Source organism: Pongo pygmaeus, chromosome 8 (assembly GCF_028885625.2).
Source record: "Pongo pygmaeus isolate AG05252 chromosome 8, NHGRI_mPonPyg2-v2.0_pri, whole genome shotgun sequence".
In the NCBI taxonomy this organism is placed as follows: Eukaryota; Metazoa; Chordata; class Mammalia; order Primates; family Hominidae; genus Pongo; species Pongo pygmaeus.
The window spans coordinates 119,627,472-119,689,466 of NC_072381.2; the positions used below are offsets into that span (position 1 = coordinate 119,627,472).

Here is a 61,995-nt window from a genome sequence, read left to right on the forward strand (position 1 = left end):
AGATTTTTTATTAGGGCCAGCATAGCTCTATCATACCAGTTGATGTGTTCTTCACATCCCCTCAAAATATCTGGTTTGGTCATAAATACAGTACAGCTTCAGTCTTCAGATCCCCTCGGAATATCTGGTTTGGTCATAAGTACCATAGAGCTGAGACCATATATCTGAACAAATGATTTAGTCTTGGGTGGAGGCCTTGTAAATATTAAGATAAATCTTACCCAGTTTGCCAGGGAGATTTCTATCATAAGAACAATGAACTGGGGGTTGACAAGGGGAAAAGGAGCATATTTGATATGCTTCTTGTTTTGCTAAAATTCTTTTGCTGCAGCAGCTAGAAATGTAAAAGTCTCAAAATTGTGAATGAGGATTAATTACTATTCTGAAACTGATCTCTCTTGCTATGTAATAACAGCTCCGGAAACCAACACGTGAAGATCCTCACCAGCGGGACCCTAAGCTGCCAAATTCCCAGAGAGAAATTAAGTCATTGTGAGGCTCACTGCTGAAAGACTGTCAGCCATGAGCAATAGATCATTAGTGTTACTAATAGGCTCCTCACCAACACAGCTGCCTGGATTTGGCAAGTGGAGCTCTTCTGGGATCAGCCAAAGAGGACACTTGGGCTCCTCACCATGTAGGTGGTTTTGTGGCCCGACTTGCATCCGAACAGCTCTTAATACACGCAAAATTGTCAGAGTGTTTTTTGCTTTTTCCAGATAAAGGGAGTTGGAGGGTAACCTGTGGTTCTAAGCATGCAGTTAAGAAAGCATGGTAGAATGGTTTTGCTTGCCGGAATTAAGGTGGTGAAGTTCTGTTAGAAGTAAGGTTACTGCCCAGTCGCACAGGGTGAGAACTGCAGATGGCACACCCAGAGAACCAACCATTAACGTTCTGGTTTTGCCCTGATCTACGCGCTGCAGTCTGATTTTCCTAGGAAAGTTCTTGCATTTTGGCTATAGTTTCAGGTAACCTAAAACTGGCTTCATTTAAGGTGTTAGCTAGCTGCTGAGCCTTAGCCATTTTTTCCATGCTTGCTTGCTTCCCTTAACACCCCGAGGAGATGCCATTTTTAACACCTTGTGGTGTTAACCTTTTGATGAAGAGGCCCCTATCTCCTGTGATGAGAACCTTCCAGGAAGTGAGACAGACTCTGATGCTTATTATAAGGCAGGAGCCTACTCTGCCTCCAGAGTACACCCAGATGCCTCTCTCAATGTGTTCCATGAATACTTACGTTAAGGCAGACATGTGACGACTAAAATTCATGATACTGGGAATTTGGAGAGGAGATGGAAATAACATGGAAGTATTGGCAGTTTGAGGTAGAGCACTTAGAAAGTTTCATATGTTGGCTGAGTGATTATTACACAAGCCTGTGCCTTTGTTCCATGTTTACTTGATTCAGCCAGAAAGCACATTTCCCAAAAGCAAATCCAATACAACTTTGTGCATAATTCTCACTGTCTTAAGTAGGAGCTGGGATGGATGCATTAACCCTTAGAACAATTGCTGCCTATTCCATACCTAAGTGGCTTTGGCTTGGAGATGGCAGTATTTCTGCTCCTCATGTCCTGTGTCTCTCTCTGCCCCCAACTGTGTTCTCCTTGTTCTTGGCTCCACAGTTAAGAGACTACAGACCAAATTAAGCTTTGGCTTAATTTGCTGCTTGTTGAGCACTTCTGAGTCAGGCTCTTTGTTTCCTCGGGGATGGTTTCTTTACTGTTTAGTAGGTACTGTTTCCTGTTCTTTTATTTCTCAATAAGAGGGCTCTGGTTAGTGGCTACTATGTGGCTTCTGGAAAATATACAACTCTTGCAGCTCTATTAAGCATCCTCCTTTTTGTCTGTTCCTTTCATGTGTGCTTTACCTTTCATCATTTGAGGGACTGCATCAAAATTTTAGTTGGGATTCTAGAGTTAGGAACTGTTGTACCCATCACTCTTTATAGGTCAGGAAAGTGAGCAATCTAAAGTATCTTTTCTGTGTTACAAAGCCAATAGGCAGGAGACCCCTAATCTCTGAAGCCACGGTCACTCTACTACAATGGGTGCCTCTGGATGATGCATGCCACCGAGTACGGATGTCTCCATTTATCCCTGAATGAAATTCAGTCACCTCTGTGTTTAAACTGTCTCAGTTTACACTAAGACTCCATGTTTACACCTCTTGTGTTTACAACTGAGACACACGGGACAGGGCAACTTGAGAATTAACATCATAGAAGGTGTCAACTGAAGAATGAGAAAGTTCATGAATTTGGAAAGGAGAGCTTTATTTTTCATAAAGGGTGGCCACTGGCAGGGTAGCCATTGCTACAGTCTGGGAAGTGTAGCCTCCACCCAGAAACACACTTCCAGGTTGGGAAAAATAAGAGGAATTTATGTGGAGTGGAGTGGCCAAATACACAGTAGACTATAGGAGGAGTCATGAATATTTATGAAAGATGTACATGTGCAATTAAGCTTCATGCCTCTTGATGGGTTACATGTACAAAAAATGGTATTAGCACGATTCTGGGGTGGAGTTTTTGGCCCTCTTGGGTCAAAAGGTGAAGCAGAGGACACAACCCTCATGGTGCATCTTCTATAGACTAGCCAAAACCACTCCATGGTCCATTGTCTCTTAGGAAGGAATGCTGGTTGCTTGGTTTGTTGAAACCTTAAAAGGAAGGGGCAGCATCAAGTGGTTGGTTCATATCAATAGTAGAGGCCAGGTGCAGTGGCTCACACCTGCAGTCCCAGCACTGGGAGGATGCCTTGAGTTTGAGGAGTTCAAGACCAGCTTGGGCAACAGAGCAACACCTCATCTCTACCCAGAACAAAAAAACCACCAGTGCAATGGTACGTGGCTGTAATCCCAGCTACTTTGGAGTCTGAGGTAGGAGGACTGCTTGAGCCCAGGAGGTCAAGGCTGTGGTGAGCTATGATTGTGCCACTGTACTTCAGCCTAGGGGATACAGTGAGACCTTCAAAGATAGTAGGGGTGGGGCAAGTCTTTCCCAAAGGGCTGGTTTCTGTTTAACCCTTAAGAAAGAAGGCTGGGTACTGTGGCTCATGCCTGTAACACCAGCACTTTGGGAGGGTGAGGTGGACAGATTGCTTGAGCCCAGGAGCTCAAGACCAGCCTGGGCAACACAAGGAAACCTCACCTCTACCCCCTCCAAAAAAAAAAAAACCTGGTGTGGTGGCACGTACCTGTAGTTCTAACTACTTGGGAGGCTGAGATGGGAGGATTAATTGAGCCCAGGAGGTCGAGGCAGGTCTTGGCTGCAGTGAGCCAAGGTCACACCACTGTACTCCAGGCTGGGCAACAGAGCAAGACCCTTTCTCAAAAAAAAACAACCTAATGGCTGATAGTGAAGGAGCAGGTATAACAAGCTGTGTCCCACCTCCCAGTCATATCTGGGAACTCCGCTTTTAAGATTTCTCTGGATAATTTAAGGTCAGGAGTTCAAGACCAGCCTGGCCAACATGGTGAAACCCCATCTCTACTAAAAATATGAAAATTAGCCGGGCCTGGTGGTGGGTGCCTGTAATCCTAGTCACTTGGGAGGCTGAGGCATGAGAATCGTTTGAACCTGGGAGGCGGAGGTTGCAGTAAGCTGAGATCTAGCCACTGCACTCCAGCCTGGGCAGTAAAGCGAGACTCAGTCTCAAAAATATTTCTCTGGGGTCCCCTTGGACAAGAAGGGGTCCTTTCAGTCAGTGGAGGACATGGGATTTTATTTCTGAGGGCATTTACTGTGTGCAAGTTACCAGGCATTGGGTTGCAAAGATGACTAAGGCAAGCTCCTGGGAAGCAAGAAGCTTACGTGCCTCTTAGAATGATGGTAATTCATAATAACTTTATTTTTTAAATCCTTGTAAATCTTCACAAAGGAAGGGATGTCATGGATGACAAAAGTAGCTACCCAGCTTTCTGCATAAAAAGCCTCCACCCCTGCTGGTCACCCACTCAGCACTCACCAGGGCCTGCACCACCTGCCTTCCCTCCTGCCCGAGTGCACACCTGGGACAGACTGATTATACATTGATGTGAAGAAGTCTGAAGCAACGGGTATCTTCACTGTATTTATACTTTCAGTTCTTCATAATCATGGAACGAAAATGTGAAATACCCCCCACCCCCAATTAAAGACATGCCAAATACTTCAGGAACAACCAGGATTGAAATTTGGCTTCTCCAAGGTAAGCCTGATAAGGCCAAAGTATGCCGGTACCTGTTAAACAGCATAAAGGGTACAGGGAGAGGGTTGTCAAAGGTAGAATTTCCACTTTCTTGAGGACCTGGGGTCTGCCCTTGTTGGACATCTCTGGAGCAGCACAGGCCACTCACCCCATGTGACTATACAAAACTTAAAAATGCGGCGAATCCAAATTGAGATATGCTTCTGAGTATAGAATACAACAGGATTGGCCAGGCGTGGTGGCTCACGCCTATGATCCCAGCATTTTGGGAGGCTGAGGCGGGTGGATTACGTGAGGTCAGGAGTTTGAGACCAGCCTGGCCAACATGGCAAAATCCTGTCTTTACTAAAAATACAAAAATTAGCCGGGCATGGTGGTGTGCACCTGTAATCCCAGCTACTGGGGAGGCTGAGGCAGAAGAACCACTTGAACCTGGGAAGCAGAGGTTGCAGTGAACCAAGATCATGCCATAGCACTCCAGCCTGGGCAACAGAGTGAGACTCTGTCTCAAAAAAAAAAAAAAACAAAAAAAACAGGACTTTAAAGACAGTATAAAACATCTTTATTGATTACATGTTGAGATAATGTTCCGGATGTTTAGGTTAATACTGAAATCCAGCTTGCCGTTTCTTTTCACTTTTTATTAAATGTGACCACTAGATCATTTAAAATTACACACGTGGCTTGCTCAGTATTTCTCTGGGGCAATGCTGATCTAGAGGCAGAGACCATCCCTCCCCAGCAGTTAGACCTCAAGACTAACTGCTGTCCCCTGCGGGGATGATGTGTTAGTACATTATGTCTGCTGCTCTGGTGTGGCCCTGTTTTTATTTTTGGGTGCTCAGTAAATGTTACTGGGAGAAATGAATTACAGGAAAAATGAGTCCTTCCCTAGCCTCCTTCAATGAGGTTTGCAACATTAAAGTCACCATGGGCCACTTTCACTGGAAGCTGTCAGTGTTGGGAGGTTTGGAAATTAACTGAGAACTACAGACAGGAAAGGTGTAAAGCAAATTATTTTCCTATCAAATTGACATTTACAAGAATAATGGGAAGGAGCATGGAAAAGAGGAAGCAGGTCAACCTTCCTTGAGGACAATTTGATAATATGTATCAAAAGTCTTAAGTTGTATAAAACCTGTATCCTAGAAATTCACCTTTTCGTAGTTTATTCTAAGGAATTAATTGGACAAAAGCACAAAGACATCTAATTGTATTATTAAAATTGAAAGTTTAATATTCAACAATAGCAGGTAGGTTAAGTACATTAAGACATTATATAATGGCTCAAAACATAGACATTCAAAAAAGGAAGTGGAAAACCTGAGTAATGTACAGCTTGTATGGAATGAACTAAAAATATATAAATTTTTGCCTAGGTAGAATGACATTGGAAGAACATACACCACAATGTTAACAGTGATTATCTCTGGGTGTTGGAAAATGATTGATTTATCAACTTTTTTTCTGTTATTTCTTTTCTTTTTCTTTTTTTGCAATGAACAGGCATGCTCTGGCAGTTTTTAAATGAAGTATGGAAATTATGGATTGTGCAGTCATAATCAACGTTCATTGAGAGCTTACTTTATATAAAGCATCATGCTCGGCATTGTGCTTTGTGGCATTTGATTTTTTAAAAATCAAACGCCCTCCAAACTTAAGCAAGGATGATGGCCAAAAGGTCCGCTTATTACCCAACTGCAATAATAGGAGAGACAGGTAATTAAAAGGCAATTGCCATGACAAATAGAAAAGATGCCAAAGTCAACATTTTTTCAAGGAGCTATAAAGCTCGCGGAGGAGTCAGCTGATGGCACAGTGTTCGCTGCTGCACGGCTCAGAGGCTGCGTGACCCGCGTAGAAGTAAGTACTTTTTTATTTGCAGACCTTGGCCGATGCCGCGTTAAAAAACGCGAGGGGCTCTATGCACCTCCCTGGCGGTAGTTCCTCCGACCTCAGCTGGGTCGGGTCGTGCCGCCCTCTCCCAGGACAGACAAACAGGTGTCCCACGTGGCAGCCGCGCCCCGGGCGCCCCTCCTGTGATCCCGTAGCGCCCCCTGGTCCAAGCCGCGCCCGCGCCTGTGAGTAGAGCCGCCCGGACACCGAGCGCTGGTCTCCGCGCTCCTCCCGGTGAGTCCCAGCCCCGAGTTGGCTCTGGCGCCCGGGTACCCTCCAGTGCCGGCTGCCGATGACTGATTCACGCTCCCAGGACTGGGGCCCCCTCTGCCCAGCCACCCCTACCCGGAGCACCCAGGCTGCGCGGCCCCGCCGAGGGTGCGGGCTTTGTTCGCATTGTCTGCGCGCACCTGAGCGCGGCCTTCCCGGGACGGCGGCGTCGGGGGAAGAGCGCACCTGGCGCGCGCCTCCCTGGTAGCCACTCGCGGTCCGCCCCGGGTGAGCTGGCGGGGTTTTGGGAGGGGTGCGGTCAGCAGGTAAGTGAGTAGGGGCTCGGCGTACAGGGGTGGAGGAGGGCATGTATTAAACCCAAGCTGCCCTCCTGGCACAGTAGCGGGGCCTCCTTCCCTGGCGGCCGCGGAAAGGGACTCGCCCTTTGAATAAAGCGTTTGGTGACATGCTCGTCTCCACCCCACACCCCACTACAGGACATATACAGGTGTTAAGGGGACTTGGGGCAGTTTTCCCGGGCAGAACGAGTGCCCCCAGCGAAGTGTCTGCAAACAGAACCTGAGGGGCCGGCTGCCCCGAGAGAGTCCTCGCGCTTGGGCAGTGGGAAGTCCAGGGGTTTGTCGTTCTGGTGACTCCCGCCACCTGGCTCAGCCCTGCTTCCTGCATGTCTCCTTCCCTTCCAGTAAGGCTAACAAAACTTTCCCTAGCTAAGCCGACCTTTCCCTCCCTCCCTCCTTGGGCCCTTGGCCACCCGCTGGGACGGTGAATGGGAGAGTCTCAGAAATGAACCTTGAAAACTTGCTGGGAGCACCGGACAGAGGAGAAGGGAGGAGGGCACCTTGCTGCTTGTGATTGTGGATCAAGGGCTCCAGCTGAGAGGGGCCTTGCGATGGGGACCCCATGCCATGTGTTTGATGTCTTGGAGATTGGAATGATTAGAACGTGTACATTTTTCAAATTATAAGCTGCTTTAAGTAAAACCCCAGAACCTCTAAGTGTTTTATAAATTCAGTCCCAAAAATTCAAGGTCTCTTTTGCTGTCAAGGTGACACTATATTAAGAAATGTCGATTTATTGAAGAGTCAGAAAAGAGAAGTGAAGAGGTCAGAAAGGTACCACTAGAGTTGGCAAAAGACACAGGCATGAATTTGTAAATGCTGCTGGCTTTCAGCAGGCTGAAGCCATCCTCTCTTGTGACTGATGGGGGTTCAGAGCTCCTCAGGCCTTACTCTTCTTTTGTAGAAATCCAGCCCAGAGCCATCTCCTAGTAGTATAAGAATTTCTCAGACTAGGTCCCCAGGCAAATCCCAGGTTGGAGAAGAGGATTGCTTTCCTCATCATCTCTGTCTGGCTGAAAACCATGTGTATTTTCATTAAATCTGGGTTTTGATCTACCGTACAGAGATTACAGCCACTATTTCCCCTCTCTTCAATAGGCACAAGCCCCTGGGATATCCGAATCATAGTCAGAAGCCCATGTTTTCACAGATGAGGAAACTGAGACCCAGTTTTAGAGTGTTAGGTTCAAAGCAAAATTGAGCAGAAGGTACAGATTTCCCATATATCTCCTGTCCCCACCTATGCACAGACTCCCCCTTTATCAGCATCCCCCACTGCAGGGGTACATTTGTTCCAACTGATGAACCGACAGTGGCACTGCATTATGACCCAAAGTTCACAGTTTGCACTGGGGTTTGTTCCTGTTGTACAGTCTATGGCTTTGGACAAATGTAAAATGACATAAATCTGCCATTATAGTATCAAACAGCATAGTTTCACTACCCTAAAAATCCTCTGTGCATCCCCCCCTCCCTACAACACATGGTAATCACTGATCTTTCTACTGTATCAATAGTTTTACCTTTTCCAGAATGTCTTATGATTGGAATCATGTAGTACGTAGACTTCTCAGATTGGTGTCTTTTGCTCAGTAATATACATTGACATTTCCCCTCCTGGCTTTTTAATGAGCATCATAAACAACAGAATAGCTATTTGGCAGTGATGGCATCATAAGCTCCTGGTGAAAAGGCCTTTTTGTTAATAACTCCCCTGATGTATGTGCATCTTACAAAGCATTGTCTTTGCATCCTCAGTACCTGGAAGGGTACTGGGCACAGGGCAGATGCTTCATAATTTTTACTGGATAAATGAAATTTCATATAATTATAGCAATGAGAGGGTCAGCAACACTACGAGGTTGTTTTAGAACAGTGGTCCTCAAACTTTTGCAGTGCACATATCAGTAAATGAAAACCTCGTTTAATTGGGAGGCCTGCAATAGAATTGCTCATTTTTAATTTTATCCAATAAGGCTATTTTAAAACAAATACCACCCCCCGTCATCAAGGAGGCTATTGGAAGTCTCTTGGTGATCGTGTGTGTGCATTCCCCACAAAATGTTTCTGTATAACCCCAAGGCAGCACCCTGGGACAGCTGAATACATTTGAAGTCCCTTCCTTTGTGTGCCCTTTCATCTTCTAAACAGCTCTGGACTGCTTAATTTTCCTCTTCCACCCACCACATGACCTGCTGACTTTCCTTGAATGTGATTACTACCCTCAGTCTTCCCCTTCCTTTCCTGATCATGAGTCTCTTCTCTTGAACTAGATCCCTGCTCTCAAATTAGGAAACTTTGCCCTTGCCCTGGGAGCCTTCGCATCGTGGTTTCATGGGATCCTGGCGACAACCTTTCCGGGGAAATAGGATGGATGGTGTTACCTCCGTTTTAGAGAGAAGGAAATTGAGAGACTGAAGTGGAGGAATTTACCCAGGAGGCTCATGCTCAGGTGTCCTGCCATCAGATGGTTGCTGTTTCCAGAGCATCTGTGTACCACATGCCTCCTAGTACCAGGTGCATCTGCATGCCGATGCCTCTGTGTACCGCAGTGCCTCTGTGTACCAGTGCTTCTGCATACCGCAGTGCCTCTGTGTACCAGTGCTTCTGTGTACCACGTGCCTCTGTGTACCACGTGCCTCTGTGTACCAGTGCTTCTGCGTACCGCAGTGCCTCTGTGTACCAGTGCATCTGTGTACCACGTGCCTCTGTGTACCAGTGCTTCTGCGTACCGCAGTGCCTCTGTGTACCAGTGCGTCTGTGTACCGCGTGCCTCTGTGTACCACGTGCCTCTGTGTACCGCGTGCCTCTGTGTACCACGTGCCTCTGTGTACCGCGTGCCTCTGTGTACCACGTGCCTCTGTGTACCACGTGCCTCTGTGTACCACGTGCCTCTGTGTACCAGTGCTTCTGCGTACCGCAGTGCCTCTGTGTACCAGTGCTTCTGTGTACCGCGTGCCTCTGTGTACCACATGCCTCTGTGTACCAGTGCTTCTGCGTACTGCAGTGCCTCTGTGTACCAGTGCATCTGTGTACTGCGTGCCTCTGTGTACCAGTGCTTCTGTGTACTGCAGTGCCTCTGTGTACCAGTGCTTCTGTGTACCGCGTGCCTCTGTGTACCACGTGCCTCTGTGTACCAGTGCTTCTGTGTACCACGTGCCTCTGTGTACCAGTGCTTCTGCGTACCGCAGTGCCTCTGTGTACCAGTGCATCTGTGTACCGCGTGCCTCTGTGTACCAGTGCTTCTGTGTACCGCAGTGCCTCTGTGTACCAGTGCTTCTGTGTACCACGTGCCTCTGTGTACCACGTGCCTCTGTACCAGTGCATCTGTGTACCACGTGCTTCTGTGTACCAGTGCTTCTGCGTACCGCAGTGCCTCTGTGTACCAGTGCTTCTGTGTACCGTGTGCCTCTGTGTACCACGTGCCTCTGTGTACCGTGTGCCTCTGTGTACCACGTGCCTCTGTGTACCAGTGCATCTGTGTACCACGTGCCTCTGTGTACCAGTGCTTCTGCGTACCTCAGTGCCTCTGTGTACCAGTGCTTCTGTGTACCACGTACCTCTGTGTACCGCGTGCCTCTGTGTACCGCGTGCCTCTGTGTACCACGTGCCTCTGTGTACCAGTGCATCTGTGTACCGCGTGCCTCTGTGTACCACGTGCCTCTGCATACCACAGTGCCTCTGTGTACCAGTAAATCTGTGTATCGGTGTCTCTGCATACCAGTGCATCTGTGTACTGTTTGCCTCTGTGTACCGCATGTCTCTGTGTACTACGTGCCTCTGTGTACCAGTGCATCTGTGTACCACGTGCCTGTGGTCATAGCTGAGAAATCCTGGGCTTGACTCTAAGCTTGGGTTTTTCTTGTTCTGTGGCCTTGGGTCTCATCTTCTCCAAGACCATTAGGTTATGGGTGTTGTTACATGAAATGAATATATTAAATGTAATAATAAACTTTTAACATCATTCATTTAGAAAGCATTTTACTATTTAGCAGAGACTTTTCTACAGTGTCTCACTGGATCTTTACAACACTGGGGGAGTTTATGGAACTGGGATTCTCCCCATTTGGCAGATGAGGAACTAAGGCAGGGGAGGTTGTTGCTTGTAGTCACCCAGCTGCTAGGAGCAGAGCTAGGTTGGAATCCTGTCTCTGGACTTTGGGTCCTGTGTGTGTTCTCCCACACCTCAGGGCTAATCCCAGTGTCCCATACAGTGAAATCGGGTTGTATACAATTTAAAGCATTTTCAAATATCATCCATCAAAACAAATATGAACTCTCTTCTAGCTAAAAATGTGTCTGCAGATGCAGAGTGTGGGAGGGCTTGTGATCTATGACCATCTTCCCAGCTTTTCTCCCTAACCCTCCAGGGAGTTCACAAATGGCATGTTGCTCGTTCCTTGATGCTGACTTTTGGTTGTCAGGCCACTGGGTTCTGAAAATTTACTAATTCTTTTAGGGTGAGCATGACTTTCCCCAAGCAGCTTTTTAAATGCTCTCTCTGCCATATCAAACTAGAAATGTGTCATCTACATCCATTGACACTCTGAGCCTGAGCCAAATATTTTGCCAAAGGTTACAAGGAAGATGATTGTTCCAGCAAAGACTTCCCCACCGGAGATTTTTACCTCTGATTTTAGTCTTCCCATTCAGATGTGTACTGTTCTTGTAAAGGGCTCAGATTTCCGTCCTGCTGATTCAGAGGAGGCTGCCAAGGGCTAATCTATTTGGGGATGGAATTGCATTTTGTAAGGAGGTAGAAATGGTTTCCTCTTTTTCCCTACACTCATTTCATTTCTGATGGTGGAGAAGGCAGACATTATCCTGCAAAACTGCCTTCAGCTATTCCCAATCCGGCTCTTCTTTTTTAAAAAAGTAGCTGTGTATTGGCTTTTATTTCTTCCTGTGTCACGGGAAATGTAATTCCTGGGTAGTGCACAGTGGAAATTTTTGTGGCATCCTGCAGCAGACTTCACATGCCTGCTGTCCCAAGTGCAGCTGGTGCTGCGTGGAACCAGGATCCGAAGGCCACACTGTAATGAGGAGATCGGGGGCTTGGGGAGCATCTACATCCATGGATGAGAACTCCAGAAGCCAGGAATAACACGTGGGATTAGCATGAGTAATGGAACAGAAGGGAACAAGGTGATGAGTGAGGTGTAATGGAAAAGGCTTGGCGAGGCGTACCTGAGAATGGGTGGTCTGTTCCAGCCCCTGGCTTGCAGATCACTCCCAACTACTTTGTAGGAAGCCAGAGGGCCCTGGTAAATCTCATCTTGTGCCCAATGGAGTGTGGGAGCTGCTGGCAGGTATTAGCTGGAGGAGAAATTGCCAATGTGCAGGATTCAGGGTGGCAGATTTTTAAAATTATGCTTCTGTGCTTCTGAACTGCCTCTAGTTCATAGCCTGTTTTCTGGAACCTGGACTTCTGCCAGAGTGTCACCTCTTACCGGCCCCAACACCTCTCCCTTGTTGAACGTTCTGTGGCAGCTTCCCCCAGAACCGGGAAGGTGACGCTAGGAGGCCAGAATGGAATCTGATCCACTGATTAGCTGTGTAAGCTGGGGCGGAACACTTCGCTTCTCCATTGTCTCAGCTTTCTCATCTGTGAAATGGGAATAATACATCCTCCCTGGCTGGCTGCAAGAATTAGGAGAGAAGACACGAAGGGCAGAGCCTGTGTGTCTTGTGGCAGGCACACAAGAAATGCTCATTACATGGTAGTAGCTGTTGATTTTTACTGTGGAATTCACCCTTCAAAAAAAAAGCTTTCCAGGTGTAGGGCTATATTTTGGAGGTCAAATTAGTATTGCAGGAAAATTTTGATATGAGAGGGGAATGAGCTGCCTATTTGAGATGACTGGGTGGGAATAGAGTGCAAACAATACTTCACCAGCGTCGCAATAGCATTCATTTCATTAATCTTGGTATAAAAAAGAATGCAGTGAACACAGTGAGTGCAACGATACCCTGGAAGGGTCCCGCTAGCCCTCCCACGGGAGGTATTCTGGTGCTTTGTTTATCTAGCAAGGAAGGACCTCCCCTACTATACATCAGGCACATGCAGGTCTCTGGAGCTCCAGCAGAGACTAGATACAGTCTGTAGTCTTAGGCATTTGCCACCTGGCAGTCAAGACAAACGTATCACTGGGCAGTTTCAGCATGGGCTGTGTGACAATAGGGATTGTATTGAGGGGGACAGGAGAGGGAGGTGCTGCAGAGGTTGCAGAGCCAACACGGTCTGATTGATCCAAACAGGAGAAGGCATTTGACATCCTGTGTGCATTTGCAGATTGCCAACATACATTCTATTTTAATGAGCAGAAACTTGGGCGACTCTGGAAAAACATGCAGCTGGGCAAGCAGAGGCACATAGTGGATCCAGATCAAGCTGCTTAAGTTGGTCTCATAGCACAGAGGGAAGGGGTCTGTGTTTACTGGGTGTCTTTCTATGTGGCAGGAACCTTCTGTACTTCCTTCCACTTTATCCTCACAGCAGCCTGTGGAGGTGGCTGCCAGAATCCTTGTTTTATAAATAATTAACAGGCCAGAGCCTCAGTCTCCTGCCAGTGCCCAGGGTCAGAAGCTGTAACTCCGTAAAATCGTCCTGAACCTAAGGAATAGAGACAGCATTGAGAAGCTCTTCACCGCATCCTCGATGCCTCACCGTTGCCTGACTCACAGGCGGCAGGTGGGGGCTTGTTCTGCCTCTGCGGTGTGGAGTAAGAGGGAAAAAAAAATGTCCTTAGGGGAAAATGAGTCTTTCTTGCTGGCATGCACAGGGCTGGAAGCTAGCAGGAAGTATGTGCTCCAGGCCAGTATCCTTCCCGCCACCTTTCTCCCTTTGATCGTGTCTGGAGAGCTCCTGACATACTGGCTCTTGCCATGTTAGGTGTCTGATTTTCACTTAGATCAGGAGAAGACTTGAGCCTCTTAGTCATTTGAAGCAGGAAGACCCTGCGCGAAGACTCTCAGCTGGCGGGGACATTTGTTTTATAATAGTTTGTTTTAGGACTGCTTTGAAATCCAAGGAGCTCTATAGACAGTTCCAAGTGGCATATTCTAGAATTAGGTAGAATCTGGTGGCATCATGGAAATAACCATTCAGTCTGAGAATATTGGGTGGTCAGTACATGCTCCATCCTCCAGGAGGACCACTCTCTGTGGCACCCTGGACTACCTGCCCCTGCCCCCCACCCGAGATGATTGGAGGTCGGATGCATGGTGAGAAGGTAGATCTCTGGAGCCTTGGTGTTCTTTGCTATGAATTTTTAGTTGGGAAGCCTCCTTTTGAGGCAAACACACACCAAGAGACCTACAAAAGAATATCACGGGTTGGGCTGGGCATGGTGGCTCATGCCTGTAATCCCAGCACTTTGGGAGGCTGAGGCGGTCGTATCACCTGAGGTCAGGAGTTCGAGACCAGCCTGATCAACATGGTGAAACCCTGTCTCTACTAAAAATACAAAAATTAGCTGGGCGTGGTGGCGCATGCCTGTAATCCCAGCTACTCAGAAGGCTGAGACAGGAGAATCGCTTGAACCTGGGAGGCAGAGGTAGCAGTGAGCTGAGACCATGCCATTGCATTCCAGCCTGGGCAACAAAAGCGAAAGAAACTCCATCTCAAAAAAAAAAAAAAAAAGAGTATCACGGGTTGAATTCACATTCCCTGACTGTAACAGAGGGACCCAGGGACCTCATTTCAAGACTGCTGAAGCATAATCCCAGCCAGAGACCAGTGCTTAGAGAAGTACTTGAACACCCCTAGATCACAGCAAATTCATCAAAACCATCAAATTCCCAAAACAAATAATCAACTAGCAAACAGTCTTAGGAATGGTGTAGGGGGAGAAATCCTTGAACCAGGGCTGCTGTATAACCTGTCAGGAACATGCTACTGAAATTTATTTTACCATTGACTGCTGCCCCCAATCTAGAGTGCTACAAGAAATATTTGTTTTACTGAGCACCTGGCAATGCCTCAACCTCCCTATTCAGAAAGCTCCACATCAATAAACATGACACTCTGAAGTGAAAGTAGCCATGAGAATTGTGCTACTTACACTGGTTCGTAATCTGGAGGCAAGGTTCCACTGCAGCCGCCCCCTCAGCCTGTGCCAGACATGGTGTCCTCCCAGGAGACAAATCCAGAGTGTGGCTGTGGGGAAAGTGACCACTTTGCACTGACTCAATCGGTTAAGGAGCTGTGCAATAACCTTCGAAGTACCTGAGTGAGTGTGTAACTTACTGGGTTGGCCAAGCCTAGTAAAGCTGTTGGAATGAGGATGTGATTCTTTTTAAGTGTGAAAAAAAGATTTCTGTACAGATTTGTATTTTTTCTCTGGTGGCATTCCCTTAGGAATGCTCTGTGTCTGTCCAGCACCCCAGTAGGCCTGGGCGGGTTTCTAGTCCTCTTTAACCACTTATCTCCCATATGAGAGTGTATAAAATAGGAACACATGCTCTACCTCCATTTAGGGACTTGCAACCTCTGCATCCTGGGTTCAAGCGATTCTCCTGCCTCAGCCTCCCGAGTAGCTGGGATTATAGGCGCCCACCACCACGCCTGGCGAACTTTTTGTATTTTCAGTAGAGACGCTGTTTCACCGTGTTGGCCAGGCTGGTTGTGAACTCCTGAACTCAGGTGATGCACCTGCCTCGGCCTCCCAAAGTGCTGGGATTACAGACATGAGCCACCGTGAAGGGCTTCTTTTTTTAAAAAACACTGGAGTCATGGCATGTGTGTAAACTTTAAATATGCAAAAAAGTATGTCAAAAAAAAAAAGGAGCTGGATGTGTCTTGAGGTCCAAACGTCATAGGTCCATGACAGAGGCAGGAATCCAATGGAACTTTTAAAACCATAAAACAGCTTAGCCACATCAGGGCCCTTCTCTTCACTTTGTAAGGGAGGAACCACAGCCTCTCTCAAGGTCACAGGGCACCAGGATGAGGACTAGGGTCCCTGGGTTCATGTAGGCTCTCTGCCACCATGGGGCAGGTGTGACTCCTGCTTGGGTGGTGAAGTTTTTTTAAAAAAAAAACTTCTTAAAAAATAATTTTTCTCAGCCAAGTGTGGTGGCATGTACCTGTAGTCCCAGCTACTTGGGAGGCTGAGGCACAAAAATCACTTGAGCCCCGGGAGGCGGAGGTTGCAGTGAGCCGAGATCGCGCCACTGCATTCCAGCCTGGGCTACAGAGTAAGACTCCATCGCAAAAAAAAAAAAAAAAAAAAGTCCGCTTCCTTCAGCTGGATTACGATTTATAAATAATTTAGATGATGAGTGGATAATTTAGATAGTGCAGGCTTTCTTCAGATGTTGTCTTCTTAGCTAGGGGAAGGTTTGTTAACCGCATTAGAAGGTTTTAGAAGATGAGGACATTGAAAATCAGATCTTCAGCCTGTTGAATTCTAACTCTTCATGAAGAAATAGAGACCCTGAGAAAGGAGTGACTTTGCCCAGGGTCATGTGGCTAGTCAGGGCCCAGGCAGAGCCAACACCCGGGCCTCTTAACTCTGGGGAGAGCAGGAGACCACACACCTTCCCAGGGCCTGTGGAGGGCTGGGGTGCATTTGGGGGTGGATGAGAGAGGCATCCTGGGGAAGATGTTAGATTGGTGTCTAAAACCAAAGTAATTGGAGTAAAGTCTTCCATGACTTGGGAATTGGAGACTTTTCCAGGCCACTGTAGTTATTGTGGTGAGGGCCTCTAGGGTCATATCTGTGACCTGGAAAAGGCTGAGTTGGCATCTTGTTTGGCGGTGTGACTTGGGGCGTTCACAGAACTAATTGCTGATAACTTTCTTTCTTTTCCTGTCCCTGTAGTTATCAACATGCCCCGTTTCCTGTTGCTGGAAACCATCTGTATTTTCTTGTTTTCCAGAGGTAAGATGTGTTTATTGGTGGTGGGGAAGTACTCGGGTGTTGGGTAGGGGGATTGCTTACTTCAAATCCTGTTGATTTTCAATTCTAAAGGTCTCTTGAATCCACCTGCATCTCCCCTCCATGGCCACCTCCCTAGTCCAAGCCATGTCATCTTGTGCTTGGACCACTGCAGTAGCCTCCTGCCTGGCCTCCCTGGGTCCCCCGGTCCTCCTCCAACCCATTCTCCATGAGTGGTATTTCTTTTTTTATTTTTAAGTTCCAGGGTACATGTGCTGGATGTGCAGGTTCATTACATAGGTAAATGTGTGCCATGGTGCGTGTCATGGTGGTTTGCCTCACCTATCAATCCATCACTTAGGTATTGAGCCCAGCAAGCATTAGCTATTTATCCTGATGCTCTCCCTTTCCCCACCCCACCCTACCCCTCGACAGGCCCCAGTGTGTGTTGTTTCCCTCCCCATGTCCGTGTGTTCTCATTGTTCAGCTCCCACTTATTTTATTTATTTATTTATTTATTTATTTGAGACAGAATCTCTCTCTGTCACCCAGGCTGGAGTGCAATGGCGCGATCTCTGCTCATTGCAACTTCCACCTCCCGGGTTCAAGCGATTCTCCTGCCTCAGCCTCCTGAGTAGCTGAGATTAGAGGCACGCACCACCACACCCAGCTAATTTTTGTATTTTTAGTAGAGAACGGTTTTCACCATATTGGTCAGGCTGGTCTTGAACTCCTGACCTTAGGTGATCCGACCGTCTTGGCCTCCCAAAGTGCTAGGATTACAGGCATGAGCCACTGCGCCCGGCCCTCAGCTCCCACTTATAAGTGAGAATATGCGGTGTTTGGTTTTCTGTTCCTGCGTCATTCTCTGAGGAGAATGGCTTCTAGCTCCACCCATGTCCTTGCAAAGGACATGATCTCGTTCCTTTTTATGGCTGCATAGTATTCCATGGTGTATATGTACCATATGTTCTCTATCCAGTCTATCATTGATGGGCATTTGGGTTGATTCCATGTCTTTACAGCGGCCATTTCAAATTGCAAATCAGATCATGTCTGGACCCCTCTTCACCCCCAACTAAAACTTTTCAGTGACTTTCTGTGGCTCTTAAGAGGCTTTTCTCATCTTACCCTGTGGCCATCCTGAGTCCCCTCTGCGCCCTCTGCGCCCTCTGCACCCTTTGCACCACAGCCCACTCTCCTTCCAGTCCTGCCCTGCATCCTTGCTCCCCGCCACCAAAAACGTTCTGAATTATGTTGCCCCTTTGCTTGGGTCACCCCCTCACCCCAACACTGCCACCCTGGCAAACTCCTCCCCATCCTTTGGCCCCAGCACAATTCCCCTGGGGCCTCCAGATCAAGTCACATCCCCCTCTTCAAACCCCTTGTAGCCTTGCTTTGTAGCACTTAACACAGATATGAGTTTTGTGTGCATTTTTAAAAATCACGTCTTTTCTATAAGATGTAAGCTCCTCAAGGAAAGAGACTGTACATTCTTTAACATTCTTTATTCACCACTATATTATTTCAGGGCCTGCACTGGGCATGGCTCATGGTTTATGCTCCAGAAATAGATTAATGAATAAATAATGGAGCAAGTCCACTTTCTTTTTACTTCCCACTTTGTCCCTTTCAAGTTCTAGTCTCTTTGAAATATGAGAAGGTAGGAAGGAATTGATGTGTCTGTAGATTGTTGTCTTACAAGTAAGAACAGGTGGACTGGGCAGCCAAGCTGTCCCAGCCTCGTGAGTCTCAGGGTCCCCTTCTGTCAAGACAAGGGGTTGCACAGTGGCCTCTGGGATTCTTTCTTGCAGTTCCTCCCTGGTCTGTGTTTCCATGAGTAGGTATTTGTTCTCTGCTGAATTGGCTACTGTTAATACCTGCCTGTTTCCTGGAACCTAGCGGGGATCAGAAAGGCTGGTGGAAGTTGAGGGCTGGTGGCTCCAGCCTGGCTGCCCAGCCCACCTGTTTCCCCCTGTCTCTGAGCCAGGTGGGGTGGATGGAAAGTGTAACACAGCAGCTTCATGGCCAAGGGGTTGGGGAGTGGTGAGATGTGTCTGGGGCCAGGGCCTGAATGAAGTCTCTAGAGTCCCGGGCACAGTCCAGGTTCTGTTCCAGCTTATCATGGACCTTTGCCTTCTGTGGCCCTGTCCAGCCTCCAGATCGCAATCACATGCACTTGTTCTGATCATCCTTGGGTTGTACAGATGAGGCAGGGGAAGCCCAGAGAGGCCCTGTGACTTGCCCAAGGTCACACAGCTATGTAGCAGACATGGGACTAACACCCAGTTCTCCCTACTCCTGGGCTGGCTGTACTGCTCAGCTTCTCTGGAAAGATAAGAATGTACAAAAGTTCTCTCTAAGACTTGGCTGTCACATCTGTAAAGTGAAAGAATTTGACTAGATTAGTGATTCTCAACCCTGCCTGCTCAATAGTGTCACCCATCCTGCAGACTGAAGTTCCGGAGCCCAGGCAGCTGGTCTTTAGAGGGGGCTGCTGACTTGGTTGGAAAAAGCAACAGCAATCACACATGAAGCAGCTGCCTGTTCAGGGGGAGCCTCTGCAGTCCTGAGGACATTTCACAGGGAGCACTGGGGATGTCACCCAGGCTCAAGGTGGGCTCATCTGAAGCCTGGTACCTGCCATGACAGCTGAGCACAGGGCACAGAGGCACAGTTAGTTAGCTGAGTGACATCTTTAGTGAGTGGTCTCTGCTCACAGAGCTCCCCTGCCTCCCCATCCTGGAGAGATGGCTGGCCTGCCTTCAGCTGGAGAGTTTGCTGGTAAGATATTTAAAAAGAAACTGTATTTTTCTGTTTTTTTTGTGGGGTCTTTAGGATTCCTCAGCTACTGGGCCCTTTGTCAGGAGAATAATTCATGGACTCAGCTCAGGAAACCTTAGTGCGTATGTGTTTATGCAGAGGGCTGGGCGAGGCTCTGTGGAGGACTGGGTGGAAATGTTTCTGCCCTAAGGGAGCTTCCAGGCAGCAAGGTGAGAGGCTCGTGGGAACAGCACCGCATTATGGGGTGGGCCGCAATGGGCCCAGGAGTTGGCATGGTCGTGATCTCTGAATGCAGTGAGCAGAAAGCCTGTAATTTTTTTTTTTTTTTTTGAGATGGAGTCTCCCTCTCGCCCAGGCTGGAGTGCAGTGGTACACTCTTGGCTCACTGCAACCTCCGCCTCCCGGGTTCAAGTGATTCAACTGCCTCAGCCTCGCAAGTAGCTAGAATTACAGGCACCTGCCACCACACCCAGCTAATTTTTGTGTTTTTAGTAGAGATGGGGTTTCACCCTGTTGGCCAGGCTGTTCTTGAACCCCTGACCCCGCCTCAGTCTCCCAAAGTGCTGGGATCACAGGCGTGAGCCACCCCGCTGGCTTGTTTTTGTTTTTAATGCTGCCCCTGCCTCTGTCCCAATAAATGCCATTTTTTTAATGCAAGTAGATTTTTCTTTTCTTTAATTTTGTCTACTGTCTTTCTTTCTAGTCTAAGTCTTGTTTCTGTCTCTGGTGGCAAAACAGCAGTGGCAGACTGTGCCAAGATCTAATGAGAGAGATTTGTCTGGCAGCTTTTAGCTGTGGAGCTGACTGCTGGCTTAGCACATTGACTTAGAATCTCCATGAGTAGAGATTGAGGGGAGGAGGGAGTATTAGGTGAGCAAGAGCTGTCTGCTCAAAGATATGGTATGGGGAGAGACTAGTTTAGTTTGCATGGGGGACTAGTAAACGGGAAGGAGCCGGGAAAGACAGAGCTGGAACCAGCCGAGGCGGTGCTGAGTTAGCAGGTTGACCAATAATGTGGGTCACTGGTGTCACTCCCCCAGACTGAAACCCTCTTTTGGCATCTCTCTTTGTCATCACTTTCCTGGCAGTTGCAAACCTTGAGACCAGGTGCCCTGTACTGTGTGATTCCTCCTGGCCTCCCTGCTAAATCTCCTTCACCTCTCTCCACAGCAGCCCCCATGCTCATCTGCCACTCAGGTTCAAGCAGTTCTCCTGCCTCAGCCTCCCGAGTGGCTGGAACTACAGGCGCCCGCCAACATACCCAGCTAATTTTTGTATTTTTAGTAGAGATGGGGTTTCACCATGTTGGCCAGGCTGGTCTTGAACTCCTGACCTCAGGTGATCGGCCCACCTCGGCCTCCCAAGGTGCTGGGATTACAGGCGTGAGCCACCCTGCCCGGCCTGCTCGTGTTCCTTCATCTGCCCCACTTCCGTGACCTGGCTGCTCCTGGGCTCTGCCCCTCTAGCTTTGTTTCCTCTGTGCTTAGTCACTGCACGTTGACATTTACAAAGCATCTGAGTGTACTTCTCTTCTGCCGCGAGACACCTACCAGGTGCAGTTGCAGAGAGGGTGTTGGCTTTTCCAAATGTCCCTTCTGGGGACCCCTTATTGTCTTCAGGACTTCCATCATGGTTGGCTCACTGTTCAGCAATCCTGTGGCCTCCTCAGCCTCTTATCCCCGCCCTCCAATTTCATTTCCCCTCCCCTCCCCATCCCCTTTCCCCTCCCCCCTCCCCCCTCTCCTCTCCCCCTCCCCCTCCCCCTCTCCTCTCCCCCCTTCCCTCCCCTCTCCCCCCTTCCCTCCCCTCTCCCCCCTTCCCTCCCCTTCCCCCTCCCCCTCCTCTCCCCTCCCCCTCTCCTCTCCCCTCCCCCTCTCCCCTCCCCTTCCCCCTCTCCCCTCCCCTTCCCCCTCTCCCCTCCCCTCCCCTTCCCCCTCTCCCCTCCCCTCCCCATCCCCCTCTCCCTTCCCCTCCCCATCCCCCTCTCCCCTCCCCTCCCCATCCCCCTCTCCCCTCCCCTCCCCATCCCCCTCTCCCCTCCCCTCCCCATCCCCCTCTCCCCTCCCCTTCTCCCTCTCCCCTCCCCTCCCCATCCCCCCTCCCCTCCCCCCTCTCCCCTCCCCTCCCCATGCCCCTCTCCCCTCCCCTTCCCCCTCTCCCCTCCCCTCCCCATCCCCCTCTCCCCTCCCCTCCCCATCCCCCTCTCCCCTCCCCTCCCCATCCCCCTCTCCCCTCCCCCCTCCTCTCCCCCTCCCCCTCTCCTCTCCCCTCCCCTCCCCCTCCCCCTCTCCCCTCCTCTACCCCTCCCCCCTCCCCGTCCCCTTTCCCCCTCTCCGTCCCCTTTCCCCCTCTCCGTCCCCTTTCCCCCTCTCCCCTCTCCTCTTTCCCCCCTCCCCTCCCCCTCCCCCTCCCCTCTCCCCCTCCCCTCTCCCCCTCCCCCTCCCCCTCCCCTCTCCCCCTCCCCTCTCCCCCTCCCCCTCCCCTTTCCTCCTCCCCTTTCCCCCTCCCCCCTCCCCTTTCCCCCTCCCCTTTCCCCCTCCCCTTTCCCCCTCCCCCCTCCCCTTTCCCCCTCTCCCCTCTCCTCTTTCTCCCCTCCCCTCTCCCCTCCCCTCTCCCCCTCCCCTTTCCCCCCTCCCCTTTCCCCCCTCCTCCCCCCTCCCCTTTCCCCCCTCCTCCCCCCTCCCCTTTCCCCCCTCCTCCCCCCTCCCCTTTCCCCCCTCCTCCCCCCTCCCCTTTCCCCCCTCCCCTCCCCCTCCCCTTTCCCCCCTCCCCTCCCCCTCCCCTCCCCTCCCCTCCCCCTCCCCTCCCCTCCCCCTCCCCCCTCCCCCTCCCCCCTCCCCCTCCCCCTCCCCCTCTCCCCCTCCCCCTCCCCCTCTCCCCTCTACCCCTCTCCCCCTCCCCCTCCCCCTCCCCCTCTCCCCTCCCCCTCCCCCTCTCCCCCTCCCCCTCCCCCCTCCCCCTCTCCCCCTCCCCCTCCCCCTCTCCCCCTCCCCCTCCCCCTCTCCCCCTCCCCCCTCCCCCTCCCTCTCCCCACCCCTCTCCTCCTCCCCCCTCTCCCCCACCCCTCTCCTCCTCCCCCCTCCCCCTCCCTCTCCCCCCTCCCCCTCCCCCCTCCCCTCCCTTCCCCTACCACCTCTCCCTCTCTCCCCCTCTCCCCCTCCCCCTCTCCCGCTCCTCCTCTCCCGCTCCTCCTCTCCCCCCCTCCCCCCTCCTCTCCTCCCCTCCCCCCGGTTATTACACCTGACCTGACACCTCTCCCCCCTCCCCGGTTATTACACCTGACCAGGGACAAACGTTTTCAGAATCACAGACTCTCTAGAACCCCACTGTGTGTTAGTTTTATTCTTTCTCTTTGAACTACCCACATTTAAATACAAAGATATCTCATAGAAGTGAGGTAATTGGGGGGTTTCTTTATGTTATCCGTCTGGTAATTTTTGAGATGCAAGAATCATCACTCCCCGACATTCTAGTTTTCTCTGATGTTACCTGTTTAGTCCAGTCAGTCACTTAATGTGGAGATTGAGCCTCCTCTCCTCTCAGCATTTTAATGGTTGCTTCTGGTGTTTTCTCTCCTAGTGCCCCCATCTCTCCCTCTCCAGGAAGTCCATGTAAGCAAAGAAACCATCGGGAAGATTTCAGCTGCCAGCAAAAGTAAGCCCAGGTTCTTCTTAACCCTCCAGATGCCCACTGAGACCTCTGTGTGATGGACTGGACGAGAACCGTGTTCTTCCAGAGTTTCTGCCCCTTTCCCATCTTCCTTTCATGCTCTGGCCAGAGTCATTTTCCCCAAACAGGGACCTGACCAAGTCGCTTGGTTTAAAAACAAACAAAAGTGGGTGCCTGTAATCCCAGCTACTAGGGAGGCTGAGGCAGGAGAATTGCTTGAACCCAGGAGGTGGAGGTTGCAGTGAGCTGAGATTGCGCCATTGCACTCCAGCCTGGGCAACAAGAGGTACACTCCATCTCAAAAACAAGCAAAACAGTTCAGTAAACCTTTTTTTGTTTTGTTTTAAAGACAGGGTCTTGCTCTTGTCGCCCAGGCCAGAGTGCAATGGCACAGTCTCAGCTCACTGCAGCCTCGACCTCCTGGGCTCAAGCAATCCTCCTGCCTCAGCCTCCCAAATAGCTGGGACCATAGGCATGCATCACCACGCCCAGCTAGTTTTTGTGTTTTTAGTAGAGATGCGGTTTTGCCATGTTACCCAGGCTGATCTCAAACTCCTGAACTCAAGCAATCCGCCCGCCTTGGTCTCCCAAAGTGCTGAGATTCCAGGTGTGAGCCACCGTGCCCAGCCTCAGTAAATCTTTATTATTGAATTACTTGGCCTGTGCCTCAAGGTTTTCTGTTACCTGCTCACCAGGTAACAGGGGGTGGCTACTTGCCATGTCCATCTTCCACCATATTCCTTCCTCTTCCACCCTCATCAGTATCCCTCCACATGGCTGCTGTTACTGCTACTGAACTCTTGGGTAACATGGCCTCACATATCAGGGTGCCTGTGTCCACACTAGACTGTGGTCCCCTAAGGCCTGGGACCAAGCCTTTTCAGTGCTGATCACTGGCCCAGTAGACCCCCTCATAGAGCTTAATTGATATTGTTGAACTAGGTTCTTCCATTATTATAATACAAAGGCTTTCATGTAAGGGCACATTTGTGAGCATCACGCCCATGGTGCGTGTGCTTCCTGCTTCAGAGGAGGGCTGCCTTCTGCAGTTCTCCCCTTTCATGCTAAGAGGGGCAGCAGCCTGGCCCACCACAAGGCTGTTTGTGCCTTCACTCTGCTTCAGAAGTGAGACCGACTTGCTACTGGTTGTCATCTGTCTGTCCCACTCTCCCTAGTGATGTGGTGCTCGGCTGCAGTGGACATCATGTTTCTGTTAGATGGGTCTAACAGCGTCGGGAAAGGGAGCTTTGAAAGGTCCAAGCACTTTGCCATCACAGTCTGTGACGGTCTGGACATCAGCCCCGAGAGGGTGAGTGCAAGTCTTGTGGGTGTTTGTGTTAGGGCGTCTTCTGTGATAAGGGACAGAAACCCGGTCTCAAGCAGAGGAGGCATCTACTGGCTTGTGGAGCTGGGAAGACCAAGGGGCTGAATCCTGGTTCCTGGCATGGTGGGATCCAAGGGCTGAGTTGAGGCTATAAGGCATCTTTTTCTTTTTTTTTTTTTTTCTTCTCTCAATTTTGTTTTCTTTTCATTGACTTCCTTCTTAGGCAGGTGTTCCTGACATAGCCAAGTTGTCCTGCATTGTTCCTCAAGCTAGTGACCGTGGTAAAAAATTAAGGGAACTTCTTTCTCTATAGATCAGGCCAAAGTCCCAGGGAGGGCTCTGATTGGGCAGGCCTAGGTCACATGATAATCCACTGACCAATCACAGCATTCAGAGGGAAGAGAGTTTCTGGCCGGACGTCAGTCAAGAGCTCCGCCATGTTTTTGGGGTAGGGAGTGGATTTGACTTTCCTCTGGAAAGAGAGGTTGGGTTGTGTTTGCAGAACAATGGGAAAGGGAAAGCATGCTAAGCAGACTAAAGCTGTTACTACCTCAGCGGACTGAATAGCACAGCTCCTACCCTCTCTTGCACTTGAGAGGAACTATTCCTGCTTGAGTGAATCCAGCCAGTATCCTCATTTCTTGTTCTTCAAATAGTAGGTCTTAAATATAGCAGAGTGTGGTAGCTGTGGCTCTTATTTCTAAAAGGGGCATTTTTTTTTTTTTTGAACAATCCAATAGAAAAATGGGCAAGGAACACAGGTAGTTCCCAGAAAATGAAACACGCAAGGCCTTCAGGCATACGAAAAGAAGCCCAACCTCACTCACTCAGAGTCAGCAAACCCTATGCCTAATATACAATTTTTCACTTACTGGGTTAGCAAAAAAAAATCCTAAATTTGGTGACATGCTTCATCGGCAAATCTTGAAAAAAACTGGTGTTGTCATACACTGCTGGTGGAGTGTGAAATGGTGCAGCCTCTAGCGGGGAATCCAATAGTATTCATCCCAGTTACAAAGGCTTGGACCCTTTAACCCAGCAATTCTACATCAAGGAATTTATTCTACAGTACACATGTCCATGCAAAATAGTACCCATACAGAGTTATTCATTGCAGCATTATGTGTATAAACTGTAAAATATTTCAGGCAATCCAGATGTACGTTGAGGGGGGACAGATAAATCCATTATGATGCATTCGTATATTGAAACGCTAGGCAGCTCCAGAAAGTGAGTGAGGAAGCTCTCTGATGGAAAAACACCAGAACAAGTGAAGTGTCAAAGTAAGGTGCAAATGGTGTGTATGTTACTTTCTATGTAAAAGATAAAGGGGGATGAATGAAAATCTTTCTTTGTATTTTCTTGTATCTGTATACACTCTGAATGGATTTGTAAGAGGCTGAGGACAGTGGTTTTCATTAAGGGGGAGGTTGGGAAGTGAGTTGACAGGGCAGAAGGCCGGAGGGAGACTCATCAATACAGACTTAAATATTTTCTGGATTTTGAATCATGTGAACCTACTCAAAAGTCAACTTAAAAATTAAGAGAGGCCGGGCGCGGTGGGTCACGCCTGTAATCCCAGTACTTAGGGAGGCCAAGGCGGGTGGATCACGAGGTCAGGAGATCGAGACCATCCTGGCTAACATGGTGAAACCTTGTCTCTACTAAAAATACAAAAAATTAGCCGGGCATGGTGGCACATGCCTGTAGTCCCAGCTACTCGGAAGGCTGAGGCAGGAAAATCGCTTGAACCCAGGAGGCAGAGGTTACAGTGAGCTGAGATGGTGCCACTGCACTCCAGCCTGGGCAACAGAATGAAACACCATCTCAAAAAAAAAAAAAAAAAAAAAAAAAAATTAAGAGAGGATGTAGCCTGGAAAAGCTGTCATTACTTGGATGAGAGACCGGTTGCATACAGGTTGAGGAAGGAAGTGGTTTTCCAAGATAACATTCCTAGATTAATCCTATTAAAACCTCTAGGATTTAGGAACATACATTGCTTTTAATGAGGGCCAGATTTTCTGCAGAATGGTGTGTCATTTGGGGAGCTGGAGCACACTCCCTGGACCTTAGACCATCTTGCACCTGAGGACATCATAGCAGGCATCATTTAATCTAGGCACAAGCAGCCCAGAAGATTTCTAACCATGATGTTAACCCAGCATAGACCCTAAAAGGGCCAGGCAAGAAGTGCCAGTTCCCCACCATCCTCTGCACAGGACCCTGCTTTTAAAAGGGTTCCTTATCAGGTGTCATTAGTTAGTCACGGAGGAATAACATAAAGAGAAGAAGCATGGAGATTAAACACTGTTGACCTTGGCATTTATGTAGTGGGTCCTGAAATGAGTAGCCTGGAGACCCTGGGATTGGCTAGTTGGGAATGAAGGGTCCTGTGGATTATTAATGCATGTTTCACAGATGAGGGAACAGGCTCAGAGAGGCTAAGTGACTGCCGAGGGTCACACAGCAATCTCAGGAGAGAGCTAAGTGTGGAAGAACTGGGACTTTTGACTCACAGCCCAGGACTTGCTCCATTAGGCCATTTGTCTTGACCCTCAGAATTCACACCCTGCTATCACACAGCAAATGGCCAGCAGTGTGGCAGTGTATGTGTGTGCGTGGAGGGAGTAGTGTAAGAAAACCGTGACAAGAAATTTCCTGGCTGGCGCTATTGGGAGCAGATCCCAGAGTTCAGGGAATTTAACCTGGGCATTGCTGGACCACGTCTAGAAAGTGTCATTGAGTTCTAGGGGCTGACTTCTTGGTTAGACATGGGCCAAACAGTCAGTGCCGATGAGAAGGAGCCAGGACAGCCAGAGGCCTGGAAACCTCTATGAATGAGGGAACATGATTATCATTTTCATGTGAAAGAGAGCAGACAATGGCTCTGTTTTTTAAGGGTAGAATCTGGGTGTTCAGGGAGTTAGATTTGGACTTAACCTGAGGAAAGCTTTCTCGCAGCAAGACTTGGGAAGCAGAGGAATTGTTTATTTGGGTGAGTGAATTAGTGTCTTGATCTCCAAGGTTAGGTGGACCCCTTGGCATGCTGCAGAAGGGTTTTTGCATGAGGACGATTTAAGATGGTTTAGTCTGACTTGTGGCTTCAGGCTTTATGTTTTTGCTGCTGCATTTTTTTTGTATTCTCTTTTTGTTGTCTCCATGTACGAGGGATTTCATTTGTGCCGTGTTTTACTTTCTTTTACTTTAGTTTTCAAGAAGAAATGTCAAGTAGCTGTAAATTAAGACTTTTATGGATGCTCTGTTGTTAAGGTGGATTTAAGGTGTTTGAAGTCTTCCTCTTAACACTTAAAAGCTGAGAGGTTCACTTCCTGGCTCTAATGTAGTGACTGGGGCAGAGAGATTATGGCTGGTGAGATAGCTGGGCGGGCCTGTTTCTGAGCGTACAGTAAACTGAAGATAAAAGGCAACTATTTTGTTCCCAAACCACCAATTAAACAAAATGCTTTAACTACTGACTTAAGCTGCTTCCTTCTTGTTTTGAAGTTCTGTTTCTTCCTGTTTAACTCAAGTAAATACACCCAGCTGTTGGTCTCAGGGGAGGTTATTTTTTCAACTAAGTAATTCATTCACATGGGTTCAATAAAAAGATGTACAGTGAAAAGTCTCCCTTTCACCCACACATTTTCCATTTGCCCTGTCCCTCAACTTGTGTTCTTGAGTCCCTTCCGGAATCACTTTGTGCAAATACAGGCAATATGAATAAATATTCTTCTTTCTCCCTTATTACACAAAGGGTAGCCTACCATACACATTATCCTCTCATGCGTTTTTCCTCCTCACATTTTCATGGAAATCTTTGCATATCTGTATACGGGTATAATTTTTTTTACAGGTCATTAAAATGTTTCATCATAAGGATTTATCAAGGTCTAATTAACCCCTATTGATGGATATTTGCTATTACAAATAAACTGTGATCTTGTAAATAACATCATTTCACACGTATAAGTAGGATACATTTCCAGTAACCCTATGCATTTTTTTAAATTTTATTATTATTTTTAATTTTCAATAAATATTTAAAAATTGCCTTCCATGGATGTTGTACCAATTTACATTTCTACAAGCAATGTTTGAGAATGCTTGTTTCACCCTGTAAACATTGTATATGGTTTTTTGCTAAATGGATGGGGAAAAATGCTATTTCATTATGGTAAGGCCAGGCATCTTTCCATCCAAGAGTTATTTGTAGTTCCTGTTCTGTGGTCTCTGTTCAAATCCTTTGCCCATTTTCTGTTGGATTGTTGGTCTTTTGTATGTTGATTCCCACACACTTTTTTATATATTGAAGAAGCTAACCCTTTAACATGAATTGCACGTAATTTTTCCATTTTGTCTTTTTTTTTTATTCCATTAAGGTATGTTTCGTCCTGCAGAAGTTGTTTTTTTTTCATGCAGTCACATTTATCAGTCTTTCCTTTGTGGCTTCTGGATTTTAAGTAATAGAAAGTAAGGTCTTTTTACATGTTGAAATTTTAGAAATTCTCCTGAGTTTTTCTAGAACTTTCATATTTAGATTTTTCACACCAAAATCTTGAATTCATTTGCAGTTTATCCTTTATTTTTTGTAGATTGCTCTCCAGTTGTCCCAATATCATTGACTGACTAGATCATCTTTTCCCCCTGGTTTGAGATGCCCCTTTTTAATCACACACTAACTTCAAGGAAAACCTAGGAAGTGCTCCTTCCCAGAAGCTTCTTCCTGAGATCACTTACTGGTCCGTCTTCCTGTGTCCGTCTCCCCCATGTGTCCACTGAAGACTGAGATTTCTTTCTGCTTTAGGTGCCCAACAGCTCCTCCCTAGAGCATCCTGCCTGCAAAAGGGAACCCCACCCAGCTGATCTGGAGCAGATGCAGCTGGCCTGGTGTGGCAGGGCGTTTCCATCATCTCCCACGTCCCAGGCCTGTCGAGGGAACGGCAGCGAGGGAATTCAAGTGGGGAGCAGAGGGCAGCATCATTGCTTAAATATGACTCACTTGGCCCATTTGCACTCTTGGCCAGAACTAGGGTTAGTTTTGAGAATAGTAACAGAGAATGTTGTTTCTCCAGGGGTTTTGGAGAACCAGTGATTAGGTGCAGGCCTTGGGCCCTCGGGAGGAAACCTGAATGTTTGTAGCCTTCTCTGCTCAAGACATGCTAGTGCCTTAAGGATCCAGAGAGCGACTTTACTCAGTTTCCTTTCTCCAGTTTTGCAAGGCATTGGATCTCCTATGGCCTCCTCAGTTAGGATACAAAATATTTGTGGATTCACCAGTGTTCTCCTTCATTACAGAAGAACTTCAGCCCCAATACTGGTCATCTCAGTTGTAGATGCTGATTGTCCCCCAAGTCTGACTGTGCTCTAGAGACCTGGCCTTTCTCTAGCTTGGCAGGGGCAGGTCTGGCGCGGCTGACCACCCAGTGAAGGACCGGGTTGTGGGGTGGCTGTGGTTAGTGATGAGTTATCAGTGATGGTGATTGTGGTTAGCTTCTGCAGCAGCCCCAGTTGGGTCAGTGTTTCGCTGCTGGCCTGTGTGGGCTGCTGAGAAGGCAGGAGGTATAACTGGGCCTTAGGGAAGACCACAGTCACAAAGTCCAATGGGCTGGCTGCCTTTCTTACTAGTCCTGGGCAAGTAAGCATTTGCCTTGGGCCAGAGGTATATATTCTCCACATTGGGGTTTCTCCAACCATAATGTGGGTGTTAATAGTGCCTCTGTGGATTAAATGAGATAGTGCCTGAAACTGCTCAAGACAGCACTGGCAGCTAGGAGGCAGTTGGTAAAAGTGAGCAGAGACCCAGCCCTAAAGATGCACAAGCTGAGAACACTGCCAGAATGTTCCGCTGCCTAGCAGTAGGTAAGTAAAGAAGATTGAATTGGGTGTCATCAGTTCAGAACACAAACAGATTTGGCTGGTTTTTTTTCCAGGTTTTCCAAATGGGTCTTTGGAACCTCCTTCTAGAGAGACTGGAGAAAGCTCTGACACTGGTGTTTGTTGAGTGGATGGGAGGCAGGGTTGTTAACCTTTCTTGCCCCTTCTTTCCTCTTAGGGATGTTTTTGACTCAACCCCAGTCTCGGGGCCCTGAGCCCCCTGTCTCCTACTGCAGGTCAGAGTGGGAGCGTTCCAGTTCAGTTCCACTCCTCATCTGGAATTCCCCTTGGATTCATTTTCAACCCAACAGGAAGTGAAGGCGAGAATCAAGAGGATGGTTTTCAAGTATGTATGATCAGATACTGTTGTGGTTAGGGTGACACCAACTACTCTTAAAATTGCTCCCTTGAAGGGTTTGGTCCTGCTCTGGGCTCACAGGACTGTGGGCTGCTTTCAGAAGTCCAGCTGGGCACAGTTGGTCACATGAATTCCATTCTCAAGGCTGTCCCTCCTTATTGCATGATAATGTCCCAGGTAGGAATTTAAATGCAAGTAAAAAAATTGCTGCTGTGATGTATAGTTGTCAGTTACCTGGGAGAAAGTGCTATTGAAGGTCAGGAATGGGGTTAAGGGCCTGGAGGAATAGGAGGAACACTGAGTCTTAATCCCATTTCTGTCCCTTGTGACCACTGCAGCTTGGACAGTTCACCACACTTCTCTGAGCCTCATTTTTCTGGTCTAAAAAGAGTAAGTGCCCCCCTGTTATTGAGAGTGCTTTAAAAATTATGAATATCTGGTTATGTGCTCATACATATATACACCTTATGTGTTAGTCTGTTCTTGCCTTGCTATAAAGAAATACCTGAGGCTGGGTAAATTATGAAGAAAACTTTTATTGGCTCATGGTTGTGCAGGCTGTACAGGAAGCACAATACCAACATCTGCTTCTGGTAAGGGCCTTGGGAAGCTTCCAATCATGGCGGAAGGCAAACGGGGAGCAGGTGCATCACATGGCGAGAGCAGGAGCAAGAGAGAGAAGGAGGTGACACACATTTTAAAACAGCCAGATCTTATGTGAACTCACTCATCGCCAAGGGATGGTGCTACGCCATTCAGAGGGATCCGCCCCCTGATCTAGACACCTTGTACCAGGCCCCACCTCCAACACTGGATTACAGTTCAACATGAGATTTGGAGGGGACAAACCTCCAAACAATATCACCCTCTAAATATATATATAGTCGTATGTTTACTTACGTTATAAGTTAGCTGATGTGTACGTCTGAATATGATATGTGTGTTTATGCTCATATGTTTTTATACATGTATATTTTGTGTATATTTTATATTTTATATATACATATATATGCACGTGATACATAGATATATGCATAGATACATATGCACATATTGACATGTACATGTATATACATACACATATATATATAATGTTCTTCACAAGCCCTCACAGAATAATGACTTTGATTTGCCCCTTGCCACTCTGGTCTCTGGATCCACTCTGGGCTCCTGCTGCCCCTTGTACTAGTGTCCACTGAAGTCCGTGGTCACAGCCATTTGTGGCTGTCTCCTCCCATTGCAAAGGCTCTGAGCTCTGAGGGCCTTTTTCCAGTTGCAAGCCTCTGTAGGTCTACCAGTGCTCTCAAGAAGCCTGAGGCCCCACAGTGGGTACAGCAGGGACTCTGGGAGCCCTGCAGGCCTCAAGAATGTCCTGGTAGCCCTCACTGACTTTTATCTTAGACTATCTATCCCAGCCCTTTCCTCTGCCTTTGAACAGATTAAGGGGCAAGTCATCATGCAAGAAAGTGCAAAAGGAAAGAGCTCGTTAATATGTGTTTATAAAATACAGTAGTGCACATTGGCCTTTTCTTCTTCCCCTGGAGCCTTGTGCCCTTGGGGCTTCCAAGAATTGGCTTCTTACAGAGAATAGTCTCATCCTTGCTCCGTATCTTTGACTAAGACACACAGTGCAGGGGCTTCCTCCCAGGTTTGTGGAATCACTCTCTGCTCTTGGTATATTTAGGAATATACGCTTTGTTTTTGAAGCACAGTCTCACTCTGTTACCTAGGCTGGAGTGCAGTGGCGCTACACTGGCTCACTGCAACCTCCATCTTCCAGGCTTAAGCCATCCTCCCATCTCAGCCTCCCAAGTAGCTGGGACTGCAGGCATGCGCCACCACACCGGGCTAATTTTTCTATTTTCGTAGGACGGGGTTTTGCCATGTTGCCCAGGCTGGTCTTGAACTGCTGAGCTCAAGCAATCCACCTGCCTTGCCCTCCCAAAGTGCTGGGATTACAGGTGTGAGCCACCGTGCCCAGCCAGGAATCTGCACTTTTTTTTTTTTTTTTTTTTTTTTGATGGAGTCTTGCTCTGTCGCCCAGGCTGGAGTGCAGTGGCACCATCTCAGCTCACTGCAAGCTCCACCTCCTGGGTTCACACCATTCTCGGGCCTTCTCCTGCCTCAGCCTCCCGAGTAGCTGGGACTGCAGGCGCCCGCCACCACGCCTGGCTAATTTTTTAGTAGAGATGGGGTTTCACTGTGTTAGCCAGGATGGTCTTGATCTCCTGACCTTGTGATCTGCCCACCTCGGCTTCCCAAAGTGCTGGGATTACAGATGTGAGCCACTGCGCCCGGCCAAATCTGCACTTTTAAAAGGCATCTCCCCACCCTCCCCTGTGACTGTTATGCACACTAACTTTTTAAAAACAGCTTTATGGAGATATATTTTATATGCCATAAAGTTAACACATTTAATGTGTACAATTCAATAGTTTTGAATGTATTTACAGAGTTACGCAACTTTTACCCTATTCTAATTTTTGAACATTTTTATCACCTCACAAAGAAACCTTGTAAGTAGACATTTTTCCAAAGAAGATAGACAAATGGCCAATAAGTACACAAAAAGATTGTCAACATCATTAACTATTAAGGAAATGCAGATCAGAACCTTAGTGAGCTACCATGTCATAGCCACTACGATGGCTCAGAGACTGACAAAAACAAGTGTCGGTAAAGCTGTGGATAAAGTACAGCCCTCATCCATTGCTTGTGGGATTTGTAAGTGGTACCTGCCACATTGGAAAAAGGTTTGGCAGTTCCTCAAAATGTTAAACATAGATTTAGCATATGACCCAGCAATTCCACTTCAGGAGAGTTAAAAACACGTGCACACAAAAATAGTTGTATGCTACTGTTCATACCAGTGCTGTTTATAGCAGCTCCAAAACAGAAACAATACAAAATATCCAACTAATGCATGTATAAACAAAATGTGGTATATCCAAACAATGGAATACTATTCAACTGTAAGAATGAACGAAGTACTGATTCATGGTACAGCACGGAGGAATCTTGAAAACATTGGGCTAAGTGATAGAAACCAGGCATAGCAGGTCACATACTATATGATTCCACGTTTTTTTTTTTAGACGGAGTCTCGCTCTGTCACCCAGGCTGGAGTGCGGCGGTGCTATCTCGGCTCACTGCAAGCTCCGCCTCAGCCTCACGCCATTCTCCTGCCTCAGCCTCCCAAGTAGCTGGGACTGCGGGTGCCCGCCACCACGCCCGGCTAATTTTTTTTTTTGTATTTTTAGTAGAGATGGGGTTTCACCGTGTTAGCCAAGATGGTCACCATCTCCTGACCTCGTGATCTGCCTGCCTCGGCCTCCCAAAGTGCTGGGATTACAGGCGTGAGCCACCGTGCTCGGCCAACTTTTTTTTCTTTTTTTGAGATGGAGTCTCATTCTGTTGCCTTGGCTGGAGTGCAGTGGCGCGATCTTGGCTCACTACCACCTCCGCCTCCCGGGTTCAAGCGATTCTCCTGCCTCAGCCTCCTGAGTAGCTGGGACTACAGGCACCCGTCATCACGCCTGGCTAATTTTTGTAATTTTAGTAGAGACAGGGTTTTGCCATGTTGGCTAGGCTGGTCTTGAACTCCTGATCTCAGGTGATCCACTTGGCTTGGCCTCCCAAAGTGCTGGGATTAGAGGCATGAGCCACCACGCCTGGCCATGATTCTACTTTTTATGAAGTGTCTAGAATAGGCAAATCCATGAAGATAAAAAGTGGATTAGTCATTGCCAGGGGCTGACGGGAATGAGGAATGGCTGCTAATGGTACAGGGCTGCTTTTTGGGGTAAAGAATATGTTTTGGACTTAGATAGTGGTGAAGGTTGTACAGCTTTGTGAATATACTAAATATCACTGAATTGTACACTTTAAAAGTGTGAATTTTATGTTATGTAAGTTATATCAATAAGGTAGTTTAAAAAAAAATTTACCCATTATATGCAATATGCATTTTCAGAGGAAAAAGGCTGTTGGTTTAAGTTTAGGGCTAAAAGTCAAAGACCATTTGAGTGACTTTGACTCAAAGAATTCAGCTCTGCTCTTGTCTGAAAAACTAATCAAATCTCAAAGACTTGGTACAAAAAGGAGCAAGGAGCATTAGAGATCATCTAGTATGTTTTCCCTCCCTTATTTTACAGAGGAGGATATTGAGGCCGAGAACAAACAGGGGCCCTGGCCAGGATCAGTGGGTTACACTGCCAATCCAGTAGGCCCCACCCAGCTGTCCTTTCCCACCTCTCACCACGCTTCCTCTCCCACACCCCCCGGATGATTAGTTGAGCTGCTTTTCATCTGTGTTGAGGTCATAACTAAGGGCTTGAGAGCATTATTTATGACATATGAAATGGAGAGACACACTAAGATTGAGGACATTGAGGGTGGAGAATGAAGACTTCTTATGTGTCTGAACAAGGTCAGCTCTTCTGGGGCTGTGTGTGATTAGCACTTATGTTTCCTAGGACAACTGTAAGTGACAACAAACAAGGAAAGGAGGCACTGATTTTTGGCCCCAGTTGTGGGGTCACTGAGGACACTAAAAATGAAGACAGGCTGTTATGAATCAGAATGGAGGAACATGGGCCAAATGGGAGTGATGACCTCCCCGGGGCACTTTGTTCTTTTTCTACAGTGAAGTTTTGTTTTTAAATTTTAAACTTCTGGCCGGGCGTGGTGGCTCACGCCTGTAATCCCAGCACTTTGGGAGGCCAAGGTGGGCTGATCACAAGGTCAGGAAATCGAGACCATCCTGGCTAAAACGGTGAAACCCCATCTCTACTAAAAATACAAAAAATTAGCCGGGTGTGGTGGCGGGTGCCTGTAGTCCCAGCTACTTGGGAGGCTGAGGCAGGAGAATGGTGTGAACCCGGGAGGCAGAGCTTGCAGTGAGCCGAGATCGCGCCACTGCACTCCAGCCTGGGTGACAGAGCAAGACTCCATCTCAAAGAAAAAAAAAATTAAACTTTTGTAGGTACATAGTAGGTATATATACGTATGGGGTATGTGAGATGTTCTGATACAGGCATGCAATGAGTAATCATCATGTCAGGGAGAATGGGGTATCCATCCCCTCGAGTGACAGTGAAATGTTAGATGCTTGACTGATTAGGACAGCTCAACCCAAACCCAGGACACTTGCCTTTCCAGACCAAGGCAGTCCCCCAAAAGTATGTTTTCAGGTAGTGAAGAAACCACTCTGACAACCACCTTATTGCTACTTTGCAAGAAGTTTAAAAAACATTGCAGTCAAACCTTCCAACATTGCACCCCACGATGACATAAAATCAAGATAAGACCTGACTGGTGATTGGTTCCTGAATGCACAGAGCTCCTGGCCTGCTGGCTGCCCGGGCTTGCTCATTTCATTAATCTCATAGTAACACAACCCTGTGTTTACTATGACTGAATTTTTTGGACTCCCTCCATAGCTTTGTCTCCACTTTACCTTGGCACAAAACTGTTGATAGCCTTCCCTGGCCCCTTTCAAACCACATTAACGTTTAAATATGGCTTTTAGTTTAGTTAGAATTACAAAGCATTTTGTCCTTTTTTTTCCCCCTTAATATTATTTGGTATGTGCTTTTACATAAAGCTGTATTATTTTTCATGTTGATCGTTTTTAATGATTATTTAATAATCCAAGTTCAGCTATCACAATATATTTAATTATTCTCCTAAAAGGTAACATTTAGGTTGATTCCAGAATTTTTGTCTATTGCTGAAAAAAAAGCTGTAATCAATATCCCTGTACCTACAGTGGGTTTTCTTTTCTTTTTTTTTTTTTTTTGTTTTGGGATGGAGTTTCGCTCTTGTCACCCAGGCTGGAGTGCAGTGGCATGATCTCAGCTCACTGCAACCTCTGTCTCCCAGGTTCAAGTGATTCTCCTGCCTCAGACTCTCCCGAGTAGCTGGGATTACAGGCACCCGCCACCATGCCCGGCTAATTTTTGTATTATTAGTAGAGATGGGGTTTCACCATCTTGGCCAGGCTGGTCTTGAACTCCTGACCTCAGGTGATCCACCCGCTTCGACCTCCCAAAGTGCTGGGATTACAGTTGTGAGCCACCACGCTGGCTGGGTTTTCTTATGAATTATTATTGTTAATGTTAAGACAGGGTCTTTCTCTGTCACCCAGGTTGGAATGCAGTGGGGAAATCTCAGCTCACTGCAACCTCCGCCTACCTGGTTCAAGCGATTCTCCTGCCTCAGCCTCCTGATAGCTGGGATTACAGGCCCCCGCCACCACACCTGGCTAATTTTTTTTTTTTTTTTTTTTGTATTTTTAGTAGAGATGAGGTTTCGCCATGTTGGCCAGGCTGGTCTCAAACTCCTGACCTCAAGTGATCCGCCCACCTCGGCCTCCCAAAGTGCTGAGATTACAGGCATGAGCCACAGTGCCTGGCTTCTTACGAATTATTTTTCTTAGTCTGTTTCATGGCCTGCTGACATCAGAATGACCTGCAGGAAGGTGAGGGAGGAGGGGAGGGAGTGCTGGTTTGAAATCTAGATTTTCAGGCCAGGTTACAGACCCACCAATTTGGACTGTCAGGGAATAGGACCTGAAAATCTACATCATTAAGTCTCCTGAGAGATTTTTATGAACACTAGAATTTGAGACGACTCAAAAGATAAACTTCTTACAGTAGGCTGCTGTGGGTTCATTTTGGTAACAGCCACCCGCTAGGTCCTCAGAGGCGCTAGACCCAGCATTTCACTCTCTAACAATACTATTTCTTTCCCCTTTTAACATGGAAGGAAACTGGGACTCAGGTCAAATAACTTTTCCAAGTTTACCTGCTAAGATATTTCAGAACTAATATTTGAGCCCCTCCACCTCTGGAACTCATGTTTTTAATTACTTGTCTGCACTGATAGCACAATGTTTTGATTCCAACCCTCCCACCCACCCCCCTCCAAAAGTTCATGCGTGGCAATCATAACCCCCAAGACAGTAGCTGATCTGTGAACCTTCAACTCGCAACCTAGTTTAGTTCAATTTGAGAGAAATTAGAAAAATTCTGGTGAGACTCTGGCCTCAGAGCCCCCAGTCTGGGTTCAAGTCCTGCCTTCACCACTCATGAGCGGCATAACCTTAGTTTAGACCCTTCTCTGGACTCTCCTATTCCAGAGAGCTGTGGTGAGAATTATATGGGAATATGCTAAGCATATATAAGTAAACATAGGTTGAGCATAGCGCCTGGCACACGCTAAGTGCCCAGGAAATATTAGCAGTTACTATCACTGTTCTCTGAGTGGGGTTTCCTTGTTTGTTAAATGTATAAATAGACCCCGAGCTCAGAACAGACTCTTAGGCAGAAGTGTTTCCTGGAGTAAGCGGAGGGATTAATTTTTTTTTTTTTTTTTTTGAGACAGAGTCTCGCTCTGTTGCCCAGGCTGGAGTGCAGTGGCGCGATCTCGGCTCACTGCAAGCTCCGCCTCCCGGGTTCACGCCATTCTCCTGCCTCAGCCTCCGGAGTAGCTGGGACTACAGGCGCCCGCCACCACGCCCGGCTAATTTTTTTGTATTTTTAGTAGAGACGGGGTTTCACCATGTTAGCCAGGATGGTCTCGATCTCCTGACCTTGTGATCCGCCTGCCTCAGCCTCCCAAAGTGCTGGGATTACAGGCGTGAGCCACCGCGCCCAGCCAAGCGGAGGGATTTCTTCTCACTTCTCAGAGGTCAAGCCATGGGGAATCTCACCTTACCTTGGTCGCAAGCCAGCAGACAGTTTTCTTGTGGGAACCCTTAACAGGGTGCTGAGGTAGAGAGCGTGACAGCATTGGTATCACTGTGCTGAGCAACGTGAAGGGTAAGTACTGTCAGGCCTGTGCAGTGGGCAGCCTGGGCTCTCATGTCCCTGAAACTTAATTTCTCTATAACCACAGGCTGATGGTTGTGAAGAGGGAGGCCCAAACCCATTAGAAAATCTGGATGGGCCAGGGGCGGTGGCCCACGCTGTAATCCCAGCGCTTTGGGAGGCCAGGGCGGGCAGATCAACTGAGGTCAGGAGTTTGAGACCAGCCTGGCCAACATGGTGAAACCCTGTCTGTACTAAAAATACAAAAATTAGCAGGGCATGGTGGTGAGTGCCTGTAGTCCCAGCTACTCGGGAGGCTGAGGCAGGAGAATCGCTTAAGCCCAGGTGGTGGAGGTTGCAGTGAGCTGAGAGTATGCCACAACACTCCAGCCTGGGTGAGAGAGTGAGACTCTGTCTCAAAAAAATAAGAAAACAAAATCTGGCTGGAACCCAAGCCTTCCCCTGAAGGTGGTAGATGGAAAGGAAAAACAGTTTAACTCTGAAGGGGCCAAGGGCAGACCCCTGTGAGAAACAGAACAGAGTATGGGGAACAAGTACTTTTTCTTTTCACCCCTGAAGCTGTGAGCCTGTAGGAGTGGTAACGATCAGATGGACCACAAGGGAGGGGAGGCTTTGGGGAAAGAAGGCAAGGACTGGTTGAGAACCTCAGGATCCAAGAACATAGCCAGGAGGTCATAGGGCTCACTGGCCAGTGGGTAGAGGCGCAGGTTGCTTCAAAGCCACTGAAGCACCTTGGCTTTGGATGAGAAGAAAGTCTTATGAGCATTTAAGCAGGACAGTTTAGAACAGGGGTTGGCAAACTTTTTCAGTAAAAGGTTGTATAGTACATAATTTTAATTTTCAGGCCAATGGTCTCGGTGTAGACAGTACATAAATCAGTGGGTGTGGCTGTTTTCCAATAAAACTTTGCAAAATGGGCAGCAGGCCAGATTAAGCTGAGCCCTGGAGAGGAAAGAGCATCGGCTTCAAATTCAGCCAGACTGGGCTTAAACTCCAGTTCCGACCTCCACTAGCCAGATGAGAGTCAGGTGCCTTCACGAGTATGTAACTATCTGTTTAAGAACTTGGGCTTTGGAAATGGAGGACCCTGGGTTCAAGTCCTGCCTTCACCACTCATGAGCGGCATAACCTTAGTTTAGCACCTTCTCTGGACTCCTCTATTCCAGAGAGCTGTGGCGAGAATTATATGATAATATGCTAAGCATATACAGATAAACATGGGTTGAGCACAGCGTCTGGCACATGCTAAATGCCCAGGAAATATTACCAGTTATCACTATTCTCTGAGTGAGGTTTCCTCATTTGTTAAATGTGGGTGAGATTAGTACCTTTTACCATGGATGTAAGGATTACATTCCGTAACGGGTGTGTGTGTGTGTGTAGTGTCTGGCATGAAGTAAAATGTCAGCGCTAATATTATCCTTTAGAAATGGAAGCCATTCTGCCCTCCCAAGAGCCCTGGAGGAACACTCTTTTTAAACACAGAGCTCTTTGGTGAAGGAAACAGTATTAGTGGAAATCAGAATCAGGTTGGTGGTCTTGGGTATCTAATGTGTGATCCAGCAGGGTGTGAGAGGAGTTGGGGGCGCTTGGGAGTCAGTGGCATGGGTGTAGTCTTCCTCTTTGAAGATTCATCCATGTTGGTATGCTCTGTTTTTCTTTGATAAGCCCATTGCACAAGCCAAGCTCTGCTCACTAGCTCCAGAACACAGGTTGCATTGCTCACCTGTGTCTTTGCTTTAACCACTTCCTGTAATCAGAATGGCCTCTTCCTTTCCTCATCAGCTGATTCACCTAGACCCCATTTAAAAGCTCTTTCCTCTCTGAAGCCTGTTCCCTGACAGCTCACCTCACAATGAATCTGCTCCTCCGAATTCCTATTATTTGCGTCCTTGCATTCCTGTTTACTTGCTGTCTTGTAGATCCCATTTCTTCAACTAGACTGGGAGTTCTTTAAGGGGCGGGATCGTGGTTATACTTCCTGGTCTCCTTTTCAGTATCTTCCCTCTAGTGGATCCACAGTAAATACTCACGGGTTGAAGAAAGGTAAGTGAATTTTTAACCCATGCAAATGTCAATATATATATATTGTAGGCAAGACTGTTAATTCTAGGAATTGTCAGCTCTTGTTGACATTTTTTAACTTTATGGAGCACCGCAAAGAAAACTGCCCTTTAAGAGCTTGCTTACGTTAGAAAGCAATAAAAGTGAAGAATATTCTAGGCCTGGTCCATAAATCCTTCCCAAGCACAATCTTCATGCTCTTTCCTTGTCTTCTTGCTGCATGGAGAGCATTTTGAGGACTGAGGGGAGGGTGGAACCACAACATGAAAGGAGCCTGGATTCTTGAGTAGCTGCTTGGAGGGGAGCCAACCAGGAGAGATGCCTGGGCAAGAGGACTCATGTCAGACTTGCATGAGAAATAAAACCACACACACACACACACACAAACACACACACAGCAGGTAATGCCCATGCCTCTTGTCAGTTGGATGTTTTCACATTAGAAGAATGACCATAGTTAGGGCTGAATTAAAGGTAGGCATTGCCTTACTTTATGGTTGGTACAATCTGAGTGTAAATGTGTCTCCCATCTAGAGTCTGTGGTTAGTCACTATTTCAGAATAATGCTCCCACAGGGTTTTCTCTGTGTGTACAGTTGATAACCACAGTAATTCCATCAGCCTCACATTGTTGATCATGTTTGGATGGGCTACCATCCGCTGAATGGTTTGGCTGCAACAGGGACTGACTCACAATTCAGTAACCTAAAATCCACTGTAGTGAGTCATTATTTTCTGTCCAGCTGACACTCAAAGCTGGCAGTCCCATCTCCAACAGGATGCTTACAGGAGCCTCCTAATTTGAGATTTAGCAGAGATCCTGCTCTGGGATTCCTGTCACTGAGCTGTGAGGATGAGAGAATCTCAAGCCTCTCATCTATTGGCATCCCGATGAGATGGGACCCCTGTAACCTGCCCTGATCTGGAGGTGGTCAGACAGCTCAGCCTTCCAGCTCCCAACCCTGAATTTGGACATGGCCCACAAAGGCCTGGATCACAGAAAAGACTCTCATCACACCCTTGCCTTGAAGCCCTGTCCTTCACTCTTATGGGTCCTTCCTCACACAGTTTTCCTCAGCTCAGTTATCTGCTTTCCCAACCCAAGATGTTGAGCTGTAACAAGAAGGAGATGATGCAGGGATGAGGAGATGGGAGGCAGGTGTTAGACAAATGACAAGAGCTGTCGGCCCAGAGTCATCACTCGGGGAGGAGAAAAACACACCCAACACACAAAGAATGACATTATTGTAGAATATAACAGAGATGTACAGGCTGAAAAGTGCATGGAAAAAATAATTTCTGTTCATTGTTGTGGTTTAGATGGTAGAACTATCACTTTCAGCCTCTGCTAGGAGAAAGCTAATAACGGAAGAGCTCATCGATTTCAGACTCTTATCCCAACTTCACCTCCCCACATCATTCACTTTTCTTCTTTCTTTTTTCCTTCTGGGTGTGCACAGAGGAGGGCGCACGGAGACAGGACTTGCTCTGAAATACCTTCTGCACAGAGGGTTCCCTGGAGGCAGAAATGCCTCTGTGCCCCAGATCCTCATCATCGTCACTGATGGGAAGTCCCAGGGGGATGTGACACTGCCAGCCAAGCAGCTGAAGGAAAGGGGTGTCACTGTGTTTGCTGTGGGGGTCAGGTTTCCCAGGTAAGAGCCTCAGTCACCCTGGATCAGCCCTCAGGTGGTCAGCCTGGGGATCGTGACATGGCCATGGGAAGGGAGGGGACTGGAAGAGCTGTCCGGGTCCTTCCCTGGATCTGTCTTTTCGTCACTTTGCCATTTTGACTCCAGTGCACAGGAAGCTCCAATCTTTGGGAGCCTAAGTATTTGCATTGATTTTGGTTTTGTTTGAAAACTCGGTTGCAAGTGCAAGAAACTCTGCTGAAATTTATTTGGGCAAAAATGGAAATTCATGGAGTGATCTCATTCACTGGGTGGGATGGGGGTCCCTCAGGGTGTGCAGGAGCCAGGGACTTCAGTGTCATCAGGATTCTTCCACATATCTCTGCTGTTCTCTGTCTGTTGCTTCCTCTCGTACCCTGACTTTATTAGGAAGCTGGAACTGGAGCTGTGGACGGTGCCCAGCTCACGTCTTCAGAGCTCCACCCTGGAGAGAAAAGACCCCTTTCCACAGTTTAACAATCCAATAAAATATTCTAATCAGCCTGAGGCAGAGCCCACTCTTGGGGCCAAGGGAGTGGGAGTCTGACTGGCCACTTCCCCTTTACCCCATTTGTCTAGCTGCTGGGTAAATAGGCTTTCCTAGAAGAGAGGAGGGTACAGATCCTTAATGCTCTCAAACCAAAAAATGGACGTCACCTATGCCATGGACCAATAGTTATTGTGGGTGTTAAGTGAAATGACTCTGTTCTGGGCACTGTGTTTGCACACAGAAATCTCTTTATTAATTTTAGCACATTATTTAATTTCTCAGTTAATAAATCTAGGGTTGTCTTTCTCATGCTGGGCATTATTCTAGGTGCTTAGAATACAGAGACAATAATACAAAGTCCCTGCCCTCATGGAGTTTCCATTCTCGGAAAGGAACTAGATAATAAATAAATACATAATATAATTTCAGATGGAAGTAAAATGCAAAAGGGAAAAATAAAGTAGGGTAAGAGGCTGAAGAATGATGGGGAATAGAGAGGAAAGCTATTTTAGATCAGGAGGTCAGTCAAGGCTTCTTTGAGAAATTGATTTTTGAGCAGAAACTTGAGTGAAGTGAGGAGTAAGCCTTCCAAATATCAAGGGAAGGCAGGGCAAGACAGGCAGGTGGATGGCAAGTGCAAAGGCCCTGGGGCAGCAGGTAGGCTGGTGAGTTATACGAAGGAACAGCCAGATGGCCAGGGAGGGGCGGAAGCCCAGCAAGCAAGTGGCAGAAACACAAGAAGTAAGGGTGGAAGAGCCAGGAGTCAGCCACAGAGACTTGGTGGGCATGGAGAAGATGTTAGAGTTTATTGTGAGTAGGATGACAGCCTTTGGAGGGTTTTAAGCGGGGGAATGATATCTTCAGAGAATCACATTGGCTTCTGTGTACGAAATAGACCGACAGGATAGGGGTGGGAGAGGACATAATAAGGGGAGAGGGGAAACTGATTAGGAGGCCTTTGGCGTGGCTCACGAAAGAGATCATGGTGGCTCCTAGAGGGAAGCAGCAGCAGCCTCGACTTAGGATATGTTTGTTTGTTGTTTGTTGCTGTTTTTGAGACAGCCTCGCTTTATCACCCAGGCTGGAGTGCGGTGGCGCGATCTCAGCTCACTGCAACCTCCGCCTCCTGGGTTCAAGCGATTCTCATGCTTCAGCCTTCTGAGTAGCTGGGATTATAGGTGCATACCACTACATCTGTGCACGCCACCACACCTGGCTCCTTTTTTTTTTCTTTTTAAATAGAGATAGGGTTTCACCATGTTGGCCAGGCTAGTCTTGAACTCCTGGCCTCAAGTAACCCACTCGTCTCAGCCTTCCATAGTGCTGGGATTACAGGCGTGAGCCACTGCACCTGGCGTTGGCTTAGGATATGTTTTGAAGGCAGAGCAGTGAGCGGCCGCCACTGAATTGGAGGTGGGTGTGTGAGAGAAGAATTGAGGATTTTGACTTGAGCCCCAGAGTGAACAGTGGTGCCATCTCCCGACATGGGAAAGATGACAACAGGGGAAGAGCACGGGACATTGTGTTCTGTTTCAGACAGAGGAAGTTTGAGGTGCACATTGGACAGCTCAGTGTGCGAGCCGAGCAGACAGTTGGGTGTGAGAATCTGGAGCACAGAGGAGGGGACGGGCATGGAGATTGAAATTTGAGGTGGTTTTTAAATCTGATATAAGGTCATCTGGGTAGTGGGGACAGGGAGAGAAGATGACCAACGGCCAGCAAGTGCAGGTCGGAGAGAGGAAGAAGATAGAGTGATGGAGACTAAAGAGCGGCCAGTAAGGTGGGGACATCCAGGATTGTGCCATGTCCTGGAAATGGTGATGATATCATTGTCATCAGTCATTGTGATCAGCAAGTTGGCATTTAACACAGCCTGCCTTAGCCTTCATTGACTCATTTTGTCTTCTCAAATATAGGCAGTACAAACTCCTGGAGAGAGGAGAGAGGGACTTTGCCTCATGGCCCTCTGCCCGCCGTTTCCCACATTGTGCCAGACACAGTGCCTTGGGCATAACCACTGCCAAAGATTTGTCCATGAGGGTTGAACCTACCACATGGTGGGAATCCCTGTCTCCTTCCAGTGCTTTCTTCTTCAGCAGGTAGCTGGAACAGTGCCTCTCAAACTGTCAGGACCAGTTTCCCACCCCCCACCCCCCCCAGATATACCATGGACTGATAACTTTTTAAAACTACAATAAAAATGAGGCCAGGCATGGTGGCTCATGCCTGTAATCCCAGCACTTGTGGGAGGCCAAGGAGGGTGGATTACTTGAGGTCAGGAGTTTGAAACCAGCCTGGCAAACATGGTGAAACCCTATCTCTACTAACAATATAAAAATTAGCCAGGCATGGTGGTGGGTGCCTGTAATCCCAGCTACTCGGGATGCTAGGACAAGAGAGTCACTTGAACCCAGGAAGCAGAGGTTACAGTGAGCCGAGATTACGCCACTGCAGTCCAGCCTGGGTGACAGAGGGTGACTCCGTCTCATAAAACAAAAAAGAATTAATTAGGGGAAAAATGAAATAAACACAATATAAATTCAAATGTTTATTATTTGATTCAGCAGACATAAAATGACTGTCTCATCGCTGTCCAGTTAGTTTGTCAGTGCTTCCTCTCAGTGTCTGTGCTTGTCCCTCTGCACCAGTGTTTAATGCTTAGGGAGCTGCTCTGCCCACCCATTGCTCTTTGAGCAGCGCTGGCCTAGAGATGTGAGAAGCCATTCCTTGGGAGGGGGATGGCCTGAGCTGAGGGCCATGTAGGGCTCCCAGGACCACCTGACCCACCCCTCCTCACTCCCACTGAAGGGCTGAGTCACTGTTGGCCACTGGTTCTCAACGTGTGCTCCCTGGACACAGTATCTTCATCACCTGGGAGCCTGCTGGAAACGCACAGCCTGGGGCCCCACACCACTGAATCAGAAACTCAGAGTCAGAGAGCCTTGGTCTGCCATTCATCCTGCCTTCAGTGCCTCTGATGCCCACCAGAGTTTGAGGGTCACTGCCAAGGGCAGCATGAAACTCTACAAGCAATAAAGCAAAAAACTGATACTGGTTCAGTCTCTTTTCTACTTTTATTTTTTTGAGACAGGGTCCCACTCTGTCACCCAGGCTGGAATGCAGTGGCACGATCATGGCTCACTGCAGCCCTGACCTCCTGGGCTCAAGTGATCCTCCCACCTCAGCCACCCAAGTAGCTGAAGTAGCTGGGAATACAAAAGTCTGCCACCACACCCAGCTATTTTTTTTTTTTTTTTGTAGAGACAGGGTTTCACTGTGTTGCCCAGGCTGGTCTCAAACTCCTAAGCTTGAGGGATTCTCCCGCCTTGGCCTCCCAAAGTACTGAGATAACAGGCGTGAGCCACCGCACCTGGTCTCTTTCCCCCTTTTGAGCCTCTTTGACAGTTCGCAGCTCTGGCTCAGCATCTGAATTACCTGGCAGCTTGTAAGAAAGTCCATTGCAGGGCTGGGAGGCTCCGGGGCTGGCAACACTGCCTACAGACTGGCTGTGCAACGCCTCCCCTGTGCACACGTGCCCTCAGGGCTCATTCCTGGGTCCTGGGAGGAGAATCTGTTTTATGTGCATTCAGAGGAGAATGGGAAGTTTTACATACCTGAATTTTAGAAATGAATGGGATTTTTGCCCTATTGTCAAACCTTGGTCCACCCTGATGACTTTTCAAGGACAGCATTCTTTTAGATGCATTACTGACATTACTGACTGTGTGTCTTTTTTTTTTTTTTTTTTTTTTTTTTTTTTGGAGACAGAATCTCACTCTCTTGCCCAGGCTGGAGTGCAGTGGCACAATCTTGGCTCACTGCAACCTCCGCCTCCCAGGTTCAAGTGGTTCTTCTGTCTCAGCCTCCCAAGTAGCTGGGACTACAGGTGCCCACCACCACACCTGGCTAATTTTTGTATTTTTAGTAGAGATGGGGTTTCATCATGTTAGCCAGGCTGGTCCCGAACTCCTGACCTCAAATGATCCACCCACCTCGGCCTCCCAAAGTGCTGGGATTACAGGTGTGAGCCACCACACCCGCCCTGACTGTGTGTCTTCTTAAAGTGAGGTTTCTCAACATCACTTAACCCTTTCTTCATGTCCTAGTGTCACCATCTGCACATCATTTTCCTCCTGGCACAAACAGTGCTGCCCTATGGCTATCGAGGTGTGCTGGCCACTTCCTCTAGATGGCCTCCTGTTGCTGGCCTTGGAGTTCTTACGTCCACTGTTTATTATTCCTCAGTGTTTTTTTCTGTTGCCAGCTATGCTTGCTTGTTCTTTGCTTGCTGTCACCTAGAACCACTTTCTTTCATTTCCATTCTGGTTAACTGTTTTCCTCACCAGCTACGGGTCTGACAAAACCAGACACTAAATCTGTGCTGCCATCCACAAGGAACCCACGGCCTAGGAGATGAGCGGGCAGGAGGAGGGTGGGTACAGGACCACAAGCTGTCACAATCCCTTGGCACAGGTGGGAGGAGCTGCATGCACTGGCCAGCGAGCCGAGAGAGCAGCACGTGCTGTTGGCTGACCAGGTGGAGGACGCCATCAACGGCCTCTTCAGCACCCTCAGCAGCTCTGCCATCTGCTCCAGCGCCACGCCAGGTAAGACCTTCCAGCCTGGAGGGAGTGGAAGTGCCACGTGGGGTCGGGGAGGGCTCCCCAAGGCAAGAGGTCAGGACCCAGGAGCCTCCCAAGGAGGGAGGGCAGGCAAGAGAAACAGAGACCGACAGCCTCCACCCTGGATGCTCTGCTGTCTCCCTGTGCCCTGCCCTGTGGGTTTCCCAGCTGGGAGCCCCGAGCTTGTCTTTGTGGAGGTAGAGGGGCCCAGGGCTCGAGACCCAGATGTGTAGTAGGTTCCCTGTCCCCTGCTCAAGAGACAGAGCCAAGTCTCCTCCCCCTGCCTTGGACCACACGGAGGAGCACAAGGAGGCTTTGTGCTTGGTGCGAGATCCCTGCATTCTAGTCATCCTTGTCAGGGTCCACCCAGGAGCCAGAGTGATGACGTTGTGTGGAATGTACATGTGTGCACATTATGCAAAAGCTGTGTGGAGTGGGGCCCAGCAGAGGAGATGCTCAGAGACTGGATGCCCCGCTGAACAGGCAGAGCAGGGCCCCTCACCCGGAGTTATGCCCTGACCTGAGAGAGCAGAAGGTGGCCAGCCTTGAGGGGTAGTGGAACCTCCCAGGAGCAGGAGCAGCTGCTGGGGAAGCGTGTGTGGCAGGAGGAGGTGGAACCCTGTCTCCTCCGTGGGTGCGGGTGTGTGTTGTGGACACAGACTGCAGGGTCGAGGCTCACCCCTGTGAGCGCAGGACGCTGGAGATGGTCCGGGAGTTCGCCGGCAATGCCCCGTGCTGGAGAGGATCGCGGCGGGCCCGTGCGGTGCTGGCTGCACACTGTCCCTTCTACAGGTTTGTCTGTGCGGTCTGGGCTCGGCCTGGGTGGAGATGAAGGCCCCCACCCCTGAGCTGCGGGGAGGACGGCACTTTGGGGCCTTGCCATGGAGATTGTGATGGGGATTGAAGGAGACCTGGGAGGGAGCCAGGAACATAGCTGTGGGAGAACCCAGAGAGGCACAGCTACTCAGTGTCAGCATCCCTTTACACACAGCCCAGGCACCCAGGGCAAGTGCCAGTGACAGGGTCATAGGCATTCTGGAAGGCTGGTGAGTGAGCCAAGCGCTGGCCCTGCAGGACAGTGGTCTGCACTTGTGATATTGATTTGGCAATTTGGTTCCTCTGAGCACCAGTTTCCACATTACGGGGGCTGAGTGAGGCAAGAGGATCGAGATCCTCAGATGAATTCCAGTCAGGGAGGCTGTGGGATGCTGGTTTCTTCGGGATTGGAGCCCAGGCACCCAAGAGCACCTGCTGCCTGGCCACCAGCTCATCCCTCCCAAACACTCCCCGCACTGTTCCTGGGCACTTTCTTTAGACTGCCTGCCATTCAGCACCTCTGTCTGGAGACCGATGACCCTGCCACTCTCCCTTTCCGGGGGGCCGGGGCAGTGTTTGAATCAGCTACATCTTTGCCTATTGGTCCTCCCCCAGCGATGAGCTCACAACACAGCACACAGCAGTGAAATGGATTGGCTGAGAAGCCTTAGGGCTGTGCTGGGCTGATGGAGAATCCAAAGACTGTTTCTCTGGGAAAGGCCAGCCCCCTACATGAGAATCAGAGGAGATGAGGCCTCATGCCATGCTGGGGCCACCAGAGGCTCTCCTCAGAATCCAAGCTCTCAAGTGAAAGGAGGAGTTGATTCGTTCCTTAGTGGCCACGTTCTACGTGCCTGCTCAGAGCCAGGCAATATGTGATAAGGAGACAGCACAGTTGCTGCCCCCGAGGAATCATGGTTTAGAGGGGGGCATTGGAAAAGGAGACCAGCGGCCACCGTGAGGCATCCTAGATGCTGGGATGGAGTCTGTCCTCTCTGGGATGTCACAGAGAAGGGGCTGCTCGAGCAGTTTTGCAAGATTTGGAACTGTGGCAGTGGACAAGGCGCTCAGAGCCGGGAGCAGCTGGAAGAGGCTGGTGGCTACAGTGTATACTTCCTGGGCCTTGCATTCAGACTCTGCTGTCAGGCTGCTGAATTTTTAATCCTAGCAGCACCACTAGGGAGCTGTGAACTTACCACTGCATGTTTCTACGTTTGAAAAGGGGTGTGGTGATAATCATACCTGCCCTACAGGGTTGTTGAGAACAGGCGGTGATTTTAATAGGTAGATGCGTTAATATTGCAGGCTCCTAGAATGAAGCATTTGGGAGCTCTTCACCCATTTCTTCACTCAAGAAATACCCACTGAGGGCCTCCTGTGCTCCCGGCACTCACCCGGGTCCTGGGAAATCAGCACCAGCATCTCAGAAACACATCTACCCTCACAAGCTGACGCTCCAGTGACTGGAGGCAGCCATTCCAAGATGAATACAGAAAGTAAACTGTTCACTGGTAGCAGGTGCTGTGGAGGAACACAACAGCAAGATGAGGATGCAGTGGCGTAGGCGGGGGGTTGGGGCAAGGTCACAGTTTGAAATGGAGTGGCCAGGGAGGGCCTTGCAGAGTGTGTGGCATTTGTGTCCAGACCTGAGGGAGGTGGGGGGCAAACTGTGTGCAGGTCCCTGCAAAGCCCTGTTGGTAGTGTCTGCTCCATAAATGCTGATTCCTGGGGAGGCCTGAATCAGGGAGGGGGAGGGGCCCAGGGAGCTTTCTGGGCTAGGACTTGTGGCTTTATGAGGTCACTAGGATAGACATGGAAGAGAAGACGATTTCTCTTGAATGAGCTGGCAGTTTGGCAAACTTTGTTTTTATTATTATTTTTTTTAGACAAGGTCTTGCTCTGTCACCAGGACGGAGTACAGTGGCAAGATCATGGCTTGGTGCAGCCTCAAACTTCCAGGCTCAAGTCATCCTCCCATTTCAGCCTCCTAAGTCGTTGGGACTATAGACACGCACCACCCTGGCCAGCTAATTTTTAAGGGTTTTTTTTGTTTGTTTTTTTTTTGTTGTTGTTGTTGTTTTGTATAGATGGGGTCGCACTATGTTGCCCAGGCTGATCTTAAACTCCTGAGCTCAATTCCTGCCTCGGCCTTTCATAGTGCTGGGATTACAGGCGTGAGCTACCACGCCCAGCCTTGGCAACCTTTATTTCAGCAACTCCATGAGCTCTTAATTGACTTGGCGTGTACTCCATTTTACCCCAGGGAAGACCCTGCCCTAGAGGAGCGCCTGATTGGCCTGCCCCTGTGTGGGCAGCCCAGGGCGGGATCTTGTTGGAAGAAGCCTTATTTGGAGAACTTGAGGGAGTGGTTCTGCCAAGGCCCAAGAGTCTCCTCAGGTGAGGCCATCCCAGGAGCTGCTGCCAACCCAGAGTGGGGCTTTCTGCCCCCAGATGAGGAACCGCTCCTGTGGCAGCAGGGCACATGGCCCCAGAGACTCAGGAGAGGCGAGGGTGAGGCCCACAGGGCAGAGTGGGGGGATTTGGAGTCATGGTCAGGGTTTGGACCCCAGCTCTGCTGTGTTCTGGTAACTATGTGACCTCAGGGGCCCTAAGTCAGCCCTCAGAACTCATTTCCTTATCTGGAACATGGAGGGAACCATCTCTTCAGGTAGCTGTGGTTCATGGAACACCGGCAGGTGGAAGCCACCCCAGGAATGGTGGCTGCTGTGTTATCACTGAACGTTAGTTCTCCAGCAGACCTGAGAAGTCATTGAGTCCAGTGGCTTACATGTCTTGACCTGCAGAGCCTGATGTGGACACTTGTTGTGCAGACCAGATAGTAGCAGCACACCTGGGGTGGAGGGGCGGGGCTGGGGCACTGCGGGAGGCCTGGAGCCTTGGTCCTTCAGTCCTCTCCTCTCCCCATCGAAGCTTTAAGGAATACAGTTGAAAACTGCAGATAGAATTACTATACAGAGAGAAACGTGAAGACCAGAGGAGGAAAGTAACATGTCTATGGTCACACAGCCAAAATCCAGTTGCCCCGTTGCCAATATTTCTCTCCCTACTGCATTGTGAGCCTCAGAAAGTAACTTATAATAAAAAGCTGTTGCTACAGTTTGGGGCTTTGCCTGTGGATGTCTCTAATTTCAAATGTGATAGCCAGCTTACGTTACCTTTTTTTTTTTTTTTTTTTTTTTTTTTTGAGATGGAGTCTTACTCTGTTACCCAGCCTGGAGTGCAGTTGTACAATCTCGGCTCACCGCAACCTCCGCCTCCTGGATTCAAGCAATTCTCCTGCCTCAGCCTGCTAAGTAGTTGGGATTACAGGCACACGCCACCACGCCCAGCTAATTTTTGTATTTTTAGTAGAGACGGGGTTTCACCATGTTGGCCAGGCTGGTCTCGAACTCCTGACCTCAAGCGATTTGCCTACCTTGGCCTCCCAAAGTGTTGGGACTGCAGGCATGAGCCACCATGCCCAGCCTATTTTTTTTAATTGTCACTGGATAGTTTGAAACATTCCCTACTCTGTGCAGAGAAAAGTTAGGGTAGAATCAAGAAAGAAAACCAGGAAGTCTTTCTTATTTCTGCATTGGAATCTTCTATCAGCTTTTGGTGTTGTAAATCATCTTCTGTTTTCTGCCCTCCCCTTGCACCTCTGATCTGTCTATAATTCTGTTTCCTTGGATTGTAGCTGGAAGAGAGTGTTCCTAACCCACCCTGCCACCTGCTACAGGACCACCTGCCCAGGTATGGTCTGCCTCTTGGATTTACCGGTTCTTTCAGAGCCCTGAGCCCAGGCTGCTTTGTAAAGTGGCTTTTACAATCCTGGGACAGAGGGTGGAGTTGTGACTGGCTCCAGGGCAGAGGGATGGGGCACTTGGGTGGCAGAGGAGAGTGTGCTCTTGACTACCTCAATGGTGTTTGCTCATTAAGAATGGAGTGGCGGCTTTGGGATCACTCCCCTGAACCAGTGTTGTGTGCATTGGTGAGAAGCAGAGAGGCAGGCACCGAGCACCAGCTTTGCAGACATCCTCAAAGCGCACCAAACTCAGGGCAAGATACCTGAGTGATTTCCTCCTCTGTAAAATGCAGTGATGTTTGTCCGATGTCTGGAAGCTCATTTCCCTCCTCTATATGACAGGGGGGCATCATATATGAGGTCCTGGTGAAGATTCAGTAGATAATGCCCATGGAAGTAATCCCTCAGCTGTAAAATCCCAAATTAACATGAGGAATCATCGATGCCATTATGCATCATTCAGCGTGGTTCACCAATGTGCCCTCACTGTCCGTCAGTGTCCCTCACCTGGGGTGCTAGTGACCCCACTAACCTGGGAGCTTGAAATTGCACTTGAATGTGTAGGTGTCAGTCCTGGGGTGGATTTGCTACTCCCGATGAGTAGCTCATCTCCCGGAAGCAATGCCAGCAGTCAGACACACAAGCAGGGTAGTGAGCAGATAGACACACAGGCAGGGTAGTGAGCGTCCCTATTTGGAGTTAGGTGATCCCTTCATTACGTTCTCAAGGTTTACAGTTCCAGCACCACGGCCTCTGAAGCATAGGAGAATCTGAGAGTGGAGCTGTTTCTGCTCAGAAATTAGGGTTTGAAGACTTATGGTTTGGAAACTAGAGTGAAATGGCTTTCAGTCCCAGCTTTGCCTCTTACCAATGATCTGACCTAGGGCACGTGACTTCTATTCATTGAGCTTTAGCTTCCTCATCTGTTATACAGGGTTTTTATAGTTCCTACCTAAGGTTGTGACAATGAAATGAGACCATGCGTGTATGGTGCTTAGCACAGTCCCTGGCACATAATAGATGCTCAGTTAAAGGCCACTGTTGCTGATGTCAGTGAGCCCCCAGCTATTTCCCCAGTCTTCTGGTTGATAAAACAGCAGCCCCAGCGAGGTGCCTAGATTTAGCCTTAATCTTTTCTGCCTTTGAAAAGTCTATACTTTAATTACAATGATGTGGCCATCAAGAAACAGATTAATATTTGTAAGCAAAAAGGACAAGAAAATGCCAGTCCCAATTGTGACCACACTCAGCTGCTTATCCAGCCCTTGGAATACATGATCACATGAAGACTCTGTTTGTTTTCTGTAACCCTGGGAAGGAGGTCATGTGATTTTAGCTGCATTTTGTAATAATTAATAAGGAAAGTGATGAGATACTCAGGCATGGACCACAGGGAATCATAGATCAGACACTTCAGAATGGGCCAGATTTTGACACAGGCTGTGGTTTCCCATGTAAACTTTCAGCTTTGAAGAGGCCTTGCTCATAATTTGCATCTCACATCCAAAAGTGGATACTGTCATTACCTGTTAGGGAGTGTTTTTTTAGTGCTGAGACTTTCTGCGGATTAATTCATTTAATCCTCACAGTAACCCCACAGAACAAGTTCAGTTCCCATCACTCCTTCTTAGATGAGGATATGAAGATGGGAGAGGTTAATTAAGGTGCCGGAGGAAGTGGAAGAGGCCACGTTCGGTGCTGAGCAGCTGACCGCAGGATCCGAAGGCTGGTGTGTTTTGCTGTGCCAGGTGCAGAGGCCATTAAGACAACCTTGTGTAGAACTTAGAAGACAGGGCCCCATTGGCACCGCAGCTCTCTCTGAGTCTTGAGTCACCCACACTTGGTGCTACAGGGAGCTTCCTCCTTGTCAAGCTCCAGTCTAACACCGGTTCATCACACAGGGCCTTACCAAGCCTGCTACAGAGCATCCTTTACCACCCGTGCCCAGCCCCTCCTTTATGAACTCGGCAGTGCTTTCCCCTCTCTGCTACAGGTTTCCTGGTGGACTGTGGGGGAAGGGAGGGGCTGGGCCACTGCTAGAGTAGGAAGCCAGCTGCACCCACACCTCTGGCCAGTCCTCTCCACTCCTCTGTGCTGTGGTGCTTAGCGGTTAATGGGCATCTCTCTGATAGGCCCCTGTGACTCGCAGCCCTGCCAGAATGGAGGCACGTGTGTTCCAGAAGGACTGGATGGCTACCAGTGCCTCTGCCTGCTGGCCTTTGGAGGGGAGGCTAACTGTGGTAGGTATGCACCGGCCCTGCAAGACTGATCACTGGGGAGCAAGGAGAGGACGGGCTTCCCTTTTCACTGCACACGCTTCCAGCTGCTGGGTAGAAACTGGCCCTCGAGCCATCTGCTTTCCAATGCACCACTGGTCTGCAGTTCGTGTGGTGCAGCCTCTCAGTGCTCCGTGAGTAGATAACTGGGGTGGCTGAGCTCTGGATGAGACAGTGGCTCCCAGCTTATTAGCTGCAGAATGGTCGTTGCTTGAAGTTTGAGTGCTGCCCAGCTCAGCTGAAGGCAGGAGTCCACCCAACTCTGGCTCCCAGTCCTGGGCAGAGTCTTTTCTTCTCTATTCTATGAAAGCAGAGCAAGGAGCCCCAATTCCTTTTGATTTTAGAGGTGTGAAATGAAGATGATAGTAGGCTTTACCTCACTGGGTGGTTGAGAGTTTTAAATAAGATTATGCAAAGTGCTTAGTACCATGCTTGACGCATATAAGGGCTTGATGAATAATAATTTCTAAAAACAAATGATACTGGGTTAGTTGAAGATCTATATGAAAACAATTAATCTTGACCCTGTACCTCACAACCCTACCAGGAGTCAATTCTAGCATGGCTATAGACCTCCATGCAAAAGGCAAAGCAGTGAAGCCTGTAGAAGCAAACACAGGAGCATATATTTTCATGATCTTGAGGTAGACAGAGATTTTCAGGACACACACAGGACTAACCATAGTGGAAAAAAGTGATAATGTAGATGGCATTTTTCTTTAAAAAGTGGCTATATGGAGACTCTTAGCGAGTGCCAGGAGTGCCACGTCTGGCCTTGTCTCTAACTCTGTGACAAGCACCGGTCACTTAAGCTCGGGGGGCCCACAGTTTCTCTGCACCATCTCCCTCTTGGGAGATGTTTGGTGTCTCGGGTGGGACAGATCGCAGGCTGCATGGCCATGGCTTGACAGTGGGTGTTGCTGTGATCCCTGCAGCCCCGAAGCTGAGCCTGGAATGCAGGGTCGACCTCCTCTTCCTGCTGGACAGCTCTGCGGGCACCACTCTGGACGGCTTCCTGCGGGCCAAAGCCTTCGTGAAGCGGTTTGTGCAGGCCGTGCTGAGCGAGGACTCTCGGGCCCGAGTGGGTGTGGCTGTGTATAGCAGGGAGCTGCTGGTGGTGGTGCCTGTGGGGGAGTACCAGGACGTGCCTGACCTGGTCAGGAGCCTCGATGGCATTCCCTTCCGTGGTGGCCCCACCCTGACGGGCAGTGCCTTGTGGCAGGCGGCAGACCGTGGCTTTGGGAGCGCCACCAGGACAGGCCAGGACCGGCCACGCAGAGTGGTGGTTTTGCTCACTGAGTCACGCTCCGAGGATGAGGTTGCGGGCCCAGCGGGTCATGCAAGAGCGCGAGAGCTGCTCCTGCTGGGTGTAGGCAGTGAGGCCGTGCGGGCAGAGCTGGAGGAGATCACGGGCAGCCCAAAGCATGTGATGGTCTACGCGGACCCTCAGGATCTGCTCAACCAAATCCCCGAGCTGCAGGGGAAGCTATGCAGCCGGCCGCGGCCAGGTAAGGTCCCGGTGCCTGACCCAGGGCCGCTGGCCAGCGGGCAGGTCCTTCCTCCTTTTGGCCACCACCTAACCATCATTCTCTGCCAGTGCCTCTTCTAGGGGCTGAAACCACAGCCCCACTCTTTCAGGCACCAGTCACATAAACAATTTTCAGTTTACCTGTCAATAAAATGGGACTAATAGTAGTACCTCCTGAGAGATCTTTAGTGAGAAGTAAGATGGGCAGTGTACATGCCTAGTACAGAGTAAGCACTCAGCAAACTCTAGGTGTTGCTGTTATCATTATTAATCACGATTTTATTATTGTTGTTACTAAGAACTCTGAATCTACTAAGCAGGCTCCAGAACAGCAGCTTCCCAGCTCCTTTGATGGCAATCCACAGAAAGAAGTGCATTCCTGGTGCACACATGCACATGTATGTGCGTGCACACACACACACGGATGCACGTGCACGCACACGCGCTGGTGCGGCCACACACAACTGAAACAAATGCTTCCTGAGGGGATACTTACCCTGTCTACCTGGGATGCATTCTGACATTTTTCTCTTCTGTTCTGTTTTGCAAGCCATGAAGTTGATTTTTTATGACCCCTATTGGAAGGCACTCTAGAGAACACTGTCCCCGTGCAGAGGCCTGGCCTGTGGCCAGAGATGTAGTAGCTGAAACACATCCTTTTTTTCTTTTTAGACAGGGTCTCGCTCTGTTACCCAGGCTAGAATGCAGTGGCACGATCATAGCTCACTGCAGCCTTGAACTCCTGGGCTCATGTGATCCTTCCACCTCAGCCTCCCGAATAGCCAGGACTACAGGTGCACAACACCATGCCCAGCTAATTGTTTTATTTTTTACAGAGATGTGGTCTTGCTGTGTTGTTGCCCAGGCTGGTCTCAAACTCCTGGGCTCAAGCAATCCTCCCGTCTCAGCCTCCCAAATTGGAGGGATTACGGGCTTGAGTGAAATGCATCCTTTACAGGGCTCCTGGAGTTCTCCCCTTGGTAGGTGGGCATGGGGAGCTACAGACGTGATTCTGCTTCTCAGCCCTGATGCCACAACTCTCCCCAAGGCAAGAGGCTTTCCCTCCTGTAAGGGGGAAGGACAGGGATTGGCTGCCCACTCTCACCCTGCCCCTCCAGGCTGGTCTAAGTGCTTTTGTTCTGCCTCTTTGTTTGGTTGGATTTTTAAAAATAAAAAATAATAGTTGTAGATTTATAGGAAAAAAATTGACAATAGTGGAGAGTTCCCTATACCCCACACCCAGTTTCCCCTCCTATTAACACCTTGCATTAGTATGGCACAGTGTTACCATTAATGAACCAGTATTGTTACATTATTATTCACTAAATAATTCATATGTTTAGTTTTTACCTAATGTCTTTTTTGTGTTCCAGAATCCCATCCAGGACCCCACAGTACATGTAGTCAGCTGCCTTCCCTGTAGCTGTGATAGTTTCTTAGACGTTCCTGGTGTGGGAGTGGTCTTGAAAACCAATAATCAGAGCATCAGCTCCTCTAACTCCATACTTAGAATTTCCAGTGGTTCTCCTTTGCACTTGGAAAAAAGCCCAAACTCCTTCCCCTGGCTTTTGAGAGCTCCCTGTGGCCTGGTCCCCACAGGCCTCTCCGCATCCCCTCCACAGGAGAGGCCTTCTGGCTCATACTTACTTGTCTGTCAGTTCTTAGGTGAAATGTCACCTCCCCAGAGAAGCTCTGACCCCTTCTCCCAGTCTTGTTATGTTACCCTACTGGTCTCTCTTGAAGTCCCCTGCTTTTCCCTCCACGCTGCTGACATCATTTGTAAGTCTATGTTCATTTCACGTCTGTTCCCCTAGACTGTCAGCCTGTTGACAGCAGGCATGGGCCTATTTTGTCCATACAGCATCTAATTAGTGCCCTGCATACTGGGGATGGATGAAGGCACAGGTGAAGATGTTGTCACAAAGGGTTGCCCACAAACCCCATACATAAGACAGGAACTTATTTCTCTCACATACAGTTCAGAGGTGAGTGGCCCGGGCCAGCAGGGCTTGGTCATCTTATGGCTTCCCCCTTGAGGTCCGAGGTCACCATTTCTCAGGCAGCAGGAAGGGGGAGAGGGGAAGTGGAAGGTAAGCAGCTTCCAGCTGCATGAGTTTGAAACTGATCACGCCCGTCAGATAGAACTTAGACACGTGGCCACCCTAGCTGCCAAGAAGGCTGGGAAATGTGGTCTGGCCGGCACTCATCTTCCTGCTAATATTCTAGGAAAGTGCTGTTCTGTGGCTAAAAGGAAGACATAGAGGGTGTATTTTGCAGTGAACAGAGCACCCTGGCTGACCTTGGCCCTACCCAACCTGGCAGTCCCTGGGTCCCGTTGAGGGGCTCTGACTGGCAGATCCACTGCTGAAGCCCCTCTGCTTGCTCCTGCAGGGTGCCGGACACAAGCCCTGGATCTCATCTTCATGTTGGACACCTCTGCCTCAGTAGGGCCCGAGAATTTTGCTCAGATGCAGAGCTTTGTGAGAAGCTGTGCCCTCCAGTTTGAGGTGAACCCTGACGTGACACAGGTCGGCCTGGTGGTGTATGGCAGCCAGGTGCAGACTGCCTTCGGGCTGGACGCAAAACCCACCCGGGCTGCGCTGCTGCGGGCCATTAGCCAGGCCCCCTACCTAGGTGGGGTGGGCTCAGCCGGCACTGCCCTGCTGCACATCTATGACAAAGTGATGACTGTCCAGAGGGGCACCCGGCCTGGTGTCCCCAAAGCTGTGGTGGTGCTCACAGGTGGGAGAGGCGCAGAGGATGCAGCCGTCCCTGCCCAGAAGCTGAGGAACAATGGCATCTCTGTCTTGGTCGTGGGCGTGGGGCCTGTCCTAAGTGAGGGTCTGCGGAGGCTTGCAGGTCCCCGGGATTCCCTGATCCACGTGGCAGCTTACGACGACCTGCGGTACCACCAGGATGTGCTCATTGAGTGGCTGTGTGGAGGTGAGTGGGGGAATCCACACCCTCAGGGCTGCCCCCATGGCAGGCCCTCAGCCTGAGCCTTCGCATACATCATGACGAGGATGGCAGCTCTTCCCAGCTACTGAGCACTTGCTTCCCAAGTGCCAGGTTCTGTGCTAAATCCTATGCTCACATAAAATCCTACAGTAGGCATAACCATCCCCATTTGACATTTAAGGTATAGAAACTTTAACTAACATAGATAACTCCCTCCCAAACTTGAGAATTTATGTATTCCCTTTAAACAGAACACACTTTTAGAATATCCACAAGCTTCCTAAGGGTCTAAAGATCCCACATTGACACTGACTTGGGCAGTGACAGAGCCCAGAGCAAACAGGGCCAGGCCAGCCCAAATCCAGTGACCTCCTCTTCACCTTCTTAAAAGAGACAGGAGAATCACTTGAACCCGGGAGGTGGAGGTTGTGGTGAGCCAAGATCGTGCCATTGTACTCCAGCCTGGGCAGCAAGAGGAAGACTCTGCCTCAAAAAAAAAAAAAAAAAAAAAAGTCTGCCATGTGTATGGCACATCTGAGCAATGGAGTCTCCATGAGTCTGTAGGAGAGCTGAGTCTTACTAACCTAGCCAAGTGGTATGCAGCACCAACCATGAGCTACCAGGGCAAAGGGAGACATGACTCTAGTAGCCTTGCACCTCTACTGGGCTTACTTAGGGTAGGGGTCTTCGGGTCTAACCCATGCCTGGCCGGCCTGGTGGGTGTGTTGTTCTCCATTGTAGAAGCCAAGCGGCCAGTCAACCTCTGCAAACCCAGCCCGTGCATGAATGAAGGCAGCTGCATCCTGCAGAATGGGAGCTACCGCTGCGAGTGTCGGGATGGCTGGGAGGGCCCCCACTGCGAGAACCGTGAGTGGAGCTCTTGCTCTGTATGTGTGAGCCAGGGATGGTATTGTGAGTCCTGCCAAGTCCCACAAACTCAGCTGAAGGCAGGTTCTAAAACATTCGTTCAGTGGAAGGAATTATTCAATCATTTACCCACGAAACATTTAGTGAGTACCTCCTGCATCCCAGGCATTGTTCTCAGTGCAGGAACATAGCAGTAAACAAATGAATAAAACCTCTGCCCTCATGGAGCTTCCATTCTAATGGGAAGACAGACAATAAGCAAATAATACAACATGTGGTGTGGTAGACGGTGCTAAGCACCCTGGAGAAAGTCATGACAACTAGGAGGGAGGCCACGGTTAGGAGCACAGTGGATCCAGGGTACAGGGATGCAGACGGAGGCAGGGTTGGTAAATGCGGTGGTGGGAGCTGCTGGAAGCTCTTTTTGGGGTGCTTTCTATTTGCTCAGTAAAATGGGAGGAACAGCTAAGTGAGGATGAGGAGGAGGTGCTAGAGGTTTGAGAGAAAAGAAGTGACTGTCAAGGGTAACAGATTAGGATCTAGAGAGTGATTGTTGGGAGGCATTATAGGTCCACTTACAGCTCCTGTTCATGAGTTTGAAGTTAGAACAGCCAGAAATCAGAAGACAAGTCCAGTCGGAGCCTTGGTTTTTTGGCCACGGGCAGAGGTTGGCTTCCTAAGGCCAGAGAGAAGCTCTGGAGGACAATCAGATGGGGTCTCTGATCTGGCGTCTTCTGCTGGGGGCGAGGTGGGTTGTAGAGTAAGAGCAGGACCTGAAGAGGTCCTCAGAGGCTGCTGGAGGGCTGAGAAGGGGATGCAGACACTCCTGTCCTCAGAGTTCACTTCCTTCCCCAGGATTCTTGAGAGGAGACGCCCCTGAGGCACGTGGCTCCCGTGCAGGAAGGCAGCAGCCGTACCCCTCCCAGCAACTACAGAGAAGTCCTGGGCACTGAAATGGTGCCTACCTTCTGGAATGTCTGTGCCCTGGGGGTCCTTAGAATGTCTGCTTCCTGCTGTGGCCAGGACCACTATTCTCACTGAGGCAGGAGGATGTCCCAACTGCAGCCATGCTGCTTAGAGACAGGAAAGCAGCTGATGTCACCCACAAACGATGTTGTTGAAAACCTTTGATGTGTAAGTAAATACTGACTTTCTGCACCTGCTGTGCTATGTCATCTGCCACCTTTCCCTTGAGGATAAACAAGGGGTCCTGAAGACTTAAATTTAGCGGCCTGTCTGACGTTCCTTTGCCCACAGTCAATGCTAGCCAGAATGTTGTTGACACAGTAGTGCCCAGCAGAGGCCTTTACTAGAGCATCCTTTGGACCGTGAAGGCCACGGCCTTTCAAGATGGAAAGCAGCGGCTTTTCCACTTCCCCAAAGACATTCTGGATGCATTTGCTTTGAGTCTGAAAGGGGGCTTGAGGGACATTTGTGACTTCTGGCGACTGCCTTTTGTGTGTGGAAGAGACTTGGAAAGGTCTCAGACTGAAATGTGACCAATTAACCAGCTTGTTTGATGATGGGGGAGGGGCTGAATGTGCAATTGGCCCAGGTCTGGAGGGGCCACGTGAAATTTTTCTGAGTCGTGAGCAGTGTCCACTTGAAGGGTCTTCCTTTAAAAAGAGGCTATGGCCGGAGACTGTGGCTCACGCTTGTAATCCCAGCACTTTGGGAGGCTGAGGCAGGTGGATCACCTGAGGTCAGGAGTTTGAAACCAGCCTGGCCAACATGGTGAAACTTTGTCTTTACTAAAAATACAAAAAGTAGCCGGGGGTGATGGCGGATGCCTATAATCCCAGCTACTCGGGAAGCTGAGGCAGGAGAATGGCTTGAACCCAGGAGGCGGAAGTTGCAGTGAGCCGAGATCTCACCACTGCACTCCAGCCTGGGCAACAAGAGTGAAAATCTGTCTCAAAAAAGAAAAAAATGTACTTAGGAGGGGTTAATTGTGGCGTGTTTATGGAATTCTTTCCTTATTCTCCTTTTAGTGGGGCAAAGAGAAGTAAGATTCTTAAACTCAAAAATATAGGATAAAGAAACAGAGATTTTGCTTTTTAAAGCATTGATCTTACGCTGTCTAGGTTTTAAGTTTTGTTTTGCTTTGCTTTTCTACACAGTTTTTAAAGAAATATTTCAAGAAATGTTGGTTATTTATTAAACAGGGATATTTGTACCTATGTGGCAAAGAGGCATATTTGGAATATTCTCTGGCAAACTAGATACTTACTTACCTATCTCTGCAGTATTTAGGAATTACTTCTTCTCCTTGGTTATGTTGTTTAGAGTTGGATTTTCAGTAGAAATCTTTCTAGAGCTCTGACATAACTCCAGACACTTTATCATTTTTGTTTTTTTTGAGACAGAGTTTCACTCTTGTTGCCCAGGCTAGAGTGCAGTGGCACAATCTTGGCTCAGTGCAACCTTTGCCTCCCAGGTTCAAGTGATTCTCATGCCTCAGCCTCTTGAGTAGCTGGGATTACAGGCACATGCCACCATGCCTGGCTAATTTTTGTATTTTTA

At 48.9% G+C, this 61,995-nt stretch overlaps 1 protein-coding gene across 2 annotated transcripts; it reads left to right on the plus strand.

The window, feature by feature from the left end:
* The first annotated feature begins 6,005 nt into the window (after window positions 1-6,005).
* Window positions 6,006-60,630, plus strand: VWA2 (von Willebrand factor A domain containing 2). 2 transcript variants are annotated; one of them, XM_054503858.1, is made up of 14 exons: window positions 6,006-6,320; window positions 16,480-16,539; window positions 22,900-22,974; window positions 24,165-24,298; window positions 30,424-30,533; window positions 41,901-42,095; window positions 47,074-47,207; window positions 47,882-48,014; window positions 51,736-51,791; window positions 53,976-54,083; window positions 55,055-55,627; window positions 58,039-58,590; window positions 59,347-59,472; window positions 60,328-60,630. In XM_054503858.1, exons 2-14 carry the CDS (start codon window positions 16,488-16,490, stop codon window positions 60,423-60,425), a joined length of 2,346 nt encoding a protein of 781 aa, XP_054359833.1. In that variant the 5' UTR covers window positions 6,006-6,320; window positions 16,480-16,487; the 3' UTR covers window positions 60,426-60,630. The 2 variants fall into 2 exon arrangements, with proteins under 2 accessions (XP_054359833.1, XP_054359832.1); XM_054503857.1 differs by having other exon boundaries at window positions 6,029-6,053.
* Window positions 60,631-61,995: the final 1,365 nt, after the last annotated feature.

Excerpts from the sequence above, each read along its gene's own strand:
- VWA2 (XM_054503858.1), top strand. The coding sequence starts at position 16,488 with ATGCCCCGTTTCCTGTTGCTGGAAACCATCTGTATTTTCTTGTTTTCC. Across the intron at positions 24,299-30,423 it reads TGGACATCAGCCCCGAGAGG|GTCAGAGTGGGAGCGTTCCA; the intron begins GTGAGTGCAAGT and ends CTCCTACTGCAG. Across the intron at positions 58,591-59,346 it reads CATTGAGTGGCTGTGTGGAG|AAGCCAAGCGGCCAGTCAAC; the intron begins GTGAGTGGGGGA and ends TCTCCATTGTAG.